Consider the following 72,089-nt stretch of genomic DNA (forward strand, 5'->3'; position numbering starts at 1 on the left):
GAAAGTATTATTTGTCTATACAGAAGTGGATGAAGGATAGTAGAAATTATAGAGAGCCTAGGGCATCCTTAAGACCTGGCTTGGTCCTACCTTCGTTATGAGAAAATTAAAAATAAATGGACAATAGTTTCCAACTCTAAAACATATTATATGCAGTACATACTTTTACCTAGTTTACAATTAATATTTATTATCCCGCTGAAACCACAAAGCCAATGTTTAATGTTACAGTTTAAAGTCACACATAGGGAAATGCTTTACAAAATAAGATATTGTTCCTCAATGAAACATATTACAGTATAGGTCCCAAACAACTCAGTTCAAGTGGTTTACCTGAATAACAGAGCTGCTGTGGAGTGCGGGCTGCAACACACAGTAATGCGTTCAATAGCTGATCCAGGTTTGAAATTTGCCAAAGCTGAAGAGACATTTTAAACAAGACCTGTCTTAGTTTTCCAAGATTTTTGGTTTTTCACTTGCATTATATTTACCGAAAAAATACCATCACTTTTGGAAAATTGAGGGTAATAAGCAGCTTATAGTTTACCGCTTATATACAGTATGTAAATCTTCAATATTTTACTCTATTTTGAAAGCATGTTTCAAGATTTAAAAATCTCAGTTATACCTACTTGGGTTTATTACTTGACTTTACTCACAGACTCTAATACAGAAATCAAATATTTGTGCCACTGCTTACATCAAATTGAACACATTTCTGTAACCTGTTTAGTTATCTGTGGTCTATTTACAAAGCATGTGCATGATTTCCTCTGGCTAATACGTCATAAAACGTAAGCAGTATTTGTCAATTGCCACATGTATGTCATGCCTGAGTATGTAATGAAACATACCATCCAGAGACAATATACATTAATCTAAAGTCTAGCCTCACAAAGTCACACACAGTCTGATCTTCTATTCTAAATAAACTCTCAGTATGAGCTGAAGTGTTTCTAATATGTTGTGAATTGTTAAAGAAAAGTCCGAGTTGTACTAATAGCCATGGGTTTACTACGGATATAAAATATTGCAAAGCTTAAAAAGTCAGGCCAACTATACACGAAAGTTTGTTTGTGTATAGGAAACAAACAAGTTTGTTTGAAAGGAATGTTTGAAAAGAACACTGATGGCTTAGTAAGTGATGAAACGTGACTCATCTCAAAGTCTGCTATTCCAGTGGGATACTCTTCAAGTTTTGATGTCACCTTAAACATCCTCGATGCTCCTATACCTCGTGTCATTGAACGCTGCCAATCAGAGTGACCACGAGATGCAATTTCCCAAACTTTGAGTATCAAGCTGTGTCCAGTCTTGACAAAAAACTGAGCTCTTTCTTGGAAATTGAAAAATCTTGTAGAATAAAATAGCAACTTGGAAAGACATTTGACAATTGATCACTGGAGATGTTAGCACCCCGATAAAAATGACAATTGTTCATTGGATGTGCCAAAGGAAAATGAAAAAAAATGCCCTGTTTTATTTACAAATCACAGTTTTCCTCACAGTGTTAGACTTTGGGTCACTCTGATGTGGCAGTGCCTTACAGGATGATGGGCTATTACCTGGTTTTTTTTCATTTGACCCATGGCAGTCCACATGGACCAGTTGGTGGAGCTCTGGGACAAGGACCACAGACAGCAAACTTATTGCTAAGTGCTAGTATATTAGGAGGGTGCAATTAGCTGAGTTAACTAATATGTACATTTCAGTCTTATTCTCTTTTAAAACCAACATCTTCCAACAATGTATTCCTTTACTTCCTTCATAAAATCTGCATTGAGAATTAGGGTGTCATGGCACTAGAAAGACATTTGCCAAACTGAATGGTTTTCTGATCTAAACACCACGGATATTTCCATTTTTTGTCTCACTAATACGTGGGCTCTTATTTCAATATGTTCTCATATACTAATTGACAAGAACGTAACTAAGCGTATAGGCTGTGTTTCATGGCGATAAAACTTCAGAAGTCACTTCTGTAGTTCATGCCAGCAGGGGGGCTATTAGGAAGACTGCTTTCTCAGTGGATTAATCAATTAAGTTGATCTACCTATTTGACAATCTAAAACTACAGGGTATTGGTAAATGAGAAAAATAACAGAGGAAACATACAAGCTCCTGTTCTGTATGACTAAATCATAGATCTCCTTGACCTTGCACTTGGTTCTACTATAGTTTTGGATGATCATTCCTGTACTCATGGTTATTCATTTGTTTTGTAGCTTTGAAATGTTAAAAAATATAAGGTATTTTTATGACCTCAAGTTTAATTATAAATAGGTTAGTAATATTCACCAATCATGCCAATGGGATTTCACACTTAGCCATAAAGTGTTAGCAAAATTTCGTCATTATTAAATTCAATCTTATTTCACAAACAGTGAACACTAAGTCATAGCAAAAGTCTTGGACTTCTTTGAATCCGGCTGCCATCCTTACCTTAACCATTACAATGACCTTGTTAATAAGAAAGGAGTCAATGGGAGAAAGGTCAGAACCAGAGATTGAACTGGTCAATCCTGTGTCCAAAGGTACTTTGCCTTGTGGCTGTGACCAGGCTGTGAAATCACAATCAGAGGGAAACAGATGATCAGAAGTGTCCCTGCCTGTCCCAATTCCTTTTATCACTCTATGAGATTCATTACTAGCAGTAAAAACTCACACTCTATCAATGGAGACCCCAAATTTATAGAAAGAGTTATGGCTATTAATATTTGAATCATTTAAATGCAATTTGTTTACTGCCGTCTATAGAATCCTACAGACATTGGAGACTATATGATATTAATTCTAAGGAGTGTTTCTAAAGCAGCAAAAGACAATATTTGGTTTTATTATCATTGATATCACTCAGAGGTTGTGTGTACCCAACTTTCATATACATCAACATCTCCTTGTCCAAGTTTATCAGTGAAGTGAATGGACCTGATTCTTAACTGTATCTTAGCTTCTATGGGAAGCTTCCAGGCTATGTACATACCCAAGTTTAAAACTTGGACCTTAGTTTCTAAAATAAGTAGCTTTCTTATCTGTGACTTGGGAAAATTAATATTAATAGGACACAACAGACCTATTAATGTAATTACAAGTAATGAACACTACTAGTCATGAAAGATTAAATTTAACTTTTCCTTAGAAAGGAAAATGGTATTATCAGAATAAGGATACATGAGGAATATATACAGATACACCTGTTTCACGCAGAAAGCTTTCGATAAAAAAATACAAAAGCAACCAGTGCTGTATATTATGTAAACTCACAAAGTGTACTTTATACACAAACATGAAGCATAAATTAAAAAGTAGGACAACAGCAAAACATTTTAAATATAGAATTTGCACATAGTTTTGTTAAATAAGAATAAATAATTTTATCACACAAATTCACATACCAGTTGCAAAAACAATAAATTACTTTTTTTTCAGTGCTGCAACTTTTTTTGTTTGTGATTAACCCCTTAATTCTTAGTTTAATGGGATAAAACTGTTTCCACAGGAAGGCAAAGGAAGTTGAATTTGTTGAATAAATAAATTAAAACAATATCCTTAAACCTCTAAATAACAAGGTGGGGTTCAATTTGACCTTTTCTGTTCTGGAAGAAATCAATGTTAATTTCTTCCGGGCTCCCTTTATATTTAATGAAAATTAATCTGGAGTGTTTAGTTTTGTGAGTGAGATTAGATTCTTACTAACCTGAGCATTTTCAGACAAACTCTTTTTTTTTTTTTTTGAGAAAGTGGTCCCTAGCATCATAAATCCTAGACTCTTTATTCAAGATGCAGCTATGGAAAGGTGAATGGTATAGTCCAAAATCAAAGTGGACTGAATTAGATTTTGTTAAAGAGGGTTCTCCCTTTGCCTATCATTTTCTATATCTACTGAACACTCCATTTTTCTGAATTTCAGCTTCCAGTCTATATCATTTTTCTCAGGAGTTTTGACATACATTCCTCAGTCAATCTATTGATCCTAATACACAAAACCTAAAGAAAACTCCTTAAAAGCATGGAATAGTGGTTTCTTTGTTCTATGCTCTCTAGGATTCTTTCAAAGAGAAGTGTAACACTTCATAATATGGGGAAAAAAGGCATCATGATAAACCATGTTAAAAAAACTATGAATGAATACAGTATAGAGAAGCAGAGTAGCAGACAATCACATTTGATCTTTGATTATTTTTTAATATTGCTGAGAATATAACCACAAAAGATCAAAATAAATTTTGGCATAGTTCAGCTACTTGATTAAAATTATTTTAAAAATTGGAAAAAGTAATGTTGGGCCTCACTATTCATTCTCTCTGCATAGTCAAATGGTTGGTGTGATTTAAAAGCTTTTCTGACTGATGTGGATATCTTTGTTCCCTGCCCCTGATATCTGGCGACTTCCATCAACTGTAGGTTACTAGTCCTATACAGGCTTCATTTCTCTAAATGATAAGTTATTAAGAAAAATTATTATGTCAAAAGTAAAGTCAGTCTACGAAAATCCAAAGGATGATTATCAGTTTTGTAAAACAATTATTTGTCTAACCAAATAATTTCTTAAGAAACTACTTAAAACAGTGAGACATCCCTTCTCCTGTCCCACTGAAATGAAAGTGATATAGCAACATCAATGACATAATTCTTTTATATTAAAAATATCTTATAATAAAAATAAACTCTCATGAGCTTAAGGGAACTCAAACAACGGTCCCCTAACATCCTTATATGCAACTCTTTAACAATAGGCACATTTGGTGTGATTATTAAAAAATTTTATAAAAACAATTGGCTTTGTGATATTTCACAAAGAAAAAGAAATCTCAATGAAATGAAACACCTTAGATTTTCTGAGTTATGGGGTGAAGGAATGCAGTTTACTGTCTAAAAAGAGATTTTTATGCATATGACTGTATAAATTTTCCATGTCTAACTATCCAAACTTACAACCTACCTAGACAGGCTATGGAAATAAAAGCAATGAACTTCTCGAAAATCATCACATTTCATCATTCAAACACTTACTGGTACGACCAAATGAGGTCCAATTGGGGAAAATCTTAGGTACAGTGTTAGTGTACTCGAATTTAAAAACCAAAAAAGCAATGCAGGAGTTATTGCCTCTAGGGTGTGGAAACAGTCTTATTAATATTAACCACTTTCTTTTGCACTAGCCACATTAATGATAACCATGTCTAGATGTGGCGAGCTACCAAGTGATCTGTAATATTCCTATTAAACTAAGTCAGAGAGAAGAACAAAACATTGTAGGTCTTACACAACCCTTGAACAAAACAAACAAGCAAAACACAACACATTTTAAAGGCTTGCTGGTAAGAGGTATACCAGTGTTGAAGGGGATAGAAAACTCTTCGCTGTGTGTTTTGTCTGTATATGACACATTGTGAGATATCAGAGGGGAGCCATAGAAAGGAAAAGCAGTTGTGAAAATATAACCTGAAAATATGGTGAAGTATGGGTTTGCTTTTTTTTTTTGCCTTTTAATTTCTAACAGGAGGAAACTAATTTTTAGACTCTTGAAAACTGATAACATACACACACGCAGACACTACTCCTACATCCTAATTAGGCGTTAATTTGGCTAGCTCCCTGAAAAAATACAGGCAGTCAAAGGTTTAAGTAAGTGGACCCGTGTATGTATTTCAATGGTGAGACACTGAGATCATTTTTCTTTTCAGAATTTCTCAGAAGATGCTTGCTGTCAAAATGGTTTTTTGACTAAAATTTTATCTCCTGTAGTCTGAAAGTATTCTAAATCTTATTAAAACAGCAGCAAGTTCTTAATTTCCAGTAAAACATCCACAGCTCTTTCTGGAAACTGGAAGGAGTTGAAATAGCTGCAGACCTACTTTGGTCAAACACTTCTTTATAGAAATATATATATACATATATATTTTTTTTAATAGAACCAAGTGATATAAAGTGACATATCAAGGGAAAATGTATTTACAAACAGTAAAAATAAGCTACTGTGCATCACGGGTGAAAATGATTACAATGTCTTTGAAGACATTCTCTAAGAGGTAGGTGACAAGGGGGAGACTGCTGTTCTGCCATCTTCAAATGTGCCCTGATTCTACATTCATCAGTGTTTTTTTTTCATTCTTGTAGGCCCAGGTGATGTTCAATAACTCCCAAGTTTTCTATATGCAAAGGTCACCACTGTCACATGAAACAGTGCACATCTTCATTTGGTCACGGAGAGCAGATTCTGCCCATAATTGGACTCCTGTTGACAATGATGCCGAAGCGTGACTTTCTGTGCTTTGTGACCTCTTATTCACCACGACTGATCACTACCATTCATCATGACTGGCCAGCGATGAATCATCCAGTTATCTCTGTGTAAGATCATAACCACAGGCTAACACTTCTTCAGCAAACATTGCTTAAACGCAGAAGGCCTCTGAGAGAGAAGACATCCCTTGGCTAACTTCCGGTTTCCATCCTGGCACTGCACCGTCCTGGTGTGCCAGCCTGTGTCACAGGTCCTAGAGCAGGCGAGCCACGGGCCCGTCACCCACTGCAGTTGTGGAGTTGTCGATCCCACTTTATTGCTGCCATGGCTAGTGACGGAGTTTCCTTTTTGAGTGGGCTTCTTGGGAACGAAAAAACTGTAACGGACATCTAATGCTTTCGTTGGGTCTGTTGCAAGAATCTGCACTATTAGAATTTCCTTCGTGGCCGAGTAGCCCATCCCGTGCAGGAAATCATCCCTGTGGCTCCATCCGCTGTAGTTCATGACTGTTCCGTTGATGTCAATGATGGTTTCCGAAGTGGAGATCATGTACTTTCCATTGATAAGGTACTCACCATTTTTCTTCTTAAGGGCTAAGTAGGCAGTGAACCGAGTCTGGTCTTTGGTTTTGAATTGTCGGACTTTTATGTGGGTTGCCCCTTCTGGGATCCTCACAACATCAGTGTAACCCTTACTGGAAACAGGAACATCCACAGGGGAGAGAGGGGGAGAGAGAGAGAAGGAAAAATAAGTAAACACTTAACAAATGGATAAAGAAATAGACGTCCTCTAAAAGTCTTACCTTATCTTAACACAAAGTTTTAATGTATTTAAGAGTTTAGTTTGAAATTGACTTCAAAAATTAATTTTCTTAAAATAAAATTATGGTTAGACTATCATATGGTATCATTTTTATTACTATGTTCAAAATTACGATGATGTCAGCAACCTGTTTTAAAAATTTACACTAACTTTACTTAAAGATTTATAAAACCATTATACACCCTTAGCAAGTCCTTTCATCTTTACAAAGCTACTTATGTTTTTTTCTGGCATAAAATAGGACAGACACAAACACAAATGAACAAAAATCTGCCCTCCATCTCATACAAATCTTTAATGTTTCTCAAAGTAGTTTGCACATTAGGATCATGTGGAGATCTTTTGAAAATTTAAATGCTGAGACCCCAGACCAATGAAATCCCCATCTTTCAGAATGGGGACAGGCAGCAGTACTTCTGGAGCTCTCATGCTGTTCCAAATACACAGACTAGTTGGGGAACCACAGATTTAATTGTTTGTTGATCTGGAGACAGACAGGAAGCTCTGGTTCCATTTCTACTAGAACTCTGGATTCCCCGGGCAGGACGCAAAATGCAGCATCAAACTCTCTAACTGGGTAACTATAGCTTACTAGTATCATCAAAAGAAAAAAAATGAATATTTAATGTCTTAGCAAATTTCCCTGAATGCATAGTGTCTGTGAAGCATGATGATAGATTGAGAGAGGCTTAAGGTTGGGTGACAAGTAAGATAGCTCTCTAATGATCCATCATCTGTTCAGGAAAATAGGCACAAGGCATAAATATCTCTAATATCCATAGCTTGCGGAAAATGCTAGGACACAAATGCTAATTAAGCACCAAGGGACTAGACCAGTGAGAAGGAGTCAACTTTTGTGAAAATCTTTGCCTCTACAAGTAATTTCACAATGGGGTCCCCATATGTTTTACTTTCCTGGTCGTTTGAATTGAAATAAATTGCCTGTGCAATTTGAAGGATGTGTGTGAAATCTAATTATCTACTCTCAAATTCCTACTCAAGTTTAGAGGTTAGGGGGCAACTGATTCATATACTGAAAATCCATGTGTGTTTCCCCCACTGAAACATTTCCTCTGAATCAGAGAGGAAGCTCATCCCCAGGGAAGGCCCCTGTCTGTTGGGCATCTGATCGACAGTGACTACGAGACACGTGTCAGAGCTTCCTACTGTGCTGAAGACAGAAGATACAATGCTGATGATGTTGCTGATCCCTTCAACTTGATTCATTACTTTTATTCTTGTAATACACTTTGGATTAGATTCTGGTACGGGACTTTATTTGAAGGATCTAATATCAAGGGATGATGCGCAAACCTGCAGCGGCTTCAAGTAAAGCCAGGAGGAACATTGGAGAAAATCTCCCAGCTTACATCAAAAGCATATATAGTGGGGATAAATTTGAACAAGCTCACACCAGAACTAATGAGTGGCTGTGCTAGGCTTGAGAGTCAGGCCTCTTGACTCCCAATTTGTGCCTCTTTCACCATATTCCTGTGCCTGTAACCCTTACCTCTGCTAATTATTCTTTATAACAGTTAAATGAGAATAAGTTCTGGTTATATTCAGAGTTTAAATGATACCAAGCAGGTGTAAAGATAACAAAGAATGCATGGTAAGGAAATTGGACAGGAGAGCATCTTTTTTTTTAATCCTACTTCTTAAAGCCAGTCTCATCTTCACGAGAATCAGTAGGGACTGTCAGCATTGCAGCCGGTCTTCAAACTGAGTTTCACAAGGGCAGGGAAGTATGCAGATGGGCCTTGGTTTCTTTTTTTTTTTTTTTTGGTGAGGAAAATTGGTCCTGCACTGTTGCCAATCTTCCTCTTTTTGCCTGAGGAAGATTGTCACTGAGCTAACATCTGTGCCAATCTTCCTCTATTTTATGTGGGATGCTGCCACAGTATGGTTTGATGAGTGGTGCCAGGTCCACATCCAGGATCCAAACCTGAGAACCCTGGGCCACCTAAGCAGAGCACGTGAACTCAACCACTATGCCACCAGGCAGGCCCCTGACCTTGATTTTTCGGTGCCTTAGTAAGATCTGATTCTCTTTGCACTCCCTCATTTTCTTTACACCCCACTTGGTATCATTTAAGCTCTGGACATTAACCAGCTTCCCTGGCTGCCATGAATGAATGGCAGGTCATTTTATATACCTATCCTGAAGTACAGCTGGCAGGACAAGGGACTCTTCTTCTGTTCAGGGCCATATCCACAGTACTAAGAGCAGTGCCTCCCTTGGAGGAATACATTCAGTCATACATGTTAGGCATGCTGTCACAGAAGTGACATTCTTGTGGAGGCCAGTGAGACTATGGAAGCGACATTCTAGTGGGGGTCTCACTGCCCCCCACCACTCCCTGCAAACAAAATCTGTGACGATATCCATTGATAGCAGCTGTGAAGAAACACAGAGCAGGGTAAGAAGATAGAGAATAATGATGGGGATAGTGGAGAGAGCCTCCTACTCATTTAGTAGCCATCCCCTGGGGAGGTGACATGGGACAGAGATCAAAAGGAATTCTAGAGGAAGCATTACTTATTAATTGGGGAAAAGTGCTGCAGGCAGAGGAAATAGTGTACACGCACCTGTTTGCCATGTTTGAGGAGCCTTGGGAAATCCAGTGTGGTTAGAGCTGAGCAAAAGAAGGGGACAGCATAGAAGGGACACAGAGCAGGGGAGGGGCCACATCTTTTAGAACCTCATAGGTTACAAAACAGTCTTGGACATTGACTCTAGGAGAGATGGAAGCCATTGGAAGGTGTTGAGCTAAGGCATGCTGAGATTAGACTCAGGTAATAAAGTGATGGCTCTCCCTGCTTTGTGAAGAAGAGACTGTGGGGAGAGAGGGGCTGGGAGCCCAGCAGGAAGACAGCTGGATTGGTCCAGGCAAGCGACGATCGTCATTGGATTGGGGCAGTGGTGCTCATGGTGGTGAGGGACAACCAGATTCTGGACACATGTTGGAAGTAGGGCTGACAGGATTTGCTGATGGATGGATGCGGGGTGTGAGAGCAAATGAGGAGTGAAAGGTGACTCCAAAGTTTTGAGTGTAAGCAGTGGAAGGATTGAGTTGCCCCTTACTGACATGAATGAAAATTGAGGGAGGAGTGAATTAAGATCAGGGTCATATCTGTGAAGAGGTTTGAACTTGAGGAAGTATTTTGACGTGCATTATCTCATTTGACCATCACAGCAATATCAATTTGCAAGATAATTACTACTATTTCCATTCTACTCTCAACAATTCTGATACGAAAGAAATTAAGTGACTCTTCAAAGATCCCATGGTTAGTGAATTACTGAACCAGAACTGGAGTGCAAATATTCCAGCTACAAGATCAATGTGCTTTTTTATAAATCACATTAGGCCAAGGTAATTTATTTGGGATACTTAAACAGGTCACCTGTACCACGTAATATAATCTTGGTCAAATCAACTTGTAAGTGGTTATGTTGCACACCACTTGCTGCTGTCATGAATTTCTTCATCTTTCCCCGTGACATCAAATATGCAGATATTAGTTGTCAATACAAAAAACTTAAAATGCTAAATTTAACATTATAAAATGTGGTTTATAAATGTATGCAGGAAGAATATATAGCATATAGTACATAAGATTTCTTTTTAAATAATGTTATTTTTCATTTGGTTCCTGAATTTCTTTCCCTTCCTTCCTTTTTCTTTTCCCCTTTTTTATAAATGGCCTGGCCATCGTATGATGTAAGTTGTAGGCTCTATGCTAATATTCACCAGCCATGTAAAATTGGGTAAGTCTTAAACTTTCAGAGTCCTAGTTTCTTCATCTGTAAAACAAAAAGTTAGGCTTGATAATTTCTAAGGTGTCTTGCACCTTTGAAATATATAAAAATTTAGGATATAATTAGACTTGCAGGCTCTTTGACCTAGATGGCCCAACACAATTAGATAAATAATTATATCACTAGCAAGTAAGATTAGTAATCCATATTTTAATTCAGAATAAATTCTCCAGCTACGCAATTTCTTTTTTTTTTTAAAGATTTTATTTTTTCCTTTTTCTCCCCAAAGCCCCCCAGTACATAGTTGTATATTATTTGTTGTGTGTCCTTCTAGTTGTGGCATGTGGGACGCTGCCTCAGCGTGGTTTGATGAGCAGTGCCATGTCCATGCCCAGGATTCGAACCAACGAAACACTCGGCCGCCTGCAGCGGAGCGCGCGAACTTAACCACTCGGCCACGGGGCCAGCCCCCCAGCTACGCAATTTCTTATCATTTCAGAGAATTTCCAGTTTTTTACATTAACATGGCATGTAATTGTTTTAATAAATCCTTATTGTTAACTTAGTTTGCATGTTACTCTCCAGTTAAAGACAACACAGCAGATCCATCAAGAATACGGGTGCCCTTGGCCAATACCACTAGGCATATGAGGGATCTGGCGAAAAAGAAAAACAATCCTGCGTTCCAGCAGATTCTTTAGCTGACTCAGCCATCCTAGCTGATAGCATAATATTTTATGCCAGAAATTAGTACTTCATAAACTCACATATTTGAAGTAAGAGTATAATCAATGACCACGAGAGGAAGTAGGAAACGGACATTACTCTTTATAGAGTAGATATAAACCAGGATAGTTTACTATAAAATGAGGTGGTTGTCTATGCCACTGCAATTAACTTACATTTTGCAATGACAAATGTTTTCTCAAGAAAAATACAATCTAACGAGAATTTGGTAGTAAAAAAAGTATTTAAGATGGAAACCAGCCATCTCTCCTATCTGCAAGATATCACTGAAGTGGAATGTCATTGACTTTTTCTTCTCAGTTCTCCTAGTCTGCAAGACCTTAACCCCATGGCCATTGCAGTTTATCTGCTTCCAGAGGTTCCAGGAATTTCCATACTTCCCTTCTCATCTTGACAATGTGTTATTAGGGCCATGTTAGACCTCTTCCCACAGAGAGATTATGATGTAACACAAGTCCCCCTTTATCTTTTTTTTTTTTTTTTGCTGAGGAAGATTAGCTCTGAGCTAATATCTATGCCAATCTTCCTCTACTTCTTTATATATGGGTTGCTGCAGCAGGGACAGCCCCTCCATTTATCAATTTTGCAAGAGTCTAAAGCTTTGTTCAATTCATATAAAGGTAAGCATTTTATCATCACATTACCTTTTTTTATTGAAGGTTCCAACAACCTTTGTACAACTGGAGTTGTCTCCTCCACAAACTCCGCACTTGTCATACTGCAGCTTTGAGCCAATGATGCCGTCACAGCCGGTGCGCACGCACTTCCCCCGGACGCAGACGGAATTACTGTATGGCCTACATTCGGTCCCATCAGTCACCTGAAATGATGAGAAGCACATTAGCAGTGGGAAGTACTTGTGCCTCATTACTTGGTTTCTTTGGTAAAATAGCAAGTTCTAACTGGTGAGTTTTCAGTTTGACTGGAACAGATAGCACACTGAAAAATAAACAACCAACCAAAAATCCCCAGTTTCCAGGAATATCTCACTGAAAAATCCTTGACATATTTGCAGAAAGAAGAGCTGGGGTAAATCTAGGTTATGCACTTTCTCTCTTGAGCTTACTTCTGAATGACTTAAGAGATCCAAGCCACTCCTTCTTATTTCTGTATGCATAACACATTCCCATGGTATAGCTTGCCTTTTTACATCGATAGAAAGAATCTTTTCAATTAGTGTGTGGGACTGTCTCTCACTTGTGTGGAGAGCAGAATACAAGCAGACTCAATAATGTGGAGATGCTTCTTTGTTGAAAATTGTTATTATAGTAATAAATTTGAAAATCTAACCCTGACATTCAAAATTTGCAATGGTTGGAAAGCATTCCCTATTGTGTCGAAATGTCAGACACGGAGATAGAGACAAATTAGTGTAGGAAAAGGAGTCTGGGGAAGCCAGAGAAAAGGACTTACTGGAAGAGACTGAATATATTTGAATAAAAGAATTAGTATACATTTAAAAGACTAGTTGTAAAATAGTATGTATGTGGACATTTGGTGGTTTGTACATGTGAGTATATATAAATAACATATATATATATATAAATAAGCATACATATTTTCTATTTGTATATATACAAACTCCTTTCTTTTTTTTTCTTGGTGAGGAAGATTGGTCCTTAGCTACCATCTGTTGCCAATCTTCCTTCTTTTCTCTCCCCAAAGCCCCAGTACATAGTTGTATATCCTAGTTGTAAGTCATTCTAGTTCTTCTATGTGGGATGCCACCACAGCCCGTCTCGATGAGTAGTGTGTACGTCCACGCCTGGGATCTGAACCAGCAAACCCTGGGCCACCAAAGTGGAGCATGTGAACTTAACCACTTAGCCAAGGGGCTGGCGCCTACAAAACCCTTTTTATATATGGGTGTGTAAACTGAAGCAGGGTACACTTCAACAGGTTGACAGCTCTCCAGGTGGTTATATTTCCAGGGAATATTTTTGTTTTCATTCCTCCATAATATTTTTAACAAGAAAATATATTATTTTTCAATAAAAAGATAAAATATGTTTAAATTACATTAGCTTATTTTTCAATAGTATGTCATAAATATCTGAAGGCCATTTCAGAGGTGGTTTAAAATGCACCCTGTGTGTATAAATTAGAGAAACAGTATTTTAAATTGCTGCATAACATTGATTTTGAGAAATAAAAATGCAACAATTCAGGAAATGCTCTTCTTTGAAAAATAAGGGATAACTTCATACGCATATATTATAATGTATATAACTAGAGGGACATTAATGCATATTAAGGTGCAAGATATTTAAAAGTCTAGGCCAGAGATGATGATCTTGAAATCTTGAAATCGAAAGTTTTCTTGCATATAATCCTTTTTACAAATGTGCCTAGAATGTGCTGTTTTCATGGCTATTTTGAAGTTAAGGCCATACCTCACCTTCCTTGACAGACAGTTACATTTCTCAAAAATAGCTTTTAGAACATTTATTTGTTCTGTTCACAAAATAATTTTTATTCACTGTATAAAGATTGAAAACGTAGAGATTATGGAGGGTGAAAATAAAACCCTCCAAAATCTAGCCCCCCGCAAAATAATGCCTGTTTACACTGGGTATCTGCAGCCTTCATTCTACCAAATAATTTCCACCAAGGCGACTTTCTGGACGGTCGGTGCTGCAGTTACCTTTGGAGAAAACACCACGTAGTAGCCGGTGCCCTTTGCCCTGCAGGTCAGCTTGCACACGTCCCCCGGCAGGACGCCTGCATATTTGGGAACCCATTCCACAAATGTTTTGACTCCTTTTGCATCAGACTGATAGCCATTTTTGGCCTCACACTGCTCATGGCGAAAAGATTTACCTAAAAAACAAACATGTCACATTAGTACGTCATCTGTTCTGAAACTTAGATATATTCTCATGCATTTAAATAATTAATTTTAAGAAGATGCTAACTTTTTTTTTGCAGAGCCTCTTTACATACCAGTGTTGAAAGATTTTATTTATACACAGAGTTGAAGATAGCAATTATTTTCTTCCTGCTGCCTGAATACTCAGTTGTTTATAATAATAATTTAAAAATTACTCCTGTTTGTCTTTGATTTGCACACTAGTGAAACCATGAAGTACAAGATTAATAGGCTATTTCTTCATCTTCCCCTATTTATTACTGCTAGAATACAAATTACACATGGCACATGGTGGTTGCTGACACTTGGGAGCAGCGTACCATTAGCCGGACAGGGTGTGACACTGCAGGATCGGTAGATGGCCCTCTTTCCTGTGCAGTAGCGGCCATTGTTTCTGGGAGCAGGATTATTGCAGTGGCGATAGGCAAATTGAACTCCTCCCCCACATGAGCGAGAACACTGGCCCCAGGACCCCCAGGACCCCCAGTTGCCATGGCTTGATGTCTGAAATAGAAAAGAGAAGATATATTAACTCAGAAGGGAGGAAACGTTCAAAATGCACGTTTGGAAATCACTCACATTCAATGACAGTGGAGACTTCATCACAGATAGAGTTAAATTTTCACTGAATTGAACATGGTCATAGGTATGGAATGTTCTGGAATTACAATGCGTTTCCAGTTCTAAGAAAGTCATCTTTTCTGGCATCCCTGGCACTTGAGGAAGTGAATGCTTCACCCTAAGTACTGAGCCTACGGCAAGAAGTACCTCATGGCTTCTCTGGACCTTCTGATATTATACATTTCTGTTAATAACCATTGAACCACGGTTAACTTTTTCTCACTCAGACGTTGGATCTTTAATGAAATGTATGATGCTAAAGGTTTTGCATGATGTCAGGCATTAGATTGTGTTTACATCTTTTCTCCCTCTTTAGCACTAAAGTTCTTGAGTCCCTTTATTGAAATCACACATCTTGTCTGTGATGCGCGTCTGCCACATGCATAACGCATTTGACTTGGGCTCAGCTGATTTCCTGATTAGACCAGAGTGTTACCCTGTAGAGAAAAAATGTGACAGACACCAAGTGCACCCACACCACCGGCACATAAGCCACAGGGAATAAAGAGCCCTGTTCTGACGCCCTAGGTCGATTACTCTGGAAACACTGCAGGCAGCAGGAAGGGAGAGACTCCAAAAGGAAGAATATTATTAACTCCTTTGCCAAGGGGATGAGGGGAGAGCTTCCTCTGGCTGCCTGTGTTGGGTTATCTGAGAATGCATGGTTGGGTGACAGCCTTAAAAGACAAAGGCAGCGTGCATAAGGCAAGGCCCTTCCAGGGACTTTGAAAACCTTATGAGAGTCAACAAATGCTTTGCTTGGGCCTTGAAAACGATGGTGGCTGTTGCTGACCTGAACATGAACTGTGCACAGGGGGCTATGGGGAGAGTGGAGGGGTTTCCCTGGAGCAGCCCCAGGTTTTTTTTTAGATTAACATTTTTTTTTAAGTATACATTTTGGTGAGGAAGATTGGCCCTGAGCTAACATATGTTGCCAATCTTCTTTTTTTTTCCTCCCCAAAGTCCCAGCACATAGTTGTATATTCTAGTTGTAGGTCGTTCTAGTTTTGTCTATGTGGGATGCCGCCATAGCTTGGCTTGATGAGTGGTATGTAGGTCCGCAACCAGGATCCAAACTGGGGAATCCTGGGCTCCCAAAGTGGAGCATGGAAACTTAACCACTCAGTCATAGGGCCGGTCCCAATCCAGGTTTCACCTCACTCCTCAAGTTAGATTAACTTGTCATGAGGGGAGGAACATGACCATTTTGGAGTCCAGCAAATATGTATGCTGATCATGTGTCAGCTCTATTGCTATTTCCTTACTGAATTTAAAGAAACGTGTTCTGATGACTCTACTCAGAGAAGTTTGAAAGTAAACTTCCAAAAATTGATTCTGGGGCCCTACTTGAGGTCTCAAGTAGACAGAGTCTGGGCTATATACTTCTCTGTTACTGGACACAACCTGGGAGGAGTACCTCCGATCTGCATTTTCTCCAGTGTGTGATTACTGAGAATGGCTACTGGGGGTGAAAAAGGAAGCTATAAGTAGATCTCCCAAGGAAAGATATTTTAACTAGGAAAGAAAGCTTTCTGGCAACAGGACCCACACATGTCACAGGAATGTCTTTCGGATCTTGGGTCTCCAGGCATTGCGTGACAAGAAAATCACTTACTGAATAATATTTTTTCTTGGTTTTGTCCACACACTTGCCCTGCAGGCAAATCCTCCCTTTGCCACATGGTGTCCCTTCCACAGCTGGCAGCTTCTTGGTCAGACACACCATCTGGCCCTGGCGCACCACGGCGCACCACAGGCGCGCGCAGACGTCCATGCCGGGACACACTGAGTACTCGGGCCCGAACGTCAGGTTGCACTGCTGGGTGGCGTCATAGGTCTGACCTGGGAGTTCTTCAGGGCCCAGGATCTGCTTTCGTGGAAGGTCTAGCAAACAGTTACCTGAAAGAATAACCGAGATTGACCACTGTTCTGTGTGTGGGTTTCAAGCCACTAAAATCACAGATCTAAAAATGAAATGCTCCAGCGGATGTTGAAGCCCGAGGCATCCACAAATCTGCGGTGTGATGGGGACCAGGCTGGGTGGTGTCTCCTTGTGCTCACCAACACTCTCCAGGATTTTCAGTGAGTAATGTGTTCTGGGTATCTAGAATGATGGCAGTGGTATGGGTAAATAAAATTATTTTGTAATAGTGAAAATAGCCATTGTGCTGAGGGATAAAAGGAAATTGGGATGGATTTAGAGGAAATAAGATAATGGACATAATAACAACAATAGCAATAATAATAAGAAATAAGCATTTATGACTTTGGGAAAAGTTTGACCTTGGCACTCTGTGTATACCCCATTCTCCACTTCCAACTTATCTCTTCCTCACGTGCTTATTTCTGTCCCTTTCCACTAATTCCATAACTAAACAAGGTGCTACTTCATTCATTCTTGTACTCACGCAATAAGCATTTGATTTGCACCTACAGAGTTCTAGCAAACATACTGGAAACTGGGAAAACACAACAATGACCCAGATCCACCTCTCAAGGTCTCCCAATAAAGCGAAGGAATAGACTAAATAAAGTATTTTTCCCAGACTGATAAGAATTTTAATAAAGAACTTTCAAGAGTCACAGAATAAAGGGGCAGTGGGAGAAGAAAAGAAACAATAATTTGATAATTGGGACTAGCCTTATCTTTTTACTCTTCTCTCTTTTCTCCCATTTGTGTGTGTTATTCAATGTCTCTGGTGTTTGTTGGGTGCATGGAGTGTGTCTGCCACAAACAAGTTGGTGCTCTCATTCCCTAGTAATATGGGGAGTAAAAAGAGACGACGTGGGAGACCAGTAGAAGCTGGCACACACAAAGAGAATGCAAATTCAGAAGCTGAAACAGCCCTCACAACCTCGCAAAAAGCTACCCTAAGAATCCTTGCCCAGTGAGTTAACGCCATTAATTTTCTCCCTTTATCTGGTAGCATGCATACTGCCCACCACTTTCTGTATTTTTTTCTTTTCTTGATTTAAGGATTTACTCATTGGTTATTAGTAGTACAAAAAATAACAAATATTTGTTACATACTTGCACTATTCTCAGTTTCTTAAATGTATTCGCTCATTTAATCCTCACAAGAACTCTAGGAAGCAGATTCCATTATTTTACTGATAGGGAAACTGAGGAACATTAAGATCACTTACCCAAGGTCACATAGCTATTAGGGTTTTATACTCAGAGCCTGCCCTGCTCATCACATACGATGTTGCCTCTGCTTAGTATGTAGACAGATTTCTTGCTTTATTGCAGAAAGGCAGGTGTGTGTAAGGGTCCTTTAAATGGTGGATATCATGCGTCGGTCCAAAGTCTAATCCTGGCAAAACACTAAATGGCTGAGTGGTCTTGGCCTAGTTAGTTAACCTCTCTCTAATTTATTTTCAAGACCTGTGAAATGTTTCTCTTCTCACTGTGACACTGTTAGGGTAAAACTGGCCAGCAGAGATATAAAGGGCGACCAGAAAAATATGAAACAATGATAGCTGGTACTATGGCGAACATATTTAACAATGTTTTAGATGTATTTGAGTTATCATTTATTTATTTATTTTTTGGTGAGGAAGATTGGCCCTGAGCTAACATCTGTTGCCAGTCTTCTTCTTTTTGCTTGAGGAAGATTGCCGCTGAGCTAACATCTGTGCCAACCTTCCTCCAGTTTGTATGTGGGATCCTGCCACAGCATGGCCTGATGAGCAGTGTGTAGGTCTGTGCCTGGGATCTGAACCCCAAAACCTTGGCCACTGAAGCAAAGGGTGCAAACTTAACCACTACACCACTTGGCCGGTCCCTTGACTTATTCTTTTTATTCAACAAAAGAAAATCATACTTCAATCCTACTTTCCACTGAGAAATGGAATATCCAGCACATTTTTAGTACACTGCAAATGTTTTTACAAAGACATTCAAGTTTCTTCAAAGTGAATACCTTAGAATTTGTCAATCTGTAATGGAGGCATTATATGAAAATGAATAAAGAGTGAAGTTGCTACTTAACTTCTGAGCCAGAACATTTGAAGAGGTAAAGCTTCTTAAGGCAAGCCAGAAAAAGCATTAAAAATAAATATCCAGCCAAAGAGAACTTTGGGAAAAACATCAAATGAAAAGGAAAACATCAACATCAAGTCAATAGGAAAGAATGATAGTAAAACGTCATTGAGCTTTGTTTAGAAGACAGAGGAAGAATAGTTATTTCAGAACTTCATGAAAAGGGTTATTGCTACATCAAAAAAGAGCATTGTGTAAACCAGGGAAGGCTTAGCACATTGCTGATGCTAGAGGACCGTCAACAAATCTCTGAGACAGCAAGAATGCTCTCCAATTCTTCAAAAGTGCAATTTTAAGAAACTTTTTAATTTTACTAAAAAGCACAGCCCATAAGACTGGGTAATTAAATACTAGCTGAGAAGTCTTTAACAAGTGTGGGTGCATGTGGCATGGATGCACCTCATTTATCTTGAGCCAAAATAACTGACCATCTCTCCATGGGTCAGTGACATCCTTTCTATCTCATTAGCAGATGAGGAGCGAAAAGAAATGTATAATGCAAACAATTTGAAATCAGCATACAAGGAGACTTCAGTGGAGCATCTCTTTACAAAGCTTAATGCCAAAGCGTAAGTTTTAAAAATGAATAAACACTTGCTTTGCTATTAAAAATATGGTATCTCAGCTCTTTGATTTTCCCTTAGAGGTCATCTGGAGATGACCTTTTCTTGCTTAAAATAAAATGATTTATTTCAGAATTGCTATTAATTGCTCACTCCAATGTTCTCAGTAGCAGGATTTGTTGCTGCATTAGTTTCTGTTTACCCTGAAATATACAGTCTATCGATTTCATCTATATGTTGAATTATGTTCTTTTGCAATAAATAGGTACAGACATCTCTACCAAATGGCAGATTTGTGCCAGGGAACATCAAGAAAAGAACCAATCTAGAGCCTGATTCTGAATCTCATGGCATAAAATATTTAAAATCTAATAGTGGATTAGGTACACATTTTCCATTTAAAAAAATGTGTACCATTTGGGGGAGGGATGAAAGAGGAAATGGATCAATCTTTTAATACCATTTATATTGACCTCAAAAAGCATCCAATGTACTGATGACTTCTCTTAATCTGTTTTACTTTATTCTCAACCACTTCTTCACATCTACTTCACGTATTCTTGAATTGACCCTAGACTGAAATCCCATCTAGTCTTCGCTGGCAACATTTTGTCTGTTTGTTCTGTTCCACAAACTGCCAGGTTGCTTTTTCCATTCTGCCTCCTTTCTTTCCCTCTCTCCCTTTCTTTTCTCCCTGCCTTTTGTTTTAACATTTTGTGCATATAAATGGTTACTAAAGGAAAGACATTAGAAATGTGTACATACTGCCTATTTGTTTTTACCATCCAAGTGAAATTAAATGCATAATTTAATAAAAATTAAAAAGTAAAATGTAGTGATTTGTGATGGACAAATAAAGGAAAGAATGTGGCAGTCTCTCCATGGCCACAAAGTACACTACGGGCTGATGGACGGTATGCCATGACTCCAGGCAACGGAACAGAAAAATCTTTGGTTTTGTGTATCTGACTTCCAGCACTGTTTGTCATTCATATTAATGAGCAATGGAAATTATTGTATTAAGTTTGGTTGTCCTTTATTCTTTTCCTTTTGTCTTCCTTATTTCTAGCACTGTAGTTATTTCTGTCTTCCCTTTCTTTTTAATACACAGGCCTGAAATTAAGCATCAGCTCAAATATCCATGACGTAGGAGAAATCAATTAATATTCTTAATGAAAATCATTCAAGGAAGACTACCAACACTGCAGAGTCTCCCGTTTTACTCCCTACTATCATCTTGTGGGTCCTGCAACTCTTCATTTAGATCTTTATTTGAATGTCTAACATTAAAAGAAAAACTGATGCATTATAGGCCCGATGACAGATAAACTAACAAGGGCACTGACAAAGCCACAGACAATTGTTGCTGACCAAAAGTAATTCAAAGTGTCTGTGAAATTGTTAGAAGCATTAAGTACACTGTTTAGCAAATGTAATGCCAAGCAAATTAGATTAAACATTGTCTTAGTTAAAGGAAGAAGCATAGCTTTTCAAACATATAGGTCACTGTGGACTTAAAATATACATCTTATTTGCAGACTCTTTTAAAGAACATAGTTATTGTGAACATCAAGACACTACCATAACAAGCTTTGAATTTTATGAATACTACCTTAAAAACTGAATGTTAAGATCATATTACTAGCTTTAGAGTCTACATGTACAAAAGATTCCAAGAATTGGCTTTCTGATACCATTTTATGTCCAAAGTCCTGTGTTCAGTAAGTGGCCATAAAGTTAGATCTTTAAATATGCTACATGTTAATTTTTCAAAGCTGTCTGTAGATTTTCCCTAGCAGCTTGTGTCGTGGCTGTTCCTGAGCTGTGTAACAACTGAGGTGGCGGCCTTTTTCACCATGTGGCCGAGTGACATAAGGATGCAGTGGACACACTACGGTTTCTGGCTTCAAGGTTATGAAGCATTTGAGAAAAGAAATTGAATAACTTGCTTTCACTGCACAATTTCTCTGCCAGTGCTTACCTTTAGTTTTGAGGATTATACTCCTAGCCAGCTTGCTTAGAGCTAACTTGTGTAAATACTGCAGAATGTCTGCAAGTATCTTGGGCAGGCTGGCAGGAGGGGTCCCCAGGAGACATGGCTTCTCCTTTTCTGAATCACAGATGTGCGGGCACAGTTATTTTGGAGCATGCATACTGACTTTTTTTTTTTTTTTTTTTTTTTTTTTTTTTAAAGATTTTATTTTTTCCTTTTTCTCCCCAAAGCCCCCCAGTACATAGTTGTGTATTCTTCGTTGTGGGTTCCTCTAGTTGTGGCATGTGGGATGCTGCCTCAGCGTGGTCTGACGAGCAGTGCCATGTCCGCGCCCAGGATTCGAACCGACGAAACACTGGGCCGCCTGCAGCGGAGCGCGCGAACTTAACCACTCGGCCACGGGGCCAGCCCCTGCATACTGACTTTTGAACCATAACCTAATTGCCGCATATTTCTCGTTGGAACTAAATCAGGAAACATTCAGCATTAATGAATCTAAATTTGCCAGTGGCTGAGTGCTACAAATGCCTGCTACTTATGACTAATAACTTTAAAACAAATCAAATAATTTGAATTTAATTGTACTCCCAGACTTCATTTCTCCAGCAATCCTGGAGGTGGGAGGGAGACAGATGAGCTATTACACATAAATGGATTCTCCAGATGATGTAGTCTTCAGGTACCATCTAAAAACTGTACAAATTTTGTAAGAATATCTCTTAAAAAAAAAGCAATAGCTTTGCTGCCTTTATGTCAGGGGCACAACTGAATCTTCCTAAATAACTGACAATCACTTCTTCCTGAGTATCAATTGTTTTATCATGCTGAAATACAGATGTACTTTTGGGGATCCTGAGGGGCTGATGGGGCTTTTGACCTTTTGGAAAACAGTGGCAGCCCACTGTGCTTTTGAAGTTTTAGAGGTACAGCTTTGACAGCTTTCCTGGTTTCTCCGTTATTGTCAAATGATATCACTTCTTGCTCTCAGTTTACCTGTCTGAAGTGCCCCTCATTCCCCGCCCACAGCCATGACTATTTTATTGCCTAAAATTGTTATTTGCATGGAAAATTAGAACAGAAAAATAGTAGAACTATTTCTCCTAAGTATGAATAAATGGGCTCAGAATGGAAGCCTGAGTAACTCTGTACAAGTGAAGTGAAAAGAGTTTATGATATGGTTTCGTGATATCAGTTTAGTCTTCCAACCAAGATGTATTTGTTTGATTTGCCATCATCTTGAACTTTGACTTTGTTTTTGGTTCTCTTTTAAGCTCTGAAGTTGAAATATCAGAACCTCAACCATCTCAAAATCTCATTTACTAGTCCCTATGGCCGTACTTTCACTTAAACTGACTTGTCAGTTTTTTGGTCACAATTTAGAAATTAAATGATTTGAATTCCCATTTAAATGATCATGCTACAGAGAGTACTGCTGTTTCAATTCTGTAGCTGCACGTGCTGTGTTGAAATGAACATAATTGAGCCTTGCCATTGTGCCACAATGACTTTCTCTGGTTCTCCTTATTCTGCAATTACTTTATTCTTTATAGGCTACCGATAAAATAGAAGTGTTTTTTTGGTTAAAACATAAGACTCCCTAACCAATATATTCAAAAGTGAGAGAGAGTCTATGTTTGATGAAATGAATTAACTAATACATAAACTACGAGAATTTTCTGTCTAAAGAATTTTAGTATTTGAATTTAATTATTTAACATATATATGGGAAATTCAGATAAGATTTTAGTGCAACTGAATAAGATCTATTTCAATGAAAAGTATGTTCTTGGTTATTATCTCCCATGAGGTTCTTTGGGATAGACGGAGAGAGATGGATGAAATATGTAAATTTGTTGGAAAATTCTTAAAAATCTGAGTGTGGACTCTTTTAAATATAGAAATAGTGATAAAAAATGAAGACAATACTAAAAGCATATGTACTGCACAGAAAGTAAGATCATGAATTCCACAAACATGAAATAAATGAATCATTCCAAAATTATGGCAATAAGAAATAAAATTTGACACAGCGTTGTAATTAGCTGACCTAATACTTGCATAGGAAAAGAAGATTTGGTCCCATTTTAGCCATAAGTATTTGCTGCCTTAGCAACTAAATCCGTTCATTTAGTGATTCAAAGTTTAGCTCAACATCTTGGAATGTGTAATGTGTGATTTTGAAATAAAATATTAACGTTATTTCATTTTCAGAAAACCTGAACAAAAAAACAGCAAAAGTAACATTAAGAGTGGAGACTAAGATTCCACCCAAGAAGGATTTTATTAGATATGGACTTGATCAATGTAGACAGGCAGATAATTAGGGAAGCGTTCATTTCAGGACTTTATTAGCATTTAATCAGCACTGTAAACTGAGCTACAGAGAAAATTACCACTTTATGAGGTATTTGGTTAAAGGAAAAGCCAGTTCCATTGATTCTTAGTATTGTTTCTAAATTTTTAAGATATTGCGATGTCCTTTCAACTCATAAAGAACATTTGTTTTGTATTGAGGGGAATTTTGAAGCCAAGCTGAGAATGGATTGTTTGCAGGAATAAGAAATTGAAGCAGTAGCAAGTAGCTAAAGCATTACCAGTTCACCACTAACAGAGCAAAAATGAGTTAATGAGCAGATTTTGGCTACAAGATGTAGTGGAATTTCTTTTTGTCTGAAAAGAACCGAATTTATCAATTGTTTCAACATTATGTTACCAAATTCAAGATGGCCAAGTCACCAAGAAATCATGAAAATATCAAGCCATAAATTTTGTGACTAGAAAAAAACAGTTATCACAGATTCTCTTTCATCCAACTTTGAACCACGCATCATGAGGTAACTTTATGAACAGTCATCATAATCAAGAATTTCTATCATATTCGATTCAACCACCAGTTTTAGAAAGAGACCAATTTTAAGAGGAAAAAAAGGGGAATGAGAATATGTTCATTTCTGTAATATGAGAAACTTGAACTATGTGGTCTCTGATGATCTCCAATTCTAATGAGTCTATCCTCTTGTGTTTCTAGTGTTTTAAAGTAATAAGGAAAGCTGGGAAATTTGTAACCACTTATTTCAAAGATTACTTAAGGGTCAGAATTTATTATTTCTAAAATTTGTGACTTCCTTAGTATTTTTATATAGTTTATAGCACTAAGCCTGGATTTACAGAATTTAATAAAGTAGGCTGTGCTCTTGAACTGTAGCTGAAGGATAAAGCCAAAGGTTTTCTTTTGAAGTTCTTAAAATGTTTTCTCACCATTCGGATGGCTTTTCTATTTCTGTTCTGCAGTTTTTACTTAACTTTCAGGAGAACCTGCTGTCAGGATTAAAGCAAATTCTTCCATGAAGGCAAATCTAAAGAGCTTCCTTTCCTGGCTTTATGTTGCCATAAACGGAATCCAACAGAATTGTCACCTACATCTTAACCACACCCCTGTAATAGGCATGTAACAAATAATTCTGAGAGTCATATTAATAGCAGGGAAACAAGATGTCTGCCAGCATTCTCACAGGAAGCTAGTGGTGAACGACGGAATAAAAGCCAGCCTTTCAGGGCGCTAGTGAGGCATTCTGTGTGGTCTCCCACACTGCTTCTCTTTTGAACTTCTCAATTCAAAAGCAAAAATACCATAGCTACAATGCCACCAAGGACGTTGGCATTACACACCAACAGACAGTCCCTTGCTTCTTTTTGGACAGTATCTGAACAACCATTGCCTTAGAGGGCAAAGTGAACATCATAGGATATAATGAAGTAAAACTCATAATTTCCCAAGTTTTGTTTCTGAGCCTATGTTGTCCTTCCCGATACATACCATGACCATCATCCAGGAATTCTGTGATGGTGGCCGAGGTGCATTTGGACCACGGCTTGGATGCGTCAATGCTGGTTAGGATGGAAGACATTAAGCGCTTCTCTTCTGTCGAACCAAAGTTCTCTTCACAGAATTTGGAATCGTCATGGGAAAGGCCAAGTAGATGTCCTACGGGACAGAATATAGGGAGCGCAAATGACGAGTATTTTGCATTTCTATCTTTCCTTGACAATTATATTAGCACTTGATTGTCCCCCCCTAATTGTACATGAGCTCATTTTAACTGGCTTCTGATGCAGAAACTAGATTCCCAGGGAAATTAAAGCTGCAAGTAGTTAGAGCAATCACTTTGGGAGAACATTTAGAGGAAAACTGAAAAATTATGCTAAGGAGTAGATGTTCCCATAATCCATCTGGATCACACATGCTCCATCATATGTAGAAACAAGGCCTTATTTAGGATCTAGAAATTGCAAGGCAACTGTGGGATTATGTCATAGCCCTCAGTACATATTACTTTGATTACTTGTCTAATTTTCCTCCTTCTCTGATCAACCATAAGCCCCATGAAATCAGAGCATCTCCCCCAACCCACTATTGAAACCTCTGTATTTAACTCAATATTCTGCAAGTTGCAAACACTTAATACATGGTTGTTGAATGTCAGTGACTTCTATTTTCTTGGCCAAGTAAGTAGGTAGCTATGTAAGAGATGACTGGAGAGAAAAGGAAAGAGAAGAGAGATTAGTAATTCTCCAGTTCCATGCCAATGTAAACTTGCTTTACTTTTTCATTTCTTTTAGCTATTTGGTGAGTTGTGAATGTTTATGGGTCCCACAAATAAATGGTATATTTTGAAAATACACTCATTTACATTTAAAAAATGTCTAAAATACCAAGATGTCCATCATGAAGTGTTAGAGCTTGAAGAGAAAACAAATATTAGGAAGGTAAGTGATGGTCCAAAATCACTCAGCTAGGTGGTGTTGAGGTTAAGGCTACCAAACGTGGTCTCTCCAATCCCACCATGCCATTTCCAATCTACCAAGCTAGGTATTATTCCACAGAGTACATAACCACATCCTTATAATCTGACAAAACTGTTTTTTTATTCCATAAGAATCAATTTTCACATAGTTTAAGATAAAAGGACATTCTCCAATAAAACTAAAGTGTTGTTGAAAAAAAAAATCCAGGACAGCAGTTTGTAGAGAGTCTAAAAAGTAGACAAGTCAACATTGCAGTGTTTTTTTGCAAAGCTTTAGAGAATCATACACAAACCATTTAAAAAGAATGTAGAAAATACTATAGAAAAGTGATTACTACAAATTCTCTGTGGGTTTCTGAATGCCAAAGGCAGGAACTTCAGTCATTCTGCCAAAAAGTCCAGTGCACAGCAGTAAAACCCAACAAAGATGAAATCTTTCACACTGCATTCCAACTACTTTCGGCCAACTTGTTAAATCACCAACACCTCATAACAAAATTGTCCACTGAGCAGCTGGTTGCTGTTGTGGCTGAAATTAAGCGGCTAGGGCTCCGTGACCTTCCAAGGCACCACATTTTTATGCTATTTATGTAGTTATTTACTTCAATAGCTTTTACTAGGTTAGCAAGTTTTCTTTGAGAAACCATCCCGCTGCCACTCACGTTTTATTTGGTCAAAGTCATGAATGTGCATCATAGTCTGTAAAATAAGTCCCAAATGACATGCAAAATAAGACTGGCAGAAGCTCGTCCAAATTTGGGGTGGTATATTGAGTTTTTCAGGGAACTCGCAGCTCACAGAAAAACAGAACCTTTCATTCATGTCCTATTCAAAATGGCTTAAAGTTACTTAGTACATCAAACACTTGTTGACAATGCACTCTGTGCTTCTTGAACTTTTCCAAGGTAGAATCTTTCTCAGCTGACACAGTGGGATTTGTGTGGCAATTTCATAATTGAGTTTTTTTCCCTGGCAAAGAGCAGAGAGAGGGAAAGTGGCCTAAGGTGACCTCTGCAACATGATGTTTAGTTGAATCCAGGTTTTACATTTTTTAAAAAAACATGATTTTTGCATTCTATTTCATAAGATATTCATATTTATTTAACAGAGTGATAGCCTTTTTCCTCCAAATCCATATAAATAAATGGCACTTTCCATGTGCATTTTTACCACTGCATCAAGGGACTTACACTTCATTTGGAGGGTCGATTTTAGATTTCTGATTTAAAATACAGGCCATGTGGCAGACACCAAATTCACTTTGAGGGGCCCAGGAGAGTACCTCGATTTTTTCTTTCATACAGAGTAGTGAGGCAAATAATTTTAAAGATTTCAATAATGTAAGCAAAGGAGTTTATTTAGAAAATAATTTGGTATAATTTTATGAATCTTTTGGCATGCTATTTGGCATGCTATTGTGAATTTTATGCTCCCTAAATTTACTAATTTATCAATGTAACTTAACTGCTGCTAAAGATATGTATAAGAAATTCTTACATGGCTATCAGAAAAGATTGTCATTCTGCGCATGAACAAATTTTAGCTCCATTTCGGCAAGAGCTAAAAGGAGATGTGAATTTTGTAAGATGTCCAACAGTCAGCCAGGAATGGACTGCGGGAGGGTCAAGTGAGAGTGACAGACTCCTTGGAGGGCAAGCGAATGTTCTGTCTTCCATGAAAAATAAATCTATGACTGGCGGGGAGAGGCATGCTCTCTCAAGGGCAATCAGAGTCATGGGCAATGTGAAGAACGTTTAAGGACCCAAAGAAACAGGCAGCCAGTTCCACAGTAGCTGGAACGAGGACACAGTGAGAGAGACCCATGTGACTTCCCTTCAGGAGCTGGACAAGAATGGAAAGAGATCAATGTGAGGGATGTTTGGATGCTCTTCAGGAAAGACGTGACAGACATACCAAAGGCTATGAAGAGCAAAAGAAATAGTTTTTTCAAATATGAGCCCCCAATCATTTATGCTAAGACATCTAATATCAGTCTGAAATTTGCCAATATCTTTGAGCCCTGAAATGGCAAGACACATATAAAAGCATAAGTTACTTTACTTTATTTTATTTATTTTTTTTTGCAGAGGAAGATTAGCCCTGAGCTAACATTTGTTGCCAATCTTCCTCTTTTTTTTGGCTTGAGGAAGATTCACCCTGAGCTAACATCTGTACCAATCTTCCTCCACTTTATATGTGGGTCGCCACCACCGCATGGCTGACAAGTGGGGCAGGCCTGCAGCTGAGATCCAAACACACAAACCCGGGCCGCCAAAGTGTAACATGCCCACCTTAATCACTATCCCTCAGGAATGGCCCCTTATAAGCTATTTTAAAGGGACACTCACAGGAGAGACAACACAGTATGATACTAAAAGCTCATTGACAGGGAAAAATTCAGAATCCAGGAAATTAAAAATGTAATATCGCAGGTGGCAATGATTTTAGGGGTAGATGTTGTGAAAGGGAATCAGAATTTACCATGATGTCATTGATCGCCTGGGACATCTGCCTTTCCCAGTGAGAATTTGTTCATGGATCACCCACACAGCTATTCAAACCTACAGGTGTGGACTGGAGCGAAAGCATTTCTCTGACAAACAGCCTCCAGCAGGATTAGTACGGTTGGGATTTACACATATGTGCCCCAGAGAGTAAGACAACAAGTGAAAAATACAAAGAAGTGTTGGAGAAAATGTTTACAACTCTGAAAGCAATTTGCTGTTTTCATCTAAATGAATTTCACGATAAGTTTTTAGAGCAAAACAGAGCAGAATTACTTGAGGGGTGAGGTCTTGGAGGAGGCAGCACAATAGAATCCAGAAACCCACAGAGAAAGGCAGTTCTTACCCTTGGAAAGACAGACATTTCTCTCTCAAGGCAAAGTATAGAAAAAGAAGGGTGAAAAGGGTTCAAAGCAATTGTGAATGGTAAAAGAAGAGATTTGAAGAAACTCAACCAAGCTCCCTCAGTATAAGAGGACATGAAAACTCCTAGTGAGAGAGATAAGGCAGATATGGATTTAGGGCGACAGTACATTATCAGAGTTTAAAGTTCAGGTCCTGAAGTTTCCCTTTGAGGAAGAATTAGTATTTGCATTTGGGACCTCTTGTAATCAGCAGACACGCAAAAGACTGAAGATCAGTTTGTTGACTTTAACTAAGTTAAGCAATCTTGTTTCCAATACTATTTTTCTTACGGAATCTTTAATATTTTTATTTTTTATTTTTTTTTTTGGTGAGGAAGATTGGCCCTGAGCTAACATCTGTGCCAATCTTCTTCTACTTTGTATGTGGGATGCCTGCACAGTACACTTGATGAGTGGTGTAGGTCTGTGCCTGGGATCCAAACCTGAGAACCCTGGGCTGCTGGAGCAGAGCATGCAAACCTAACCACTACACCACCAGGCTGGCCCTGTGAAATCTTTAATTCTTGACTGAAGTCACTGGAAACTTCTCACCTAAAATCCTGAGGCAATTAAGGACCAAATGCACTTGTGTAGTGGGTGCACTTGTGAACGGCATTTGTATTGACAACTAAATAAGAAAAAAAAAAGATATTGCCAAAGTCAGAGTGTAATTTAGAGAATAATGCAATGATCTAGTCCAGTATTTTCCCAAGTGATGTAGATCACAGAACTGTATCTTGCTGTTTGAAATCATTAATAAATATCAAGGTGTAAATTGTAAGTGATTTTGTAGAAAATACTGATCTATTCTTAATGGCTATTAAATCATGTCATAAATACAACCGTCCTGCTAATGAGTGCCCATCACACAAAGTAACATCAGGAAGGGGTTTATCTGAATTATGCTAAAGAAAAGGATTTCATGGCAAATTACATCAAAGCAAAGACTATAAGCTAAGTGTCTGAGTTATATTTTTAGCTCAGAAATAGCAGTCTCCTGATAATTTTTCTAGTATGATAATCATCTTTTTAAATTGGCCAATGAGTGACACTTTATTAAATAAATTTCATACTCACAATCTAGGGTTAAAAAGCATCTTGCCTCTTTAAATTCACAAGTGAATCTGGTGTTAGAAAATCTGAGATAATGTATACCCGGGCGAAGACATTACTTTAAAGGAAAATGTTGGTTCAGCTTCTTATTCAACTCAGGTATTACTGTACAACTAGAGCTGACTTATAACATTAACCTCAGGAAGGAAATTGGTTGTTTTTCTAAACTTTGGTCTGCAAATTAAACAGAATTTCAACCTCTTGTCTCCTGACCCCAGATTGACCAATGGACAAGGGGACACAGCACAACATTCTAAAAAAATGTCACAAGAAGCTCTGTAATATGTTTACTTAAGAAAGCTCTGCTCAGATGAAGCATCTGTTTCTTAATGAGGTCATATTTTGATTTCACCTAATTTTCCAGCTGGGATTATTGAAGTGCAAGAAGGTCTTGCCAGGGGTTGAAAAGTGAGTCAATAGCTCACATGGGATCAGAATCTAGAATCCTGGAAGAAGGGAAACAGGAGCTCCAAAAATTGGACCAGATCTGTCTATTCATACACAAATCCTTATGGAAAAGTGATAAAACTCTTCAACTCCTATTTCAGAACATTGAACATAAATGGTAAATGTTGTATCAACTATGTAACTTGGAAGGAAGAAAATTTCTTTTGTCAATATCCTTTTGAATCAAATTCAGGGCTATCTCCTTCAAAATGAACACTAATAAACCATTATAGGAGAGTATCAAAATCTTGGGCTCTGGAACTAGAAGAATTGAGTTAGAATTTTACACTAGCAGTATACTTAGATAGGTTTAGAAGCTTCTCTGTGTGTCGGTTTCCTCCTTTCTTGGGAGACCCATTAATGGTACTTACCTCATGGCATTTTGTGAGGCTTAAATGATTAAAAAAAAAAAAAAGAGACGCAAGATGTTTAGAATAAATGCTTGACAGATATCAAACACCCAGCGATTGTGAAGGGACGTGAAGTCAGGAACAACCTAGGTCGCCATCTTGGTGATGTCACTTTCTGCCCCGTGATTGTTAGCCAACTTTATTGCTTTCACTGATATCTTGGGTTTGTTATGCTTTTACTGCTAGGTATTGTAGTCTTCAGTGGTTTTGTTAAATTTTGATATTAATAGACACTTGATTTGGGAGAGAAGGGGAAATTTTATAATCCTAAGGGGGGGAATCACACATTAAGTGTGTGATATATTTAATTCCTATGCCACCTTCAACTTGTTGGGTTTCCACACATGTGGTAGACAATCTATTGGTCTCCCCTACAGAAATATGCATTGACATTTGATCTTAAAAAAACGGACACTAAACACTAAATCTCTCAACACTCCTGGACCTATAGCAAAGACCTATTTCCACCTTTTATCTGGGGGCCAAGAAAGACACAGGGTGGCACTGCTCCAAACTGGAAGAAAAAATGCTCAGTTCATGTTGATTAAAGCTATGGCTTTGGGGGTAAATACCAAGCCTAATCCTAGCTTCCTTTCACGTCACATCTCACAGCCAGTCCTGACATCTGATTCTGTGCACTTGGCTGTGGTCTATGGTGTTTCGAGGGCCTCTGCAGCTTTTCAAAACACAGCCTTGTTTAATCTAATCATCTGTGGGAGCGCAGTCACACGCAGATCAGCACAACCAGAGAACTCCCTCTAACCACAGCAAAACACAGGCAGCCATGCTGTTGTGTCTCAGCCATTTCCCAGGCCTCCAGCGGAATATTTGGCTTTGACTTTTTAAGTTGCCTGACTTTAGCTTAGGAAGCATTTTAGAGTCTTTTATGGTGGAGAGATTCACTTAGCACGTTTTATAATTAACTACTACAAAGCAAAGCTTCGGCAAGTTTGCAAATCATGGATTTCATTAGTCTAAATAGAATCAGATTGTTCCCCCTAGCACAGTACAAGCTGGCCCAACATCAATAAAATTATTAGTTTGAGGAACCATGTGTGCAGCAGGTGAAATCTTTATTATTACGAGCCAAAATAAAAGTTGGACAAGTTAAAAATATAAACTCAAAATGTAAACTTACATTCACTGAAAACTTTCTGGGATTCACATTTGGGTTATAAAATAGCTGTAACCACATTCTTGCCTCCACTCAGGCATAGGAATGGGGACTGTGTTCTCGACAGTTTAAAGAAAGTTTCTTAAATGTCCTAACAATTTAGTCAATGTTTACATGCACATAACATAGCAAGGAGGCAAATTATTACTGCCTACGGAGAGTCTATACTCATCAAAACCTATTTTCCAGAAGCCTGTATTGGCGTCAGTTAACGACGTACCTCCAAAATCTAGCTGTTCTGGGGAAAGAATTAGCGGGAAAAGAAAAGTGCTCCAGTTAACATGTGGTACCTGAAAAGAGTCACTTTTCAGAATTGTTCATTTAAGTCACTTCATTCTGACTTTAACACCATGGAGAGAAAAGGTGCAAGATAGGGCCTTCAGACTTGCCTCTATTTATCCTAAATGTTAATTCTCAATGTAGGCAATTATCCAGATGGAGGGTGTCTAAGAGCAAAGGAAACTTTGATTCCAGTGCAATGGGTTTGTATTTTAAACCACCATGTATAGAAAAAGGAAGCAGTGGGACAGTCCATGGGAAACTTTAAGTAGGTTAATGAAAGTGGAGTTGTTAGTGCCATCGAGTCGATTCTGACTCCTAGCAGCCCTGTGTACAGCAGAGCGGAACCCTGCCGTGTCTTTTTGTGCCATCCTCTCACCTTCCGGTGTTGTATCAGACCATGCTCTGTTGCTGTTCAGAGTTTTCATGGCCAATTTTTTTGGAAGTGGGTGGCCAGGTCCTTCTTCCTAGTCTGTCTTAGTCTGGAGCTCCACTGAAACCTGTTCACCGTGGGTGACCATGCTGGTATTTGAAATACTAGTGGCATAGCTTTCAGCATCACAGCAACATGCAACCACCACAGTGTGACAACCAACGGACGAGTGGTGGGTGGTGTAGTTCCCTGACCAGAAACAAACTCAGCCACAGCGGTGAGAGCACCGAATCTTAACCACTAGACCTCAAGGGCTGGCTAACGAAAGTGTTATTCTTAATCAAATATATCCTTTTCCTGCTTATAGAAGAAATAAAGTAGAAAATTATGGGAATAGCCTGGAAATTTTCTTCACAGCTTATGTTTTGAGTACAGCAACATATTTACACTGTGTGCATGAAGCAAACTGCACATTTTGGAATGGGCTCAAGCAAATTCAAAACATTCTAGCAAAACCAAGGTTTCACAACGTCATTTTCATCTCCATACGTAGCCTCTATATAAAACTTTCAAATACAGAAGTAGTAAATGTCTAATAAAAGGGAAGGGAGGAAATTACATGAGGAGAATGGAGTAGAATTAGAATCTAGAGCATGTTAGCTAGGACTGACGGCTTCATGCAACAATCTAAAAATAAAGCACTGGAAACAGATCAGCCAGTGGCATTACCCAAGACCTCACTGGCTGCAGAGGCAAGACTCTGTAATCATATACAGATGAGTAGGAAATATTTTGTAAGGTTACCTTCTCTACATTTTTTAAGGCTCATACTTTATAACACATGTTCACAATATTTAGGCAAAAAGTGAAATTAAAGAATAATAAAGCAATTAGGAAACAAAGTGAATGAAAGCCAGGTCCCTTTATGAAAGGGAAATTAAATCCATATCCCCCTCTCCCCAGACCTTACATTTCTCAGTTAGGACATATGTAATGCAAAATGAGAAACTACGTAGGCAGCGTGTCAGTGGACAATGAATTACAGAGAATTCTAAAGAAGCAAATAGAGATGATCCAACCAAGACACTGAAATGAACACAGGCATAACCATATATAAAAGACTCAGGTTTGATTCTCTGCATAGAAGCCCACATTTCTCCTACATTGTTCTCTTGTCAAACTATGTCCAATATTCTTGTACTGTTATGAAAAGTTCTTATTGTACATATGTAGTTTAAATAAAACATTTGTTCTCATCAGCATCTGGTTCCTGCCTCTCAGACTGCTGTACCTGCCTGTGTAAACCCTTGGTTTAGTAATTCAGGAGACATGGGAAAGGTGGGGTTAGAAGGTTCTTCATTCCAGCCTAGCTTCCTTGAGAGTCAATGCAGCCCCCAAAGAACCTGCATATACTGCTACAGAGGTTCTCTTACAGGGAAACCTCCCGTATACTGTCAATGTGTGAAAAGAAATCACTATAGGATAGAAGGAAGAAATAGTCCTTCTTTCAAGGAATTTGTAATCTCTTCTTACTTTCTTTCTTTTTTTTTCCTCCCCAAAGCCCCTAGTTCTAAGTCCTTCCAGTTCTTCTATGTGGGATGCTGCCACAGCATGGCTTGATAAGCGGTGTGTAGGTCCGCACCCAGGATCTGAACCAGTGAACCCCAGACCACCAAAGCAGAGCAAGCAAACTTAACCACTATGCCACTGGGCTGGCCCTCTGTAATCTCTTCTTTAGAAGATCAGGATTTAGGACTCATAATCTTATGGATGGATGACGCCACAACTCAACTCTGTTGCTTATTCCTCATCATTCTTCTACCCGGTCTGAGACGAAGCAACCTCTGCCCACCCAGGGATTTGGAACCTTTCATGGGACTTCTCTCACTCCGAATAATGATGATTAATTACTGGTATACTTTTTAAATCATCTTTGCTTAATTATAATCCTCTTGAGTATTTGGATTAATTTCTCTTAGTTTCTGCTGCAAAATTGGAATGTTGCCTCGGGCAGCTCTTGTGTGTCTCCTGCTTACTTACATGTACATACGTAGACATGTAATAAATACGGATTAAGGATCTATATTGGGCTGTATTTTTATCAGTTAGTTTAATAGGCACGAGTGAGAGACAGGTGAAGATATGATCCTAAACCTGAAGCTCAAATGGCATGTGTGTTTTAAAAACATTTTCCGGCACACCAGCTCTTCTAGTGCAGTATACAGCGAGCCGTGCCTCATCATTAGTCCACCTTATAGGGAAGAAATAGAGACTCTGAATATCTAAATCATTTGTCTGAGATAAAACAGGGAACATGGAGACAGAACTGGGAATCCATCTCAGATCTTTGGCTCCCGAAGCTAAAGATGCTGCGTTAATAAACTGTTAAATTGAATTACTATCTCAAGTAATCAAGTGCTGAATCAAATTATTATAACAGTGATGCCGTTGGACAATTATTTATGTTAAGATTTTATGTTGGTGTTTTTTTTGCTTACATAGTAAGAAGAGTGTGTTAGGAAAATTAAGGTCATAATTAATACTTAAGAATTAAAATTTAACCACTGATTTCAATTTCACTGCTGCATTATACAGCCTTATATAATTATACCTTTGATTTGAAGTTATTTTAACTCTCCCCAAAAAACACAGCAGCTAGAAATCGACACCTTGCCAAATGTTCTTTGTCTACTAGAAACGTGAAAAAGAAGTTTCAATTTCTATTTAAAAATTATGGTTTTAGCTTAAAAAACCTAAATCTGTTTAATAAAATACAGCAAAAAAGTAAAATAATTATTAAAACATACTTTGTCCCCCAAAAGATGATGCTAAAAGGTGATACGTATATTAAAAACTCAATGAAATGTTTAAAGAGCAAAACAGAAGTGTACGTGGATATAAATAACAGCTGGTATCTATAACCTACACAATTTGATCCTTAAAATAATCCATGAAATAGGCACTATTATTCCTATATTTCAGATATCAAAACCAAGGCTTAGAGAGTTTAAATAATGAGATCAATGTGACACAGGTAGAAAATAATTTAGCGAGAATTGAGCCCAGATGTGTCTAATTCTAACATCACGTCTTAAGTACTGAACTAACTTCTCACACACCTAGTAGCCTAGGTCAATGATTAGGAAACACATATTCCTATTTACTGGGATACTTTTCAACAATTAACGCAGTCCTAAATTTCTAGTTTTAGGATTTAGATGTGTTTCTTATGACAAACAAATAGGGTAAAGTGATATTTGAAACCAAACTCTGTTGACTTTTGGGCTTGGTTTCATCTGCTGTGCTATTAAAAATGAGACAGAAATGTTTACCATAGCTATGGATTACCTTTGACAGGAGTTGCCTATTATCACTCACAATGGAATAAAACATGATCGATTTCTTTGAAAACAGATCTGATTAGCCCTGGATGAGTCAATATCATCTTGAGTAACACCTCTGCATTCCATAGTTGACTGTGACAAATTTCACCTAAGAGTCATTTATGGATGCCTAAAAAGAAGTAGCAGTAGTAAATTTCTCTTAAACTTTTAAATGACACTGTCAGAAAGAAAACATCTACTATGGGCCTGATTTCGCCTTCCTTGTCCCTTATTAGTTAACCCTAAAAGTGCAAATATAAACAAATTTAATCCCCAATGGGACATCTGAACCAGGAAAAATCTGGAATTAATTGCCAAGAATTTTGGTTCCTGTTGCAGCTGTTACAAGTGTTTGATTTGGCAAGGGAAGAGAAAAGGCGTCGCATACCAATTTCGTGAGCCACGGTGAAAGCTGCGTGGAGGCCATCATCTTCAATCACAGCACAGCTGCGCTCTGGAGAGCATATGGTCCCAACGTCTGCCATTCCCAGGGTGTCACATGAATGATGCCCACATAAATCCTACCCGGGAGAAAGAAAGAAATCATTAAAATCAATTTACATCCAGAAGGAGCCACCTTGTAGAGCCACTTGCTCGCTCCGAACAGCAAGACGGGGCTATGTTTATAGTGTCACCTGTTCAACTCTGGAAATGTTCCAAAGACAAACTAATGACATCGACTCTACTAAGCTTCTCTGGGCCCCAGAAGCACAGAAGGATGATGGGACTCGATTACATTTTAAAAGATCTCATAGGATTGTAGCTTGTCCGTTACAATAGCAGCCGCAGCCTTAACAAAGCTGTACCCCATCCATGCAGACACATATATCCTGAATCATTTTTACATATGGTCATGCTTAGGAAAGTCCTAATATTCTGATCTAAATTCATCAGAAGACTGGCCTAATAATTTATTTTCCATCACAGCGACAAAGTGAAGCCTTATATTTGTGGCAGAATATAAATGTATCAGTAATTTGGATAGGAAACTAAATTTTAATCCAAAAACCTAATGGCTTAAAAGATCTTCTTTTAATTTCCAAATTGAGTTATCATTTCACAAGTTGTGTCTTTAGAAATTTATGCACTCTTACTCACCACATTTAATGTGGTGTTTCTCAACTTGATCAATTCTCAGGAAATACATGTACTATATTGTGTTTATATAAGTGAGTATATGCATTTTTCTGGTAGGAAGTTGCATAACTTTTCAGAAATTCTCAAAGGGAGGCATGATGACACCCCATTTGTGCTTAAAAATTACTGATTTAGATGAAAGAGATATTGCAAGACAATTTTAAATTATGAAGCATAAAGAGAAAATATAAAATTTTTGACATGATAGATTTGTAATAATAAACTTTCCCTTAAATGCCATTTGAGTATTAATGGGCATTAGAACTTCTTGTATGTGACTACTGTTTTCAACAAAAATTAATTAATGGTGTATAAATTTATATCCAAAAAAGGAAGATAGTATCTGAGTAGACCTTAAGTGAATAACCGTAGAAGGAAAGGATTTTTTAAAAATATTAATTACTATGAAAGATGACTATTTACTAGTTGAAATAGTGTTATTTCTCTTACAGCTATCATCTTTGTATCCCCAACTACCACAATGTCTGGCTTATGACAGGAAGGCAACAAACATTTGACTAATTGAAGTGAATTGTAACATACAGTCAGATGCAATGGAGACCTTATACTCCTTTAATATGCTGTATACTAGCAAGACCTCAACAAACTCCAGGAAGCCAATGCAAAATGTTATTACCGTATAACCAATGCCACCTACTCAATGTCAACAACATACTCTTCTAACTCTTCTCTATTTTGCTGCATGAAGATCCAACCAAGGTGAAGAATACTTAAAAGATATACCCTGTGATCTTCTCTCTAGTACATTTTCAGGTCCTTATTGTGTTTCGTATATTATGAGATCCCAGCTGTGATGAATTACATTGTAGCCACCATGTTATTATAGCTTGAGACAGTGGAAATCTTGGTCAAGTACCCTTGGTGAATCAAGTCACCAAACCAACAATAGGCTCCCAAAGTTTCCTGTGTATCCTCATATGTCATCCCGTGGGATCTCAGATTACAGCTGTTGAGAACAAATGAGTAGTTTTTAAAATTGAAATTGGAACATATTTTTGCATAATAATCAGTCTTTGAGATAATAATATAGTACAATACACTTTTTAATCCATTTTTTTCTCCAATCATTTTAGTAGTTTTAAGACCAAAGACACAGGTCACGGTTTAAGTGAATTACGAGACGCTGTAGGTTATTCCCGCACACGCATATTTTTTAAACCACGATTTACACTTATCTTCACAATTTGCAGTTCATTATCTTAAATAATAAAATCCAAGAATTGTTTGCCCTTCTTATACCTTACTCCAATAAGGTTGGATGAAGAGCCACAGCAAATGGAAATGGCTCTCTTTTCTGAACAGTTTAAACTGGATTCTTAATACTTTCCTGTTTACTGATAATCAATTGCTCATTAGAGGCCATCAATTCTCCTTGTCATTCTTGAATTGCATTAAATGCACTTGGCTCTTTGCCACAGAAATGTGTGCAAGTGACAAAATTATGAGAAGAAGTACTCGTTATTTTTTGTGACGACAGTGATTAAACCCCTTGACTACATAGCCGTGCTCTGTACATTTCTGTATAATTATGTAAACTGGCATCCTTTCCATTTCACTCAAGCAACTATAGTCTTGGTAGCCCACTTATGGTTTCCTCCTAACGATTTACAATGAATGCCTGCATTTCTTTGTGATCTGATGCTCATTCCAATGTATTAAAGCTCAACTTGTGTACCAAATTATTAAGAATAAAGTACCTCACACTCACATCTATCTTCTGGTGATGATTTATAACAACATTTGCAGATGCAAACCTTATTTGAAGTTAATAGGAATTTTTTTTAAATTCAAAGTAAGAGCAAGGATGCTATTGGGGCAACAGATCTATGTGTCTTTCTATCTATCTGTCAATTGATCGATCTAATCTATCTTCTGGATCTGGAGGCAGGAGATACTGAAGACTGAATCACAGCCAATATCCACATAAGAGGTAAATGAATTAAAAGTACTGACAAGAGTTTTTCTGCCTGGTCAGTGGAGATATGAAGGTAAGTTGTATCTTAGTTATGTTAAACATGGTTCTTTTCATTCAGGATCAACATCTTATTTTACGTGTAGAGAGCAATGCAACGGAAGATTTAGTAAAATGTAAGAGTTGCAAGAGCGTGCAGAGATTTAACCCATGGGCTTGTGGTGTGGTATGGCGTTGGCCAGGAGACAAGACAGAGATATTGCATCTAACTGAAAAATAGAGCCAAGACGGTCAGCAAGACCAATGAAACCCTGATAGAGAGGTCATTGACATGGTGACCATTCACTAGGCATGGTCATTTAGAGGATTATGAGTATGGCAAAATCTGTGATTTATCATGGAATTTAGAAGGACAAATAGTAGCCCAGACCTTTCCTTGTGGCTGGAGTGGGGGGCGGGGAGCTAACAAAACAGGCTCCCTTGTAAAGCAGATGGCCAGGGGATAGTATGACCAGGAAAATCGCAGTGGTCAGTCCCGGGTGAACCAAGCAGATACAAATGTGCAAAGTAGAAGGAATAACAGGAGTTTTAAGATTTCTAACCCTGACTGAGAGATTGGTCTCTCCTGCAGCGTAAATGTGCTGAGGGAAGGAGCTAAAGGAAATACAAATGCTGATAAAAGCAGACGTCATTAAAACTGCAGCAACAGCGCCAAAATTCTCCTTGTAGAGAATCTGGAAATAACAGCAACTTCTGTTTCTACAGATATTACAACCTGGTAAGGCCAAGCGTGGAGCTCAAGGAAAGAGCACAGAAGAGGATTTAACTAGGTAGAGAGATGTCTACCTATCTGTCTACCCAATTCCTATAAAGACGTATCAGTGATAGAAGAACTAATCTGACGTGGTACCTATTTTGGTAGTTACTATTACACAAACATACACTTACACACCAGAATTCATACATGTCCTCTGAATCTGATTCTTGAGGTGTCATGTGCCTTTCTGGCTACCTATATAGCAATCCCCAATAATAGAGGTCTTGATTTGGACCTCAGCAGAGACTATGTTAATTGGCTCTGTTAGGCCAACCATTACAATGACCCGTGTTATATAATCTCTATCCATGCTTCTGGATCCAACTAGGTAATACCAAACATACAGAGCCCAGCCGGATTTTAGGGGCCAAAGGATCCAGGCGCATTTATTCCTAAAACAATTATCATGTGCCCACAATCCGTCAGATATTGCTAAGTGCTGACACTGTGGTAAATGAAAAAAATAAGATCTGATGCTAACGCTTAAGAAACGCAACCTAGTGAGCAAAACAGATATATCAAGAGGGAAGCAGAGCGCAACACATTATTATGAACAGATTGTTGAGGAAGCGCGGAAGAGGGATGGATGAGCTCTCCTTGGAGGACTCAATAAACGTGCCTCAGAGGAGATGACTGGATCCTGAGGGATGAACAGAAGTCTGACAGTCTTAGAGGAAGGGTATTCTAAAAAGGAAAAACTATTGAAAACATTAGGGGATGGTAAAAGGCAGGGTCTATTTTGAGAATAAGAAGTTTGTTGTGGCCGCAGTGTGGGATTTGCTGGGTGGAGAGCGAGCAGAGGAAGTTGGAAAGATAGTCTGGGCCCAGAGTTCCAAGATAGGAAATTTCCTCTGACAAGTGTAAGGTAAGAAGAAGGGGAAGAAGAGATGGAGTGAACTGGAGACTGCGGGGAGCAGATGCTCGGAAGAGTTCTTTTGGAGATGGGAATAGAAGCCGATTAGAGATAGTGAATGGAAGGTAGATTGCTTTAAAAAATTCTAACTGTGTTAGTAAGAATCAATACATAAATCATTTATATGCTTTGAGACAAAGTTCCTTCATCATTAACATAAGGAGTTTGGGCCAGGTGATCTCTAGGGCTTGCTGGTATTAAAGGAAACCTTCTAGTATATATGTGGAAGATTAAAGTGGCATTGTGTCTTAAAGCTGGAGACCGGTAAAGCTGAAATTCAACCTATATCTAAATACTCCAATTCTTGAACTTAATTCATCACCTATGTTATTCTCAACATTGTTTTTATCTTTTACATTTATAATGTGTGCTTCGTCAAGCAAATTCTTTTTTTGCAAGAAATAATACAGCGTGGTCTTTATTTCTATGGTGTGTTCGGTAAAATTCAATACTTTAGAGGCTTACTAAACATACGAAATGCACTGAGGAAGATACTCCAGAAAACAAGAAAATGGAAGCACTGCATCAGAAACCTGGTGAACACCATTAACTTGCCACTCTCTCTCACTTGCCACATCTGACTCACTCCTCCCGTTATTTCTTCCTGCATGGACTCTCACCTGAGGCTTCCAATGGGTCCCTTTGTCTCCTGTAACTTCCCCGTCTATATGCTGCAGTCAGTTACCTGCCTAGAGCCCAGATCTTAGAAGATTCCTCCACTCCTCCAAAACGTAAAGCATACACCAACCTTGGCCTGCCATTCCAACCCTGGCACAATGCAACCCAGGCTTCGTGTCAGCCTCCACTGCACCTTCCAGATCTATCCTGTCCACTATGTCCGGCATATCTCATCAACACTTTGGCCCCAAACCTTAGCCCAAGTATTCCTTCTGTTGGAAGGATTAATTTACTCACATCTACTCCTTTGTAACATTTATTGACTCGATCCTTGCTTCTCCATTTCTAAGGCCATTGGTTTAGTTGAGACCATCTTGAGACTCTTCTTCAAGATTACTGAAAGCCTGCAAAGGCTCCCCGTGGATCCTGTCCAACTGCTTAGGCCAGAAGGCTCATTCCAGAACATACCTCTGGTCACTGCTGTTTTCCTGTGGATGTCCTTTCCACAGATTCTCATGGAATTTAATTTACAGTTTAAACTCTTTAGCATAGTGCTATAGTCTGATTTGTGTCTCCCCCCACCCCAAATTCATACGTTGATGCCTTAATTCCCAATGTGACTGTATTTAGAGATAGGGCCTATAGGGATGTAATTAAAGTTAAACGTGGCAGTCTACAAGCCAGGAAGAGAGCTCTCACCAGAAACCAAATAGGCTGGAACACTCACCTTGGACTTTTCAGCCTCCAGAACTATGAGAAAATACTTTCCTGTTGTTTAAGCCACTCAGTCTATAGTATTTTGTTATGGCAGCCTAAGCAGACTAATATAGATAACATACAATTTTTTTCTATAATCTGGTTACTTTCCTCTTGACTAATCTATCACCCTCCCACCCTCATATTGTCTGTCCTATTGCATCTAACACCCTGCATTTCACAGAATCACCATGATGCCTCTGGGCCTTTGCACATGATCGCCTGGTGTGTCTGCAATGCCTCTCTCTCCTTTTGGGTCCAACTCCTCTTTCGTCCAAATTGATGGGTTAGGCCACCTTCTTATATACTTCCATGATATCTAATGATCACATCTATCATAAAAGTCACCTTGCTGTACAGCAATTATCCATTTCCCAGTCTGTTTCCTGGAATAGATTCTTAAGAAAGGGGCCACTTTTTAAACCTCTGAACCTCTCTCTACCTATTAGGAACATATTGAACATCTGAATAAACTAGTTATAAGATTTTTAGTTTAGAGAGCACTAGACAGGACTACCTTCTCTCTCTGCCACTTGTCAGATCTTACTCTGAGAAGACGACCTCTCTCTTTTTGTATGTGTCCTTATCTATCTGATTATGATAATGATACCATGGTTCCCGATTGTTGAAAGGATTAATTGCAAAGTGGTTTCTGATTATGGATAGTGCAATAAAAGCTGGCTGAAACCAAATCAAATCGATCCATCCTTTCAGGGCCAATTCAATTCTGCATTTGCAATAAAGCCTGTAAAAAGATCCATAGGTAGAATTGATTGTATCTTCCCTCTCCTTTCACAGACTTTGTTGATAGCTCAGTTACGGCATTTATCAGAGTTTTCCTAACATTAGCGTGATTGATGTATGTATCTGCTTCCTCTCCTCTGGCGATAAGCCCAGGTGGGCAGAGAACAGGTATTTTCCATCCTGCTTCCTTCAGTTGCCGAAATGAGTGGCTCATACACAGAAGGCACCCATAGGCATGAGTTGAATGTGAGAAAGACAATAATGAAGTAGGTCCTGTGTGCTGTTGTATATTGTCTCTAATAGTCTTTAGATTTTTCAGAACATTCTCCACAATTTACTTATTTTTAATTGAGATAGAATTGACTTATATTAGTTTCATGTGTACAACAAATGATATTATATATGACATTATGAAATGATCACCACAATAATTCTAGTTAACATCCATCATCACAGTTACAGATTTTTCCCTTGTGATGAGAACTTTAAAGATCTACTCCCTTAGCAACTTTCAATTCACAATTTATGTTTAAAATGTCAATGAGCGCTGCTTAATCTGCTCTCGATCTTCCCATTTCTGAGTTACTTCACCTTTTATTGATTAGGATTGACCTATAGGCTACGACTTCTTGCTAAGGGTTCACTGTTGACTTTAAATGGGATTTGAACTCAAATGCGTGATTCAATGAGTCAATCGAGTCAGCAAGCAAATAAGAAAAAGCACATCCTCCTCCCTCCTCCAAGCTTCTGTCTCCCTCTAGGGCCCCCTATTGTCAGAACCTAACAAGGAGCCAGCTGGTAAAGGAGAAATGCTGTCTGTGGAGGTCCAGCCCAGAACTACAAGGCAGAACATAGAGAGAGACGTGTTAGCTGACAGACAGTTGCCTATGAATGGGCACAATGATAATTAATGAAAGTGAATGCACCTTTTACATTGTATATTCTTGTAGCTCATTCAGTTTCAATCGGATGCTTTCAATCCATGAAAGAGTGAAGCTTTCACTGGTATTGTGCGGGGGATGAGGAGATGTTAAATAATTTCCAATTTTGTTATCAAGCAGGTAGGGCTTTGGTTTCTAAAGAGAAGTGCATGGTTCTACGATGGGTTTAAGAGTTTGCCTTTAAAGAAACTACTTTAAAATAAAAGAGGAAGCCAGGAACAGGGAAGGGATTCTGGAAAGCAAAATTAAATCCTGGGGAGATCGGGTTTCTACTGTTTGATGGCAGAAATGGCATGAATTCCAGCCTAAGTGCCATTCCAGAATGAAAACGGCATCCTACGCCAGAAAACGGACTGGTGCTAAGTTTCTCTAACTAGAACGAACAGTACTGAGTGCTGGGGTACAGTCCCAAGGGCGAAGCGTGTTAGTTTGATAAATGAATTACCAGCCCTATTCCGCTGACTCCCAGACACAACGTTCAAGGTAGCCTTGGCTAGTAAACAGGGGTGGAAAACATATCCTCACACATTTGCTTCATGCCTGAAAAACAAGCAATTTAGGAGAAGACATCTGGACATAAAATTTGAACGGTGCTCAGAGCCCGTCAAAACATGGATTGGATGGGCTGGCGTCTGGCTGCTAAGCAACGTACTCCTTACATTCAAAACACAGTTGTAAAAGGAGGACCTTGGTGCCAACTCTGGGTATTTCTCATTGAAAAGAAAACAGCCATAAAAGTTCTTCTTTAGGTCTCAAGCTATTTGATTTCTATGAGATAGATGAGCTCAGATCCTTTCTCCTCCAGCTCTCCTGTTTTCTACACGCTTAAGTATTAGGTGAAGAATAACTTCCCATTTTGAAGCACTGTACTTTCAAATGAATGCTGAATAAGGGTCTTGTAATATTTTGCTGAGTGCCCTAATTAATAGCACTCTTTTAAATTAGGTGTATATATTCATAATATACACACTTTTCCGATATTTGGTGCTCATCAAGTTCGATATACATACCAGAGGGCCAACCACAAGCTAAATGAGATTTGCTTAACTAAAAGTCTGCTTGCTTCTCTTTGGCAAGGCGGCCAGGGAGGACCCATGTCAAATATTTTCCATGTGTGGACTAGTTCGAAAAATGTGTCTTATTATAATACTTACTAAAATTAAGATAGATTGTTCATTTATTTCTCCCTTTTATCTCTTTAAAATGCCTTTAACTTTTTAAAATGTACCGATGTGTTTCAGAGCTTGGAAAACAGGAATTAACTACCCAAACAAAAAACAAACCCAGAAAAAGCAACAGACAGATCATAGAATCACTGACTAGTTTTCTTCTTTTCTGAAAAGCAATTGGGAAAATTACGGGGCAGGAATAGGGAGTCATAGGGTCTTCTATTAATTTTTATTTATTTAAAAATTTATGGAATGGGCATTTGTATTTAAAAATGAAAGCGAACTATTAAAATGACCTACTCTTTGGAGCAGCATGCCTACAAAAGCATTTATTTCCTCTGTCTTTAGAGAACTTCCTTCCATAAACTCTCTGAAGCCTCCTTCTTGGCAGCCTCTTGCGATATAGCCAAGCAAGGAATTCAGACATGGAAAGTTGCTTACAAAAAAAGGACTTGGAAACCAAATAAGAAAGGGATAGTCTTACAGGAGAACTTCACTTCGTACGGAAGGCTACGAAATGAATGTTCTTCCGTTTCAAAGATTAATGTAGTGCAGAGAAATTAAAGGATGGTTTCCAGAAGGTCACTCAATGAGGAGAAAGATTTTCCATCGCGCATAGCACTGTGCGCTGCCCGACTCTCCCTAAACTACTGCCCTCCGGCGTCTGTTTACATGTGGTTTACATTTGTGTCCACCCCAGGAACCACAAGTGTTTCTCCACTCCAAATTTATCATCGCTTTTCCTTCATACCGGGGGTGCCTCAGTAAAAATAGGAGTATTAGCTAGTGGAGCTGTGTGATTCTGAAACCTGGTGCAAGCCATCATTGAATTTCCTATCCCAGCTCTGGTTGTTCCATTTCATACCATGATTTTCCACAATATTTCAAAGTTTCTAATCTTTCATCTATCCTGGATGGATCTCAAACACTTAAAGAATGAGCTTTAAAAGTCAGTTCTTACCAAGCATCTCAGAGGCATGACTTAAAACTGCCAACCAGAGTAGAGTTGTGAAAACTGAGGCTCAGAGTTCTGAGCAAGTCAGACTCACAACTAACCCAGACTTTGTGTCTGAATGTCACCCTTGCGTGATGATCTAACAATTGTGCAAATAGACGCTGTGTTCTTCCCAGAACTTCTGGGCCTTTAAAGATCATTTTCTTTCCCTTTCTATAACCATCCTTTTTAAAAAAGATGGTTCTCCCCGGAAAACATTCCTTCCTCATGTCTTGACTCTTTGCCCAGATATCTCCACACTGGGGCTTCAGAAGATATTTCATGCAAAACCCAAACATGCAAGTTGGATATGACCCTTCAGTGGCAGCTGAGGAGTGCACAGTGCTTGAGTGCACTGGGTAAGGAGGCAAAGGAGTTGCTAAGGAACCTCATAAGATTCCGTTTCTATGTCCTCCTTGTCCCCCTGCATTCCTTCCTGCCCAAGAACTGACATTCCACCAAGGCGGTCATGTCAGAACTCCATTAGGAAGCCTGATTGAAAAAAGAGTCCTTTGGAAAGTCTGCCCTCAACTTAGTCCCAGAAGAGGCTCAAGTAGGAAGGTATGAACACTTACAAAGGAAGGTCATGGATAAAAGGGACTACAATGGATGAACCTTCAAGCCCTTTCCATTAGGCTCGACAAAGTTACATTTTTGAGTTCATTGGAAAGTGGAAGATCCCTGATTCTAAAGACAAACTTGTTTTCCTCCTTTCCCCATTTAGCTATGTACCTTTTCCTAAGCATCCTAGTCCTTTCTTAACATATTTATGCATCGATGTCACCACATCTCAGACTGGAGACATCCTGCCCGATTGATTGGTTGATGGATTGGCTAAGCAGGTCTGGTCACTTAAGGCGTTATGGCTGCTGGGGCTACCCTGAATCAGAGCAGAGCTGGAGGCTGGCTGGGTTTCTTGCAAGAAGCGGCTAAGCAAATCTAGAGTGACAGGGGGTTTGTGGGAGAAGAATGGCGGTCAGCAAGACTCCCTTTGACCTACCTTCTTATCCCAGGTTTGGACCACCCACCCAGGCTGGACCTACCTCTCGAGTAAACAGAATGGCCGCATCGTAGTGCTCCTCATGGTCATCCCCCAGCTGGTTGTGCTGGTGCTGCCACTTGCAGAAGTTCTTGAGTGTGGTGGCCGCGTTCTTGCTCACCTCCAAGCTCTTGTCCTTGTCACCCAGTACCACCATCTTCACCACGGCCAGGCGGATGTGGTTCTCAATGCTGGCGTGGCTGTACAGCCGGTTGGCGATGGAGGCCAGGGTCAGCAGGTAGTGCTGCAGGCCCCGGCCGTACATCCGCGCCATGGACGCGTCAGCCACCAGGAGCAGCTCCACCTGGCGGGCCCGGGAGATGGAGCGGCGCCGCCGCCGCCACGTCTGTGATCCCTGGCCCCCATCGGACGAGGTAGCCGACTGGTCAGGGAACTGCGGGGCCAGCGCCCAGCGTGGCTCCGGGCTGCTGTGCGCCGGGGGGCGCTCACGGGACCCTGGCGGCGACGCGGGGGTCTCGCAGCTGGTGCGCGGCGGTAGGGCCTCAAAGCTGAAGCCTTCGCGAGTGTAGACGTGCAGGATCCGAGCGGATCCGTCCCCGTACACGCGCCCGGTCTCTGTCTCGGCCCAGGGCCCGCGCAGTAGCGGCTTCAAGGTGTAACGCGCGTGCTTGACTGCGAAGAAACCGTCGAGACCACCGCAGAGGTCAAAGACAGCCAGGGAGCGGGGGCTGCCGTCCACCGTGCCCCGGTAGAAGCAGTGGCCCCGGTGGCGCCGAGTCGCGCTCGGCCCGCCTCCTACGGGCACAAAGCCAGCGGCGCCCACCGAACCATCCCGCTCCAGGTCCAGGAGGAACCTCCGGCCGCCTGCGTAGACGAGGTAGCCCACCTTGCCGCCGCCCGAGTAGATCTGGTCGATGTTCTGCACCAGCCCGCTGCTCCTGCGCTGCGGCGCCAGGGGGTGCGGGTGGCCCGGAGGCTCGGCCCGCTCCTGCGCCTCCTCCCCCTGCCGCCGGCGGGGCTGGGCGGCCGCTGCAGCAGCCCGAGGCTGCCCGGTTTTATCCTGGGCAGGTGCCGCGGCGGGGCCGGCGGCGACCAGGGACAGGCGGAGCGCGCACAGCAGCAGGGACGCCCACCCGAGCAGCATAGTGCGCTGCCCGCGGGGAGGGGCTGCGCGTCGGGGACTTTATGGGTATTTGTTATTCGCTATGGAAGTTACCGGGGCGGGAGGTGGGGGCACACACACACTTGCTTGCAAGGTTGAGTCAAGTGTCGGAGGGAGGGAGGGGGACCCGGCAGCAGCGCCAGCCTGTCCTGGCCGCAGTGCCAGCGTGCGAACTTTTCTTTGTTGGTTTGGAAAATGTTTGGATTCGTGCTCCGGAAAGAAGAAAAAAAGAAAAAGAGGAAAGCCGGGTGGTTGAGATTCAGCAAATATGAGAAAAAGGGAAAAACCCCAATCCAACCCCCAAAGGCAGCCGCTCTCGCTGCACCAAGAAAAGTAAGGAAGGTGCCGCGCACCAGGCAGGCAACTAGTGCGCGCTGCCACCCGCCCCCTTGCCGCTCTGGACCCGCCGGCGGAGGGGGTTCCAAGCTCCGGAGCCCACTTCCTTTCTTATTTTGTGGGTTTCCTCGACTCTACTGGAACCAGGAGGAAAGGAAGAAAGAGAGGAAAAAAGGCCATAAAAATTAAAACAAAAATGCCAGGGGCGGCCTGCGGGGAGCCAGTGAAGCGGCGCGTCCGTGTCCCTTCGGATGCTGTGTCCTCCTGCCCGCCGTCATCCCCAGTCGGCCGCTGCGAGCGCGGAGAGCAGCGCGAGCGCTGTGAAGATGCGAGGAGGTGGAACAATGAATTTATAGCGGCATGCCATCCTGCAATGGCAATTTCAACAATTCGTCACTGCAAGCTGCCTCTTAAAGGGAGAGCTTCCCCCACCACTCCCACCCTTCCCGGTCCGCGCCTAATCAGATGGGGGAGGGCGGGCGAGCCGGATGATCGAGGAAAGGGAGACCGGGAAAGAGGAAGGGACCGGGCGAGGTGGAAGGAGGGACAAGGGAGGGAGCAAGGACGAGGGGGGAAAAAAGTATTTGGGTAAGAAAAACATATTTCCTTGGCTTGCTTAAAGCCACAGCGGCTCTGGGTTTGTCTGATGTTTCACAACCAATCCGGGTTGGCTAACCTCGGCTTACCTCATCTCCTGAACGGGTGTTTTGGTGTGTTTTTAAAGTTACTGAGACGTTTCAAGTCTCTCCCTGCCTCCTTCTCTCCTGCTTTTCTGTCCCTCGGTAGGAAGTTCCTGCCGCAAATTTTTCCCCTTGGCAAGCCCGTGGGCTCCGGCCTCGCAGAGCCTGCAACTCCATCCACCAGCAAACGGCTCGCAGCTTCCCGTGCGCCCCCTCGCCCCGCACAACTCTTTCCCGCTCGCAGCCGTCCGGGGACCGGTTTCCCTCCCTCCCCATTCCCTGGCTTCTTAGCGCTCTGACGCTCGCTGGGTTCGAGCTCCGGGTGACTAACTTCTCCCGGTCACCAGCAGAGGGGCCGGGCAGCCGGAGAGCCGCAGGCGCTTCCTGGCGCGACGCTGCGCCCTGAGCGCGGCGGTGCCCCGGGCAGAGCCGCCCGCCGCCTGGGAACCCCGCGCCTTTGTGTGCGAGCCACGTCCCCCAGCTCCAGCGCGCCTTTCATCGGTGCCCACAATCTGTCACTTAGTCCCGGATGACTGGAACTTCCTTTGCTTTGTTTTAAGAAGGCAGGGCGGGAAAGAGTTAACTCTTGAAGGGAATTGCGCTCGTTCTCTTTTTCCATAAGATTTAAAAAATTTGTGCCCACACTTTCTTTTCTTCCTTCTGCTTAAATGGCAATTAAATCAGAACTCTCCCTATTGGTATTTCTCTCTCCTAAAACAACCACTCATCGCCCTAGGCCCTGACCTATTATCATTCTCAAAAATTCCTTTTAGGAGGAGGAGCGGACTGGAGGGGGAGGGGCGCAGGTTGGTGCCTGTTAGTACTTGAGTGACATTGTCTCTGTGACTTGGTTTCTCTTTCTTTGTTTCCTCTAATTATCACCTCTAATTGAATAGAAGGAAAATCCAACTTCTAACCGTTGCTGCCTGGTGATAGTTAGAAGGGCTGTCTACTGTGGGGCAGGGGCACCTTCCTCCCCTTCATTCTTCAGGCAAATTAATGAATACATCAGGGAAAGATGAATCCGGTATAATTAGCCCATTTCTATCTTTCTACTTTTGTTTGACTTAAAGGGATGCGGAGGGTAGCAGGGTTTTGCTGGATCCTTACTCAAGCATCTGATCACTTCTTCAGGGAGGGAATCAGGTGTGTGCTGGATGGATGTGGGGTCCTCAGAGTGTTCATGATCCCCGGGATGATTCCAGAATTGCCCAGCAGTGATGCCCGCCGCCCTGTGCCTGGAGCACCCTCTGGAGTCCCCTGGAGGCAGAGTGAAGGCTGTCCTGAGAGTTAGTTGCGCTTATGAATGAAGTGATCACTGAGGCCCGGGACCACTCAGTACCTAACCCCTGGTGGATTCCGAAGTATCTCCAGACCTGGGAGGAAGTTGCTATTGCTGAAGGCTCTTGCCTTTTAGTTCCACACCCTCTCAGCCTCTCAATGGCCGGTTGCCCAAGGCCAAAGCTACCAACAATATGTTGAGGAACCAGAGACCTTCCGGATCAGGATATAAAGGAGGATCTAGATTCCAGCAATTTTCTCTGTCCCTCCAGGAGCCTTCCAGCCTTGTGGTCCACGTGCCTATAGAGAGCAAATTTTCTTTTTTACCAATTTCAATGGAAGGTAGTCCAATATTTGGCACTAAATGCCATCTCTAAAACAACATTGATTCTGTAATTTTCTCTTTTTTCTTTTTCGTGAGGAAGATTGGCCCTGAGCTAACATCTGTGCCAGTCTTCCTCTATTTTGTATGTATGGTGACAAATAAAAATGGCAAGTAATAGGATATATTGGAGTATATGAGGAAGCCATTTGGTGTAAACCTAATTCGGCCTGAACTTGTCTTTCCAAAAGGGCCTGACCGTGGCAGTTGAGCAAGCATTGTATATCTGCTTTAGACATTCCCTATGGCAAAAACAAAGGCCGTTGAGATAAAGGTGCAACTTCCCTCCCCCTCCCAACGTTGGCATTTCCTTAAGGATTAAGCATCTTTCCTTAGGCTAGGAACTGATTGCTGCGCTCACCTGTGACCACCCAGCTGGAGACAATAGACTTGCCTCCTGCTACGCCCTCCGAGATAGCAGACCCACCACCTGCTGCGTCCATCAAGCGCTGTGCGGACAGGGCAATCTTGTGACTATTGTGGGAGACGCATTTCAATCATATGTGAAACATCCTGTTTGGGGGTATATAACCACTCTGTACACCTCACTTCTTTGGTGCCCTTTCTTCCTTCGTGAAGAAAGGCCCCGGGCCATGGTCCTCAGATTTCAGCTCAGAATAAACTTGCCCAAATTTTCATTTATAGATTGATTATGGATTATTTTCGTCAACATTTCGATGCTGCCACAGCATGGCTTGATGAGCAGTGCGTAGGTCTGTGACCAGGATCAGAACCTGGGAACCCCAGGCCTCTGAAGCTGAGCACGTAAGCTTAAGCACTATGCCACCAGCGTGGCCTCTTTGATTCTGTAATTTTAACCATTTCATCATTGTTCATCTCAAAGGATGGTTCGGATAGACAGGCATTTTAGATGTGTTTAAATTTAATTACAATTGTTTGCGTTCACAGAAAGGAGATTTCTTATTTACCATTTAAGGAAATTCCAACGGAATTTTCTTCTTAGTGAAGGTCTTTCTCCTCTTTCAAAAACATTACATTTCTCAAGTGAATCTGCCTCTGAATTTTATCGCTTTAAGTTTAATTACATAATGACATTTGTGCTCAGATTATTCAAACGTTTAGAAATGTATTGAAGAACAGAACAGAAACAGATAAAGCTCCCAACATGAATATCAATTACTAAATATTTAATAGAACCACACATAAACAGGGAAGGAACTAATACCCCCTATAAATTTAATGAGTAAATTCTTATACATTCAGAAAATTTCTACCTGGATCTACTTTTTTTTCTGTGAAAGTAACTTGGATACTTTAGGAAGTTCATTTGGTAGCACTTTTTAAATATTACCCTAGTGGGTTAGGATAAATTGCTATGTTCCAGAAAAATGAATGTCTGTCAGTCCAACAAAGTAATTTGTACTGGATGAAAGTAGCCCAAGTTTTCATTTTTATTTTTTTACAGTAAAAAGATAAAATATATTAGCAATCATTTTAGGTGGATTAATTGCTACTTCATTATTTTATTATTCCAAGTAACAGTTTTTTTAAAGGATGCTTTTTGTTTTTTGTTTTTTGTTTTTTTTGGTGAGGAAGATTGGCCCTGAGCTAACATCTGTTGCCAATCTTCCTTTTGTTTTCTCTCCCCAAAGTCTGGGTACATAGTTGTAAATCCTTCTAATTCTTCTGTGTGGGATGCTCCCACAGCATGGCTTGATGAACTGTGTGTAGGTCTGCACCTGGGATCCGAATCAGTGAAACCAGGGCCACCGAAGCTGAGTGCGTGAACTTAACTGCTGTACCATGGGGCCAGCCCTAAGTAACAGTTTTATTTGTGCATTTTTAGGGAGGTATTTCCACTGGAGTATATGATCACATCTGATATATAATTTTACATTTCCCAAAAGGAAGAGAGATTTTCTACTCCAGACTGTTACTGTTGGAAGTTATCTCAGAGATCATGTAAGGCAACTTCCTCCATCTACCAATGAGAAACTGAGAGCTGAGACCAACATGACTTGTCTGTGGTTTAAAAATCCTTAGTGGCCAGTTCTCCTGGAATCCAAATCCCTTACTCCCTTGCCTGGTGGTCAGTTACAACACCTCTTAAATCTATCCACTGTAACAAATATCTGTTGGAGTCCCACGGCAGAGTGCTCTGTGAGGTTCTCTGGAGGCATATGAAGATGAATAAGCCATGATTAATGGTCAAAGAAGCTCCCAGTTGGGAGATGGAGCCAACTGTACCAAAAGACGCTTGGAATACAAGCTGGAAACTACAGATACAGAGAGATAGAAGCAAGAGAATCGCTCCTGCAGGTGCCGGGAGCTGTGTGTCCTCAGGACAGCTTCACTCCATAGGATGTATGTTTCCCAGTCAGTCGTATTTTCTCAAATTTCCATTTGCTAAAGTGTCACTTCCTCCCCCTCCCCCATCTACAATTTTAATGGTAAGAGTGAGGAAATAACTGACAATAAATATTCCCCTCCAGCCACACACCTGCTCCTTCCCTCCCATGTGGGAGGATCACAATCTCTCCACTCTGTGTAACAGTGTTCCTTTCCCAGATCTGAATCCCTACCCTGGGTCTTGCTATATTGTGAGCTCCCTTAGGATCATCTCCCTCCCTGGCAGGACAGTGGGTACAGGGGGCAGAACATTCTACTGCTGCTTGAGGCTGTTTATGAATGCCTTCAAGACTCTGGGTCAGCCGGTTCCTCCAGCACCACTTAGCTTTGCAAATTCTAGTTCTCAGAAGACTCGCTTTAAAACCAAAGGTTATTTAGAGATACCTCATCTAAGTGCAATCATGCAGGATTTGACCTTCTGTGACTGGATTGTTTCACTCAGCATTGTGTCCTCCAGATTCGTCCATATTGTCGCCCATCAAACAGTCAAACTCATAGAAGTGGAGAGTAGAATGATGACTGCGAGAGGCTGGGGGAGGGGGAAATGGAGAATTGCCCTTCAACGGGCATGAAGTTTTAGTTGTGCAAGATGAGTAAATTCTAGAGATCTGCTGTGCAACATCATGGCTGCAGTTAATGGTACTATATTGTACACTTAAAAATTTATTGGCAGTAGATCTTATATTAAATATTAGTACAAAGCAAACCAAAACTAAAGATTACATTTTGGGAACAGGGAAAGAAGTATATTTACTATGTTGGCTTTGATATGAATCTTAAATTTTTAGGGGGTGAAACTATACTTGAACAACCCTTCTCTCTTTTTCCACCTCTTTACTTCCCCCTCCATCTCCTCCTATATCCCACAATGGTCTAACATACATCTCGGCATGCCAGTGCACATGCACAATCCTGCACACCTTACACACACAACGCACATCAGCATGCCTGTGCACACACACGCATACACTCACCTCAACACATTTTCCCTTCTAGCTGCACTGAACAGTGGATAGAAAGTTCTGATCAGAGCTGGGACAATAAGAGAGGGTTTTATACCAACTCCCCCTAGCCCCCTTGCAAAGAAAACTTTCTTGAGACCTGCATTGTAGAGATTTTTTTTTTTTTTCGGAGAAGTTTACTGCATTCCTGATAAAATTCAAAACCATTTTCTCTACTATCTGTCTAGGATATATTACAGAACAGTATCTGTTGTGACAGAAAACATATGCTTCAGAATCAGTTTTACTTAATATTATAAAAAACAAATTCTTGGAAAAGTTGGATTTTCATTTTTCTTATACACAGAAATCCTATACCATAGAAAAGTCTTCAAATGAATAATGTCCATGTGTATTATTTAAGACATACAGGTGCTATCTGTAAAGGAAAACCGACAAGTCAGTTTTTATGCTGACCAGCTGCGAAATGTTGTTTTAGCTTTTCTCACACAATTATGCGCACATTACTTGCTTTTATGAGTTCTTTTTTTTCTCCTTTATTTTCCGGAAATCATCTCAAAATCAAACCTTACTGGAAACACATGGAAAATCAGGAATTTCCAGCCTAGAGTAATTTGAAACGTTTGAGGGTTCTTTTTTCCTTTATGATGGTAAATTTAAGCAAAGATTTCAAATTACTAAATAGTGGTAATTGGAGTTGTAATTGTAGTAGGTAGCAGTTGTTGTCCCATCGTTCTAAAATTAGAGTTTTTTTTTAAAGTTATGGTTACACTGTAACAACACCTTGCTCAAGCTCCAGAATATCACAATCTTCCTTGAAACTCTCTCCGTATGAAATGTATTTGCCTTTTTCTGATCAGTAAACTAAGAAGCTGAAGTTAGTCTAAAGAAAGCTGATTAACTTCAACTGGTTACTGCTCACTCACCCCTGGCCAGTAAGGAAATGGAGAAAGTAGCTGCCAGATCAATAAACTTACCTCCCACGCAGGATGCTGGGGTCACTGCAAGTTACTTAGATGATTTAAGAAAGAGATACACAGTATCATATTTCCATGTCTGTCCATGGACTAGTACAACCCTCTCTAACACACGCCTTTCCTAATCAGGTACTAACAGGTGAAAGAGCAGCTGTCCAGCTCATGATCCCACATGAAGATGGGGTTCAGGTAAAGCAATGGCAGCTTTTACTTCCTTCCTCTTACTTAAGAGGTGTCACTCTTCCTATACTCCTCTTCCTAACCCCGGAATCGTGCGATCACTCCCTGGAAACGGGAAGTGACAATGCCACACTTACTTACTGCCTGAGTAAGGATGTGCTTCCAAGTTCCAGGAAAGAACTGCCTTACGTGACAATCATCATCAACTCTCCCCCTTTTCTCCTTCCAGCTGGCCAGATTTGGGCCTGTTAGAAACTTGCCTTTCACCACCAGCTGAAGCGCTCCAGAGTCCCAACGACACTGCCACCTCTGATCTGTGAAAATATGAGCAAATGAGCTTCGGGCAGCTGGAAGAGAAGAAGAAATGGAATTTGATTGATTTATAGTTCAGTGATCTAATCTTTGCCCACATTTCCTGTATTCTTCCCCAAAGCCAGACTCTTGCTTTTGCTTCTCTCTGTTCCTCATTTTAGGATCCTCTTCCAATCCATTTAGGTCCTTTCCAATTTAAGTAAGTGAGGAAACAAGATTTCCTTTATCCTTCAGGCATGTGAGGCATCAAATTTTTTGAGGACAGAGAAGGGTAGGAAAGGATGAGGCTGTGGTGCTGTCATTCACGAGACTCAAACCTAGATTCAAAATCATCCTCTAAATGAAGTCCTAACCTGATCCGCCCTCAAAGGTTATCAGACCCTTGGTGGGCCATGTCACTTTGGGCCAATGTTTTAGGTCACTCTGATGAATGATTCCCGGAGTCTTTTGACTCATGACTTTAGAATTAATTGCAATAGTTGGTTGTGAATTACATATTTACAATTAACTATGTAATCTCTAGGCTATTTTTCTGCATCTTAGATCCTCACTTATTTCTGCCAAAGCATTAACGGAATAGATAATTCTCTCATTGATCTGTGAGCTTATAAGATGCTTTTCTTTTAGAAAAGTCGAATGAGGAAAATGGTGCAGACTGAAACTAAACAAGTGGAGGAATGACCCAGAGAAAGGCTCTCACGTATATTCCACAGCTAAACTCTACAAAATTTTCAGAAAATCCAAAAATAACTTTTAAAAAGTGATGGTAGTCAGAGGATTAAAGGGCGAACTATCCTGACTAGACTCTCTGCTAGCTTGCAGATAAACAATTTACCCTCCAAAAAATGCAAAACAATGTCTTGAGACTATGAGATGTTTTTTGGGTTTTTTCCCGCCTTTTCCCCTCTCTATCATAGACCTTGTTTTTCCCTTTGATCATTGACAAGTCTAATGGTTGGTTCCTCCTACACAAGTAAATGTTTTGCATGCTGAAAATAGTCAATGTCTCTGAATCATTCTTGGCCTCCCTCTTTTCCTTCTTTCAGACTCTTTCCCTTTTATCCTCCTGCTCTCTCTTTATGTCTGTCTTCCCCACTAGAATATGTGCTCCATGAAAACAGGAACCATGTCTGTCTTTGTCACCGTTGTAACTCCAGTTGTTAGCTCAGTAACTGGCGAATAGGAGGCATGAATGGGTACATGTTAACTATGCAAAATATGTATGGTACTATATTTTTAAAGTATGAGTGCATGTGTTTATCGATATTTGTCTGTCATCCTTCTTAACCATCTGTTTCCTAATAACACACTTTTAGGGAAACCCAGTCTACATATTTGAGTAAAGCTGATCGCATTTCTGTCCCCTTTCCACAGGTCTGGGCACTTGATACCAAATCTAGCAACTCAGAGCCTGGCCATATAGCACTTGGTTCCAGAAAGAGCTCTACCCATTGCAACCCCACTTGGGACATTTGCCCAAGTCATTAGCCAAATGTACTTTTTCTCCATGATCAGAAATGGAAAGACCATATATTAAAAAGGGAAATTGACCTGCTATGATAAACACCCACAAGTTCTCAATGGTTTCACAAATCGAAGTTTATTCTAACTGCTGGAATAAACACCCTCAAATAGTCAGTGGTTTTACACAATCAAATTTTATTCTTCGCTCACGTCGCAGTTCATTGTGGGTTGATGACAAGCAGGGTGCTGTCCATGCAATCATTCAGGAATTCAAGTTTGTTCCATTCTGTGGTCCAAACCCATCCTCCTCCTGTTGCCACCAAGGCTGGCTTAGAAATGGAAGAAAGAGAGAGTATAGAAGGTGCCCTCTCTTACTTGCCTCTGCCTAGAAATGGCATACCTCATTTCTGCTCGCAGTCCATTGGCAGAACATGCCACATAGCCCCACTCAGGTGTAGGGTGAAGGTAGGAGCCAGGGACTGTAGAGCAGGTGTGAGCCCAAGAGGAAGAAAGAGAGAGGAAAAAAACATTTAGGCAGTTGTCATTTATCTTAGAGAGACCAACAAATGGAGAAAGACTAGGAATGAAGCCAAGTAGCGGCGATAAAGGGAATAAGGGAGAAAGTAAAAAGGAGGGAGAAGAAAAAGGAGAAGACAATAACATTAGAACCCTCAAATCCAGCAATGTCAATAAAATCCTTATTTTTTTTAAGCTACTTTAATTAGGAATTTTGTCACCTAAAATAGACAGAATCTGGATTGACACACCTCTGTTTTGCTTGTCTTGTTATGTCTAGTCTCCAGCTCAATGCTTTGCATACGGAAGACAGTCTAAATATTTTTTTGAGTTGAAGATTATAAAAATGAATACTCAATATATTGGTCTGATGTTAGTTATCAGGCTTATCCCATTATTCCTGAAAACTGTAGTCTCAAGTAACTATTAAATGCAAGACACTTGTTCTATTACGGTATTTTCTGTTATTCCGCTCTGTATTCCTCACCCGTGAGTGTCTCATGCTGGTCTGTATCAAAATTGCCTCCATCTTTTATCTCAGTTGATACCCTAATTTCAGAATTTTCACATTTGTGATTACTTAAAACTGAGACTTCAATTGTATTGTTATTATTCCAAGTCTGTTTAATCTTATTAAATACTGCAAATGTCTGTGAAATCCTGGAACTTAAGGACACTGAAGATCCCCTTAGTGTGTATTTTGAAGCGATTTTCTGCTCTCCTGCCTCCTCTCGGTGCCCGACCCCGTAGAGTGGAAAGAAGCTGGTCACTCTACAACTCCTAAGTGGCTCTAAGCAGTTAGAGCACACTGCCGGGGGTGAACATTATGTCAAAAGTCTTCTACCAACCTGTAGGCCAGGGAGTAGCAGAAGATTTACTTTGTGCTGACTTTCTGTAAGGTTGAGCACACCCCCCAAAAAACAACAACAGGAACAAGCCAAAGTGGCCGAGTTTATATCCCAGCCTAGGCTCCGTCTGTGAGCCTGGGGAAGTTACCCTGTGCACACCTGTTTCCTCGGCTGCATGAGACTGACTATGGTAACACACCTCACTAAGGTTTCATGAAGATTCAGAGTTTAAATATGTGTGAAGCACCTGGTGCATAGCAAATAAATAATATTATTATAATTACTATCGTCATTGTTATTATTGACCCAGTACAGCAGTTATGGGTTTAGTTTGAACTTGTTTGTGTCCATTTAAATTTTGGCTCAAAGAATATCTCTGACTTTTTGTCCCGACAGGAGGTTTTTGAAGAGAATCGCTAAAGCTATGAAGAATAAAAATATTTAAGACAAAGAAAAGCCTGATGTAAAGTAGAAACTCCAAAAGGGTTTAGAAAGATGCATCTTCTAATGGTCCTTCCCTCAGATGGCTATATGAACTATAAAGAGGGATCTAAAATGACCAATTTGTCTTTGTTGTTCATGTGCTCTTGTGTTTTTACTCGCTGATAGTATTAAAGCCATTTATGTGCTCGTCTTTTTGTCCCTCCGGATGCGTGCTGGACTGCCATCACAGAGTGTGTGGACCATTACCCCATCTACACATGCCTCCAGCACCCAGCAAAACATCAGACTGTTGCTTAATTGATTTCAGTTAAATCAATCTCATTTAATCCCACGAGATTCAGGTGGGGAGAGACGAAGCAAAAAAATTTTTAATCGGTATTTATTTTTCACCATCTTGGACTGAGTTGAAGGAAACGAGAAAGAATTGTAGCTTATGAAGTAATCATGACTATCTAGAACTCAAGTTAGTCAAGAATTCAGGTGGTGACAACATGGTGTTGGTTGTCGGTGCCTGAAGGAAGACTCAATCACTTGTATCTTTCCCACCACGTGGTGTAATATATCAGACCCTTAGGATTAATGGATATGGTGTTCACATTTCAATCACTGAGTGGTTCCTTGAGGAATTTAGATATACAGTACACAGCAATTTATAATTTGAAATATGATCAGCTTCTGCTGTTCCCTGGCGTTTCTGGTTCTGGGTTTGTTCTGTTTGTTGTGTTTTGAATACTCATTTTTATATAACAAGCAGCTAAGGTAAAGAGATTAAGCAAAAATTAAAACCATAAGTCTTTGTTTCTTTAAAAGAAACTATCCAAAACCTCAGCATGTGACCTTATTTGGAAATAGGGTTGTTGCAGATGTAATTAGTTAAGATGAGGTCATATGGGATTAGGGCAGGCTGTAAATCCAGTGACTGGTGTCCTTATAAGACACGGATACAGACACACACTCACAGAGCGAAGAAGACCATGTGACAACAGAGCAGAGATTGGAGTGACACAGCAGCCACAAGGCAAGGAATGCCCAGGCTTGCCGGTAACCATCAAAAGCTAGGAAGAGGCAAGAAAAGATTCTCCCCTTGTGCCTTCAGAGGCAGCATGACCCTGCTGACACCTTGATTCTGGACTTTTAGCCTCCAGGATGTGAGAGAATAAATTCCTGTTGTTTTAAGCCAAAAGCCCCTCCCCCAAAACCCCAAAACTACAACTTTTTGTTTCTCTAACAAGGACGTTTCTTCGAAGGAGGTTAATTATTATTGTTGATGGTAGAAGTAAAGAGAACATAAATAAGGATAAGATAGTTGTATTTTAAGACAGAAACTAAAATGGATACATTTAAAAAGAGAATTCAGTAATGGCTCAGATCTACCATGTGAACAATTTCACTCAGGCTGCCCAGAGATAGAAGAAAGGGAGGTAAATGGGGCAGTGCCTTCAAGAGGTTTGTGCAATGCAGAGAGTTCAGTCACCAATGAGATAAACAGTTGGAAAAGGTTGCAAGATGGTGAAATGTGTTCTTATGAACAAAAAGCACACAACAGTGAGACTCCAATAAAGTGAAGTTGAAGAGAAAGTAGAAGGTGGACCCATTTCTACAAAGATACAGGGGGTTAAAGAAAGATGGAGGGAACTGGATGAAGCATACTTGGAGCAAATGTTGGTTTGAAACTTCCAGAAGCATTTTATTTCCTGTCCCATGTGAAGTCAACAAATGCAGTACTTGACTCATGGCCCCTCAAGTGTTCTCTTGAGGGGAAGCAGCTCATAGAGGAGAAATAACATGTTCAATAAAGAAAATACCTTCCCACATATTCATCCATGAGATGGGGGAGAAAACACGAGGATTTAAGGAGGCCAAGGGTAAACTGACTCATCCACTTTTGTGGCAATGGAGCATATTTTGGGATTAAGACTCACTTGTTTTCCTGTTCTGTTATTTCCCAATATTAGGGACTTGAATAAGAACTCCATGAATGTTTATTGACATTCCGTTAAAAAAGAGTATAAAGCAAGGCCAAATTCTTTTTTTTATTCCTTTAAAAATGTCCACAAGTACTTTGTGCTAAGGTGGCATTTTAAAATGTGTGGATTCTCACTGTTTTCTTGATACATCTATAGAGTAAAATACTGTCCCTTTCTTGTGTTTCTGCTGAAACAAGAAAAAATAAACTTCCGTCCTCTACAGAGCAACGAATTTCAAATATTTTGGGGCTCATTTATCCCTTTAAAAATTGTTGAGAACGCCGGAAAACTATGGTTTATGTTGGGTTCTCAATATGTGGTTATAGCTATTGAGAGTTACCATGTTAGAAATTAGAACTGAAAAAAATAAGTATTTGTTGATTCATTTAGTAGCAACAATAATCAACATACTACATGCTAATGTAGGGAATATAATTTTTATGAAAAATAATTACATTCTTCAAAGTAAAAATATTTAGTGGAATGAATGGTATTGTTTTATATTTTTGCAGATCTCTCTATAGAAGATAGCTGAATTCTGGTATCTCCTTCTGCATTCAATCAATGTAATATCACATGTCATGTACCCTCTGGAAAACTCCACTGTAATGTCTTTGTATTATTTTAACAATAATTTTAGGGGCCGGCCCCTGGCCTAGTGGTTAAGTCTGGCATGCTCCACTTTGATGGCCCAGGTTCATTTCCAGGCATGGACCTACATCACTTGTCAGTGGCCACATTGTGGCAGCATCCTACATACAAAATAAAGGAAGACTGGCACAGATGTTAGCTCAGGGCAAATCTTCCTCAAGAAAAAAGGAGGAAGATTAGCAACACATGTTAGCTCAGGGAAAATCTTCCTCAGCTAATAATAATAATAATAGTAACAATAATAATTTTGACCTTGGAGATCTCCTGAAAAGGTCTGAAAAACACTGCTTTAGGGACTTGCTACTCAAAACTGATAGCTCTATGACTTAGGAGCTTGCTAAAAATGCAAACTCTCACCTCAGACCTACTGAGTCTGCATTTCTCTTTATTTTTTTTTAAAGTATGCTTTTTTTAAATCTTTTGGTGAGGAAGATAGGCCCTAAGCTAACATCTGTTGCCAATCTTCCTCTTTTTGTTTTTTCCCCAAAGCCCCAGTACATAGTTGTGTATCCTAGTTGTAGGTCATTCTAGTTCTTTTATGTGGGACGCCACCACAGCATGGCCTGATGAGCAGTAGGTCTGTGCCCAGGATCTGAACCGGCGAACCCTGGGCCATCAAAGTGAAGCATGCAGACTTAACCACCTGGCCACAGGGTTGGCCCCTGGATCTGCATTTTCACAAGTTCTGCAGATACATACACATTAAATAGAGAAACATACTGCTTTAGGAGGTAAATGGAAGGACAATGTTGCTTTCTTTCCATCTCTTACTGACTTCCTCCCAGGAAAAAAAAAAATCTTCCTCACCAAAAAATAAATAAAATAAAGTTTCTGAAGATACTTGAAGAGATAAATGAAGAAATAACTTCTATTTAAAAGAATAGGATATTATGAGATAGCATTAAGGTAAAACAATAAAAAAAGAAGAGGTAAGTATGCAAATGAATACATTAGAAATCTTGAAAATAAAAAATACATTTTTTAATAATAAAACTATTTTAATGAATTTCGTTGTGCTGTGCCTATTTCTGACTGATGACAATGAGAAGTCAATGCCATTGAAAACAAAGTGTAATGATGTGCACACTTCCCCTAGAAATGACAGGCACAGCTTGCCTGGAAGGGCCACAGGAGGAATACCAAGGTTTGGTTAGGAAACAGAAGCAGGAGATGGGGAATCCTCAGCCGTGGCCTTTATTAGTGTTTCCACAGAAAGGCCAGGCAGGGCAGGGTGATAGCTTAGGATTGGCTAGTTTGAATAATTGAGGCAGGCTTTGGACTGTAGGTGTAGTTCCCGGTCGCTGGGATGATTAAGGCGAGAATATCATCTCCTGTGGTACGTGGGCCACAGGGAGGAGGAATCGCTCTGGTTGGTTAGTTTGCATATCAAAAGCTAGCCCTGGGAGGGGTAATATCTCCCTGGCCAGAAAGATCTTTTAAGATGCCATAATTATACAGAAAGTAAAAAATATATACGATACATTCATATACTCTGCATAGAGTTGAAAACAGTGATTTGGAAGAAGGTAGTAAAGAATTCATCTAGAAAGCATCTATCTTTGTTTGGTCTGCTATCACAGAATGCCATAGACTGGCTGGCTTATACACAACAAACATTCATTTCTCACCTTTCTAGAAGCTGGAAGTCCAAGACCAGGGTGCCAGCGTGGTCAGATGACGGCTCTCGTCTCAGCTGCAGAAAGAAGGGGGCGTTATAAGGAGCAGAGAAGCCATTTTAGGGAAACAGAAATGTAAGTACAGAAAAGAACTGAGGGAAAATGAAGGCTGATTCAGGCCCAGTTGAAGGAACAGAGAGAACTAGCGAGCTTGCAAAGCTTTAATGGTGAAGAGAGAAGACAGAGAAGATTGTCAAGTAATATGTGGCAATATCCAAGCAGGATTTAAGTTTAATGTTAAAAAGAAAAAGATTTGTTGATCGGGGGGAATTGGAGGAAGGTGATCGAAAGGTACAAACTTCCAGTTATAAGATCAAGAAATTCTAGGGTTGTAATGTACATGCGATGACTAGTTAACACGCTGTGTGATACCTACAAAAGTTTGTAAGAGAGTAGATCCTGAGAGTTCTCATCACAAGGAGAAATTGTTTTTCTTTTCTTCTTATTGTACCCATACGAGATGATGGATGTTAACTAAATATATTGTGATGACTTTTTCACAATATACATAAATCAAACCATCTTGCTGGATACCTTAAACTTAGACAGCAACGTATGTCAATTATTTCTCAATAAAACTGGAAAAGAAAGAGAGAAAATTGCCTTTGGCCAAGCTCAAGGGAAAGGGAAAATAAATAGACTTTGTGAATGGGGATGGTGTTTGGTTTAGGAAATGGAATTAAAGTTTGAGGGAGTATACGTGGGACAGAAAGAGACTAAATAGGTAGGACAAGGCTTCCTAATATAGTTTATACGTGAAACTAAAAAGAAATAACTCTCTTTTAAATTTTTATTTTATTCTTATATTTTTCCCATTTTCTTTTTTTTCTTCTTTTTTTTTTTTTGAGGAAGACTGGCCCTGAGCTAACATCCATGCCCATCTTCCTCTACTTTATGCATGGGACGCCTACCACAGCCTGGCTTTTGCTAAGCAGCGCCATGTCCACACCCGGGGTCTGAACTGGTGAACCCCGGCCACGGAGAAGTGGAACGTGTGAACTTAACCGCTGCGCCACCGGACTGCTCCCCGCCTCCATTTCTTTTTTAGAGTAATCCACAGTGTGGTAAGGAGAGCCTAGGTATAGGATTGCCATAGGAAGCCCCAGCTCCCGGATCCCAGTTTCCTCCAAAGAGGAAACTTAGAAGAGACGCTTTGACCAGATGTAGGTGTCGCAAGAGGGAATTCCTAGAAAGTCCCGCAAGCCAGGGCTGAGGACTATGTATTCTGCATTAGAGAGATCGCTCTTTCCCTGAGTTTTCTCCTGCTCTCAGAAATTCAATGAGGCACTTGTTTTAGCTACAGGTGGTTCCTCACTTACAGCAATTTGACTCCTAATGAGTCACATGCTCAGTGCTCTGCCAATTACTCAGAGCCCTGGCAGGAGGCCACTCACAGCTCCATCACTGGCACTGTCTGACATGCACCAATACCTAAGATCCTATGGCCTGGGTCCTCGACTTCAGATGGCCTCCTGATAGCCTGTACTGCTCCGTCTGCTTGGGTTCTCTTTGGTCCCTGGTTTCAAACATATGTTGTCAATAATCAATAGTAATAATGTAGGATACATTATGTAAAGCTTTGCTATTTATCCTTGTGCCTATGTTCCCTCATTTTGTACCAATTGGTATCAATAACCAAATATTTGCTGAGCACTTACTATGTGACAGTCACTACAGTAGTCTCTTTGGATAGAGGAGTGTATTTAATCCTTTAAGAAATCTGTGACAAGGACATTATACGCTATTTTTTGCTTATGAGTACATTCAGACTTGAAAATGATGTGTCACTTGAGCAAAGCCAGAGAGTGGTATGTGGCAGAGCTGGGACTGATTCCAAGTTCCCAGACCTCAAATCTTGTTCCATATTATACAACATTGTCCATCCTCAGGAGGTCCTTAGCTGTTCACTTTTATCCACAAAGTATTTCTACCAGTTATACTTTCAGTAAACTAAGTATTTTTGTGTGCCTAGTTCAAGTATGTTCAAATATATATTGTCCAAGTATGTTAACTTCTATACAATGTTAAAACTTTTATACTGTGCAGTGTACACATTTATGATTTAATGACAAATAATTATAATAGAGAAACTGTGATGATTTTGTGAAAAAATTGAGCATCAAGCTGTTGAGCTGTTGATAGAAAATATTCCCTTATTACGACATTGTATCTGTGGGAAAACCAAAGCCAACTGGAATTCTTTCATTTATAGCCCAAGTGATTAGCTGTAAATTTAAGGACTGTCTTATAGTGGTCTAGAAAAAGAATAGAGTAGAAAGCAAAGTCTTTGAAAGAGAAATTTCATCTTCATTTTTGGTTCTTGGGTATAGGTGGTGTGAAACTAACCTAAAATCAGAGCCTCGGAAATCTAGTCAATTCCTTGTATTTGGAGGTTGTCCTGGTCAAGGATGACTCTTGTTGATGATTCTGATGGGTTATCATTCAGAGGTGTGAATGGACTATCTTCTGAGAGCAGCTTGCTGTCTACCAAAAAATCCTGAGATTCTTATTACCTTGGTGAATTTTCGTGGTCCAAGATCTGGTCATTAGCTTTGCAGGTAAAGAACTGAGCCTTTCATCTCCCTAGCTCACTCACTTTTCAGTGCTGACAATCCTCCTTGATACGTAATTTCTTTGGCATATTAAATTTATTGATAAAGCTGGCGGATCCTTTTGTCCTGGAAAACATTTTTCTCCCCTTTTATCGTGTGTTATGTCCAATAATGAGCCCAGCAGAGCGTCATCTCTTATCCTGGCTACAATAGGAAGATTCAGTATATACAAACAGACATTTATGTACTCTCCTCTCCCCGACCACGGAGTTATTTCTTTTAGAGAACACTTAAAATGTTTTCTAAAATAGAATAAAATGCAAAAAAATTTATTCTTCATAAAGATTTATTGGTAAATTATATGAATTGTGTAACATTTAAAAATGTTGAAAAAAACATGGTAAAATGATCACTCAGAATAACATCTTAATAGTAAGGTAATTATAATTTTTGTGTAATTTATTCCAGCCTTTACTTTTACAATTTTACCAATTGTCTTTTTTATCATATAGATTTTTTTAAATGCCAAAACGCTTAGAGTTAAAAAATAGTATTCCCATGCCTCCAGACTCACTAGTTCTATTCCTCAGAAGCAACTATTTCAAAATGGTTAGCTGCTACTTTTGATATTTACTTCCATGTTGCGAGGTGGTATATAATGATATTATTTCTTGGTTTATTGATTTTAATCATCACCCAATGACTTCTTACAGTAGCTAAAGACTGATCTCCTATATAGCCCTCCCATTCATTTCTTCTCCTTATGCGTACCTAGCAGAGTTAAACTTTTAGATAAAATCAATAGTTTGCAGAAGTCCTGTTTTCTCAATATGTAGGAAGCAAGGCTGTTGGCTGAGAGTGAAGAAAGGGAAGGAGATGTTGGAGGTTTGAGGAGGGAGGAGAATGCGAGACAGAGTGGTCTAGGAGACAGGAGAAGTAATTGGCTAACCATTTCAGTGTGTTCTTGAGAAGGTAAGAGAGAGGATATAGACCCATGTGGTCAATCCTTCATGCTTAAAGAACAACAGAAACCATGTTTAAATGAAAATTCCTTATGACTCACTATGCTATGAGTTTTATTTAGCTTAAATATTATAGCAAATTGTATACCTTGGTTAAAAATAAATAAGTACACTTTCAGTTCCAAAGATGTGGCCTCTCCAGTTGAAGTAAGCATGTTCTCCTTTACTTATCTCTTTAAACCAAGTAAAGACAACGTCCATAAATATGCAAAAGTTCCATTATACCAGAAAAATTATATTTTTTCCCAAAGGACTAAATCCGGGTAAAACCCACCAGAAAAATATAAATATTCTGGTTATATAGGGATTTTACGTAGCGTGTTTATGAGGTACTTGTTGTGCCAGGAATAGCAAGGCTCTAGGGTTGAAGAATCACGTATTTGGTTTGAATCTCAACTCTGCCAGGTAAATTTCCTCATCTAGTAAAATGTCCAAAATAATCTTTTCCTCATCTAGTAAAATGAGAAAATTACCAGTTTCCATATCTATTACAATAACACTTCCCTTTGAGCAATGTTGGGTGGAGTAGAAGTCACTTTTAAATAGTACCGAGTACTTTGGAGACCTTTAATAATTAGAAACTGCTCTGCTGTAGAATTGCAGAGTAGCAATGGGATGGAGTGTCCCCCAGGAGGATATGGTGAAGGTTCAACCCCACTCAGGACGAGGACAAGGCCATTTTCACATCCACGAGAATGAATGACTCACAGAACACGAAGGATACCAAATGCCATGTACGTAATTCTCGCTATGGAAACTTTCTCCATTTTTCCATTTATCTTCTTTTGAACCAAGACATCAAACTTGTGAGGTGTTTCCATGTGGCCATTACCTTCATTGGCTTGTGAAACATTGGGCATTGATAGATAATTAGCATAAAAGAATCATCACATCTGTGGACCAAGAATGACGCTGACTTTTGAGCAAAAAAGAAGAATAATCATTGTTTATTGTGTACTAGCTTTTTGTAATCCTGTACAATGGCATCACAGGTGGGTATAAAAAGAGGACTATTCTGGTTTATTTCCTAGACTGTTATTTTAAAAAAATTGTGCTGTACAGCATACAAATGTAATAAGTATCTCACTGTACATAAAGATATCAATGTTTGTCCTGTATAAGAATTACAAAATTACAGAGGCAGCTTCATTTAAACTTCTACGTTCCATTTGAGCCTGCAACTTTAACGAAGTGCAATACTAAGTGTGTCTCATTATCTTGCAGCTGTAAACTTATTAGATGGTCATATCAATAAACCACTGCACACTTTTATACAGTGTGAAAGTCTAAAAAAATACCTATGAGAGGCGGAGAAGCGTATGGTATATTTATATTTAAAGCCAAAACCTTTCAAAGTTAATCAATCATTAAAAGGTTATCAAGTTTCATTTGTGTTCATGGAGGTAGAACATTCTTATTGACAGCTCATTTACCCTTTTTTTTTTTCTTTTTGAGGAAGATTAGCCCTGAGCTAACTGCTGCCAATCCTCCTCTTTTTGCTGAGGAAGACTGGCCCTGAGCTAACATCCATGCCCATCTTCCTCTACTTTATATGTGGTACGCCTGCCACAGCATGGCTTTTGCCTGGCAGTGCCATGTCCGCACCCGGGATCGAACCAGCCAACCCGGGCCACCGAGAACTGAAACGTGCGTACTCAACCGCTGCGCCACCACGTCCACAGTTACCGTCTTCTCCTGTCTAAACTACAACCTCTTCACCTACGATCTCTTCTTTCCACACTACCAACCCACTCAAAAAATGAAACAAAATAAAGCAAACATGAAGAATTAAACACTCCCTGTGTGATGTGTTTCCTTTCTCTCCCTTCTTGAACTGCTTGACCTTCTTAAGGTCCTGGAATCACCCCAAGCTGACATCACTAGCCCAGAGCTTGAACAAAGTAGGTGGACAGTAAATATTTGTTAAGCCAATGAATGAATTGTGTAAACAGCCCACAAGCTCCCCTATCATTCTTTTTTCAGTTAATGGCATTGGCAACCATTCATCTGTTGCCGAAAAAAAACCTTGGATTCCTCCTTATTCCTGATGTTTATTTGGTCAGCAAGTCCTGGCATTTTGACCTCAAAAATGACTCTAAATTCATCTCCTCATTTCTGTCACCTTTGTCATATCATCTCACCTGGGGTGTTGCCATTGCTTTTTAATTGGTCTCTGGTCTGTCTGACCTCAGACAGACCTAGTTTCTTTTCTATGTAGCTTCTAGAGTGAACACATTAAATATATATACAAAAAATTGTATCTCATGAACCCCTGATGACTTACTGCATTAAATACCTTGAGAGTTCCCCACTTCCCACATGAATAAGTCCATTGGTACCACATAAAAGGCCATCAATAAGGCCCCAGATGACCTCTTACGCTTCCTTACTAGCCTTTCTTTCATGCATCCCATATTCTAGTCAAATAAGATTTCTTTCCATTTTTTTCAAAGGAAGAGCTAATTGTTTTTTTAAAGATTGGCAACTGAGCCAACTGTTGCCAATCTTTTTATTTTTTTCTGCTTTTTCTCCCCAAATCCCCCCAGTACATAGATGTATATTTTAGTTGTGGGTCCTTCTAGCTGTGGCATGTGGGACACCGCCTCACCATGGCCTGATGAGCAGTGCCATGTCCACGCCCAGGATCCAAACCAGCGAAACCCCAGGCTGGCAAAGCGGAGCATGTGACCGTAACCACTTGGCCATGGGGCCAGCCCCATCCTTTCCATTTTTTAAACAGCACTTACTCTTTCACTGCCTCTGTACCCCTTTTCTTCTTGTCCTTGCTGGTTTATTAATCTTCTTTCTCTTATTTATCTGGATAAGATGAATTTAACCTAACCACGGCTGAAAAATTTTGTGGTGTGCACCTTGACTCAAGGAGAAACCAATCTTTCCTCTTTCATGCACCCAGTGTTATTACAAGGGGTTGTAACGCCTCTTGACCTGCCTCTGACCCCTAAGAGACCATGATCATCTCTATAAAGACTCCTCATCCTACTCTTCTTTGTATCTGTGTTAGTGTTCTGTGGCTTCTTCAACAAATGACCACAAACTTGGTAGCTTAAAACAATAGAAATTAGTTTTCTCATAGTTCTGAAGGCCACAAGTCCAAAATTAGCATCACTAGGCCCAAATCAAAGTGTCAGCGGGGCTTTAGGAAAGAAGCTGCTCCTCGTCTCTTCCAGATTCTGGTGGCTGTCAGCATTTCTTGCCTTGTAGCCACATTACCCCAATCTCTTGCCTTTGTGCTCAATTTGCCTTCTCCTCTTCTGTTTGTGTCAAATCTCTCTCTGTCTCCCTCTTGTAAGGATATATGTGATGGATTTATGGATCTACTCAGATAATGCAAGTTAATTTCCTCATCTCAGGATCCTTAATTTAATCCCATCTGCAAATACCTTTTTTTTCTAAATAGGTAACATTCACAGGTTCTAGGAATTAGGACCTGATATCTTTGGGGACCACTATTCAATTTACTACAATCTACTCTGGCCTCCACAGTTTCATGTCCACTCCACACACACAATACCCTCACACCATTTCATCGTTTCCGAAGATCTCAACCCAGTACAGCATCAACTCAAGTCTAAAATCTCATCTAAATATCATCAGATATAAAGTCATCCTAGATCTCATCACCTAAATCAGGAATAGATGAGACTCTAGGTATGATCCATCCTGAGGCAAAATTTGTCTCCATCTGTGGACCTGTGAAACCAGAAAACGAGTTATCTGTTCACAAAATATAATGGTGGGGCACATAAAGAATAACAGATAGAGAAATTCCGATCCCAAAAAGGAGACAATGGGAAGAAGAAAGGGGTCGCCGGTTGCATGCCATTTTGTAATCCAGCAGGGCAAATTCCATCAGATTTCAAAGCCTGGGAATAATCCTCTGTGAGTTACAGACTTTGGCCATTGTGCCTCTGTCTTGATCTCTGGGACCAAGTCTCTGTTTTTGGAGTGATACTTCCTTTTTCTTGAATCGTAACACACGTTTGTATCTGAGTGGTTTTATCAGCCTGTCTCTTGCTTCTAGAATTTTGAGCGTCTGACAACCTTCTTTCGTTTTGTCCCTTCTCTTTCACTTTCCATGCAAATTGATAGTCTTTTGCTGAAATAACGCTCTTAAAAAATGTGGCTCCCCTGTGTATGTCATGGGGATGCTCTCCACTAGACAAAAGTGTCCTCCAGAGATCTTTCCCATGTAATTCCATCTCTGTTCCCATCTTCTGCTGAGATGGCTGCGGAGATCCATGAGCCACATGCCTAATCTCTTCAGCGTTAGCAAAAGTTTGTCTGGCCACACTTTTGACCTTCTCTCCAGAACACACTTTCCTACCAGTGAATCTCTTATTTTTAGCATCTTTTGCAAACTGGATAGGCTTAAAATGCCCCCAATTATCAAGCTCTGGTTCCTTTTCGCTTCATAGTTCTTTCCTCAATTTACCTCTTTCCGCTCATATTTTATCATAAGCAGAAGGAAGACACCAAGTTACATCCTCAACACTTTGCTTGAAATTTCCTCAGCTAAGTATCCAAGTCCATTGCTTACAAGTTCTGCTTTCCACACAACTGTAGGGCACAATAAAGCTATATTTACTTCTACTATATAACAAGAATTGCTTTTTCTCCAGTTTCTAATAATATGTCTTCACTTCCTTCTGAGCTTTACCAGAAATGCCTTTAACATATCTTTCTCCCAATAGTTCTTTTTAAG

General features: G+C 39.9%; 1 protein-coding gene and 2 long non-coding RNA genes across 4 annotated transcripts; 2 read left to right on the forward strand and 1 right to left on the reverse strand.

Annotated features, from left to right (window-relative positions):
* Positions 1-3,704: 3,704 nt before the first annotated feature.
* On the reverse strand, positions 3,705-50,049 carry ADAMTS5 (ADAM metallopeptidase with thrombospondin type 1 motif 5). 2 transcript variants are annotated; one of them, XM_070597845.1, is made up of 9 exons: positions 49,769-50,049; positions 47,628-49,450; positions 36,951-37,083; positions 25,488-25,655; positions 16,685-16,968; positions 14,769-14,952; positions 14,224-14,399; positions 12,224-12,399; positions 3,705-6,941 (listed from the first exon to the last, which is right to left on the reverse strand). In XM_070597845.1, exons 2-9 carry the CDS (start codon positions 48,726-48,728, stop codon positions 6,374-6,376), a joined length of 2,790 nt encoding a protein of 929 aa, XP_070453946.1. In that variant the 5' UTR covers positions 48,729-49,450; positions 49,769-50,049; the 3' UTR covers positions 3,705-6,373. The 2 variants fall into 2 exon arrangements, with proteins under 2 accessions (XP_070453946.1, XP_070453947.1); XM_070597846.1 differs by lacking the exon at positions 49,769-50,049 and having other exon boundaries at positions 47,628-49,499.
* Positions 47,025-59,613, forward strand: LOC139079951 (uncharacterized). Its single transcript, XR_011533997.1, has 2 exons — positions 47,025-47,145; positions 59,451-59,613. It is a non-coding gene; the product is annotated as an uncharacterized lncRNA (long non-coding RNA).
* An 8,364-nt stretch (positions 59,614-67,977) lies between these two features.
* On the forward strand, positions 67,978-69,140 carry LOC139079952 (uncharacterized). The gene is made up of 2 exons (XR_011533998.1): positions 67,978-68,100; positions 68,826-69,140. It is a non-coding gene; the product is annotated as an uncharacterized lncRNA (long non-coding RNA).
* Positions 69,141-72,089: the final 2,949 nt, after the last annotated feature.

Source organism: Equus przewalskii, chromosome 27 (genome assembly GCF_037783145.1).
Source record: "Equus przewalskii isolate Varuska chromosome 27, EquPr2, whole genome shotgun sequence".
NCBI lineage: Eukaryota > Metazoa > Chordata > Mammalia > Perissodactyla > Equidae > Equus > Equus przewalskii.

Excerpts from the sequence above, each read along its gene's own strand:
- ADAMTS5 (XM_070597845.1), bottom strand. The coding sequence starts at position 48,728 with ATGCTGCTCGGGTGGGCGTCCCTGCTGCTGTGCGCGCTCCGCCTGTCC. Across the intron at positions 37,084-47,627 it reads CCATTCTGTTTACTCGAGAG|GATTTATGTGGGCATCATTC; the intron begins GTAGGTCCAGCC and ends TCTCCCGGGTAG. Across the intron at positions 16,969-25,487 it reads ATTCCTGGATGATGGTCATG|GTAACTGTTTGCTAGACCTT; the intron begins GTATGTATCGGG and ends TTATTCTTTCAG.